Source organism: Teleopsis dalmanni, chromosome 2 (assembly GCF_002237135.1).
Source record: "Teleopsis dalmanni isolate 2A chromosome 2, ASM223713v2, whole genome shotgun sequence".
NCBI lineage: Eukaryota > Metazoa > Arthropoda > Insecta > Diptera > Diopsidae > Teleopsis > Teleopsis dalmanni.
The window spans coordinates 11,375,395-11,447,483 of record NC_051847.1 but is presented as its reverse complement, the minus strand read 5'-3'; the positions used below and the strand labels follow the sequence as shown (position 1 = coordinate 11,447,483).

The 72,089-nt window shown below is 29.1% G+C and overlaps 4 protein-coding genes across 8 annotated transcripts in view; 1 reads left to right on the top strand and 3 right to left on the bottom strand.

Annotated features, from left to right (window-relative positions):
- Positions 1 to 4,215: 4,215 nt before the first annotated feature.
- LOC119673935 lies at positions 4,216 to 7,786 on the top strand. The gene is made up of 4 exons (XM_038085052.1): positions 4,216 to 4,311; positions 4,480 to 4,612; positions 4,692 to 5,195; positions 5,265 to 7,786. The coding sequence occupies exons 1-4, from the start codon at positions 4,216 to 4,218 to the stop codon at positions 7,784 to 7,786; spliced, it is 3,255 nt and encodes a 1,084-aa protein (XP_037940980.1).
- Positions 7,787 to 31,049: 23,263 nt separating this feature from the next.
- Positions 31,050 to 32,074, bottom strand: LOC119684173 (ras-interacting protein RIP3-like). 2 transcript variants are annotated; one of them, XM_038098143.1, is made up of 3 exons: positions 31,979 to 32,074; positions 31,791 to 31,906; positions 31,050 to 31,715 (listed from the first exon to the last, which is right to left on the bottom strand). In XM_038098143.1, the coding sequence occupies exons 2-3, from the start codon at positions 31,900 to 31,902 to the stop codon at positions 31,141 to 31,143; spliced, it is 687 nt and encodes a 228-aa protein (XP_037954071.1). In that variant the 5' UTR covers positions 31,903 to 31,906; positions 31,979 to 32,074; the 3' UTR covers positions 31,050 to 31,140. The 2 variants fall into 2 exon arrangements, with proteins under 2 accessions (XP_037954071.1, XP_037954072.1); XM_038098144.1 differs by having other exon boundaries at positions 31,983 to 32,065.
- A 1,406-nt stretch (positions 32,075 to 33,480) lies between these two features.
- Positions 33,481 to 57,897, bottom strand: LOC119683021 (potassium channel subfamily K member 4-like). The gene is made up of 4 exons (XM_038096616.1): positions 57,440 to 57,897; positions 52,056 to 52,171; positions 51,776 to 51,947; positions 33,481 to 34,856 (listed from the first exon to the last, which is right to left on the bottom strand). The coding sequence occupies exons 1-4, from the start codon at positions 57,837 to 57,839 to the stop codon at positions 33,856 to 33,858; spliced, it is 1,689 nt and encodes a 562-aa protein (XP_037952544.1). The 5' UTR covers positions 57,840 to 57,897; the 3' UTR covers positions 33,481 to 33,855.
- An 8,889-nt stretch (positions 57,898 to 66,786) lies between these two features.
- LOC119682759 (putative uncharacterized protein DDB_G0277255) overlaps positions 66,787 to 72,089 on the bottom strand; it is a 53,170-nt gene continuing 47,867 nt past the window's right edge. For 3 of the 4 annotated variants that reach the window (XM_038096263.1, XM_038096262.1, XM_038096264.1), the window contains exons 4-6: positions 71,104 to 71,562; positions 70,971 to 71,037; positions 66,788 to 70,912 (exon numbers count right to left, since the gene is read on the bottom strand). In XM_038096263.1, coding sequence (XP_037952191.1) covers positions 67,158 to 70,912; positions 70,971 to 71,037; positions 71,104 to 71,562 — 4,281 coding nt within the window. In that variant the 3' untranslated portion in view covers positions 66,788 to 67,157. Of the gene's footprint in view, positions 70,913 to 70,970; positions 71,038 to 71,103; positions 71,563 to 72,089 lie in introns of all 4 variants that reach the window. The other variant, XM_038096261.1, reaches the window with a different exon arrangement.

Sequence of the window (72,089 nt, the reverse complement as noted above, 5' to 3'; positions counted from 1 at the left end):
TTAACTAAGCTGTAGATTTATTAAATTTGTTACCAAAAATGATAAATCATTTGTGTGGACTTGTTGATGACTTGACAATGCTGAGTAAAGCAAAATTTTAACATTAAAAACTCAGACATTTTGCTCCTTATTTTTTGCCTATCATTTAATTTTCACTTAATGGCCATTATGCAAATTGAATATGAGCCAATGAGAACCGACCCATAGCAACGCAACACAAACAGCTACGAAATGTATACTTGGCGAATTTACTTTTGCGCAAAAATTACAAAAGGAAGTATGATAGTCCCTTGGCGATAACAATAATTCACAGATTTAATTTATAAATCTTTCGTTGTCCAACAGAAATTAAAAAGCAATCGTTGATATCGTTGATAAAATGGTGGTTGGCATAAGGCAATAAAAGTGAAATAACAAGCAAGTCGTTTTCGTACGGAATACGCGCCTAAAAGGCGACAACAAGAAATTTTTATTACATGCAGATTAACTTTATGTTGCCAAGGAGCCTTCTGTCGTCGTTATGTGTTACGGATAAGGACTACAAAAGTACATGAATATTAATTTTTACTATTTTGCACAAATGTATGATCACATAAATCAAGAAAAAAATCTTTATGTTCGCCAAACGTATATAAAAATACATAAACTGAGTATTATGTCTTTCTATGTACATATCATATATTTTATAATATAAAAGCTTAAAGTCATATACGTTAAAGAAATAAATAAAATACATAAATAAATAAAATACATGAATAAATATAACTTTTATCAAGAAAAAAGTTACAAAATTAGTTTTGTTTCTCATTTTTTAAAATATAAACTATAAATTATAATACGCCACGGCGGTGTTAAATCATTGAAATATTTAATATAACATCATCTGTTTTCCACTTTTAAATAAATAAAATTCATGTTAATAATCGAACATCCTTTATGTAATACGTTGTAAAAAAATTTATATATTTTATCCTAATAAACTTTTACGTTCAACTCTCATAAAATCATTAGACGTGGATATGTCATTAAACTGACCACACGAACAGAAAACTTTGAAATGTTGTTGTGAAGACAATACGAAAAGGATGTAAGTTACTCTATACATATGATATGGGTTGCTTGCAATTAAAAAAAAAACATAGCAACTAGTTTGTTTGTTTCGTCAACTATTATCACTGTCTTATAGGCAGAACTTGTAACCGAATAGGGCTTACTTTCAAGGAGAGAAGAAGTTTTGTATCAGAGAAGAAGAAGAAAATGTACAGAAGGTATATTGTCCATTCCAGAATCTCTCTTTTCTATGGGTCTGTCCCATATCACTAGTGTAGGCATAAAACACATTGCCAATTTTATACAAAAAATACATTCGTTTCTTTGTGGAAATTAGGATATCATTGATTCAAGTTAAAACTGAGAGAGTCTTTTCATAGTCTAAGTAAATAGTCATTTTTACGAGACTGACATCTGCCACTTGTGCCTTCTGTTTACCACTAAGCTGAGTGTTATGAGAAATATTGTAGTTTGAAACAGGTTTTTTTAAATACTCTTATAAAGTTTATTAAAAAAACAATACTAATATTCAAACATTATTCTTAATTTGTCATATCTCGTCACAAACTGTTACAATGATAATTTAATTAATGCGCTCATCCTACAATAACCCTTATCTTTTATTCCGGAAATATTAGAATATTCTAGATTGGAGCCAAGAAAAGTGAAGTCCACAATTTGTGATATAGTCAAGTCCTGTATTTGTGATATATTGCATCATACTGATATTGCATAAAATATTTCTATCAAAAATATGAAAATGACATTTATGAGTACAAAAATTTACTTAAATTTATTGTGTGCAAATCAATAGTTTGTTTTATTATAGTTAGTATAAAGTAAAAGTCAAAGTTCAAAATATATACACAAGTACGTATATTTCATAAGTACATATTATATATGTGATATGCATGACGACTAATGATCTGATGACCTTTTTTAATCAATCCAAGTCAGTTCAAACAAGAATATGATTCTTAAGCAAATGACACATGCCATTATGAATCTGACATTGACATGTCATGGGTAAACAGTAAATAGTTATAATTATTCAATTAAAATGAAATTTGACATGGAAGTGTTAGGATTTGAAGTATTGGTAAAGACATATTAAATTAATTAAATTATATATATGTTATCATATACTTCATGAAAAAAATTGAATTTTTAATAATATACAATATAGTATTGTACTAATATAATAAACCATTATATCAAGATCAAATCAATAATCAAATGTTATTGCCTTAAATTAATAATTAAATTATTTTCTTAAAATTATTAAAAAAAACATCTTAAATTTGTTATTACTATTGTATGAGTAATTTGAATTAAAAAAAATTGCAAAGAATATTAAGTTTATTTGATTGTTATCAAACTTCTTAAGAAATATGCAGTACCTTAATAAGCTGGTTTAATTTAAATGTACTTATTAATTAAAATCAATAAAATTCAAATAAATATAAGTTACTTATATACTTTCTCCTTGCGTGTTGTAATCTGCAAATTACTTTTAAGGATCTGGGAGTTGTGAATGTTATTGCATTTTTAACTCCCCTCACCCACTTGCACTGCAGTCAATGCAACACAAGTATTAATGGTAAAGACCATTATATATATTTTTACTGAAACTTCTCTAATTTCTTGACGGTCTGAGTAATTGACATTTACGTACCTGTTAACATGCTTAATTATTTTTTACAGTGCATTACACAAACTTTCTCTATAAAAAGCATTCTAGGTTACATTGAAACAGTATTAAAACCTCAGAGAAAATTGCATAAATGTAGTTTAAAGGAATATATAGCTGCAATGCTATGTAACCAAGCTGTAATTATGGTGTAAATGAAATTGCATAAAACCTTATTTAAACATAGGTAAAAATTTTTATAAATAAATTACTATTAAAAGCTAAAATTTATATTTAATCTCTATGCGGACCTTTCTTACGGAATGTACATAGTATATTATTTCTGAATTACATATATACGACAATCATAAGCTGGGAAATCCGTGAGTACCATATAACTGAAAAAATTGTAGTTGAAATTAAAATTTTAATTAATATCTTATAATACAGAGTTTATGTTTATCTATTTAATAAATTTGGAAACTAACATGTATTATTTCATATCAAAAATTATTGTATTCTTAAACATTAGTTGCTAGTAATGATGTTATAATTATATTAAGACAAAAAGATGCATTTTATCTTTTTCTATACTCATTTTGTCGTTATTCTATTGTAAAAATCGACATAAATTTGAGCATATAATATATATAGCGATTTTCATACATAACATAAATTGATTAAGCTCGGCTTTTCGAAATAATAACAAACTTGCTACCATATCGACCATTTCATAAACGAGAATACGAGGCCCACTATTTATATTTTGAGCCTTGGTAACACTGATTGTTATCAGGTGTCATCTGACGTTTCCATATGAAAGCTTGACATTATTACACATAACCTACCGATAAAGCTCCATCCTTAGCCTCTGTGAAACGCTGGTACAATGATTTTAATCGTGGCCGCAGTTCGCTCACTGATGAAATTCACGAATTTCAGTGAAATCAGTTTTTGTTCTCTGTTCCCGATTCCCTGTGAGATTGAGGGAACCTTAGGCTTTAGTTTAACCAGCATATATAAAATATTGCGCTAGCATTTAACTGTGAGAAAGGTTTGCTCTTGTTGGAATCAACATAATTTGACAAAATCTTAAAAAGATGCTCGTATCGTTTGGTGCACAAATGCTCAAGAAGTACGAGAACAATGACGGTGTTTTAAAATACGTATATAAGATTGTGATAGGTACAGAGATATTTAGGTTACCATGATTTGAAAGTGCATTAATTTTGATATTATAATTAAGTGTGCATTGTAAAATATTATATTAATTTGAAAATTTATTTAATATAAAAGAAAAACATAGAATGCCTTGTTTTAAATAAATTGTCGAAATATTAAATTATTTTGCTCAATATATGTATATGTTTTTGAAAAAGTGAGTTTCAAAAAGGGAATAGATTAAAAAAAAAATAAATTAAAATCATTCGCATATTTTGACATCCATTTATCTGTGCGTTTTCAAAACGGCGTCATCGTCAAACTTAGAATTTCAAGAAAGTATAAAATTTTAGAAAATTCAATAAAGTACCAATATGGACGATATGTTTGAATTATCTGAAGATAACCAAATTCACTTGTCTAATTTGAGATCGAAAATCATTCGAGAAATTAATACTGCTTTGCTTAAAGTAAGTCGAAAAATTTATAATTGAATGGGTTCATAATTTTAATGTAATCCATTTTATAAATGTGTTACAATAATTAGATATGAAGAAGTTCCACTTTAATGAAACAAAAACAAAAATTTTATTAGTTTCAACAAAATATCGTCTTTGATAACGACTTTTGCTTTATAGGATACACAACAAGCGTTACGTGATACGAAAAAAGCAGAATTAGAATTGTTTTCTTCTAATACTCAGCAATTTGGGATTGAAGAGTTTGCTACAAGGAAAGATGCGCTATATCCTAAAACTCTTAAAGATGACAGTAAGCAAATATTTTAATTACTTTATTCATTCCTAAAGGCCCCATTTATGTAATAAATACATATTTCTATTGCATTAAGATTTACAGTATAATGACTCCCCACTGGCACATACTACAGCTCGAAAGCCACAATGTCTTGATAACGAAGGCGGACAATTTCAGTTTGATTATGCAACTTTGGACAACATACAGAGACAATTGTGGGAAATGAGAATGAAAAAGTCTGTCACTAATAGGGCACGTCACGGTGCATGTTCTCAAGAATGTGATTTGAAAGAGCCCATCCATCCCACTTATACGGAAAAGCAATACGTGGACATTATGAATCAAATATATTTGCATAATTTAAAAAACGCTTCCGAGAAAAAAACTCTTAATTTAGACAAGAAATATATGAAAACCTTTACAGGATACATAACAAACTTTAACACAAATGAAAAGAATGAAATATTGTCTATGTCTTTGCAGACAGAACATAATGAAATGGTATCCTTTGAAGCAAATGCTACTCAGAATACAACTCCAAATGACTACATTATTATACTGAGCAAAGTTGAAGAAATTCAGAATAATGACAGTGCAAGTAAACTAAATACATTATATGTAAATAAAAAATTTATAGAACCGCAAAATATATTTGATTCGGAAACAGACATTAGTCTTAGAAACGATAGTAGTTACGAGGATATGATTGATGGAAATAAAGTTATAAATAACGCACATTATCCAAATTACACACTCACGAACTTATCTCAAAACCAATGTGTGAATCAGAATCTGATGGAAGCTGAGAATATTGAGAAAAATACAATTCCTCATGAATATTGCTCTGATATGGATAGCGACTGGTTAATTGATTTCAGCGATACTATTCTTACCAACAGTGACGGCGTTGAAAATTCTTCTTCCGGCATTGAATGCTCAAATAAAAACGATAGAGAGCAAGACTTAACTATTTCCAATTATAAAAATGAAACTGAAGTAGAATATGAAGCAAAAAAGAAGAATGAAAAAAATGTTGTAGGAAAGGAAGACAAAAACAATGCGCAGGAATCAAATAACACAACAGTAGTACAGAATTGCGGCAGTACAGAGACCCCTAAATTCGAAAAAAGTACCGTTAAAAACAAACTACAAATAACACCGCGTTGTAAAAATTATTTAAGTCAAAATAACAAAAATGATACCCTGGCATCGAACAGAGTAAAAGCAAATAAGTTTACTAAAGATGGAAGTCAATCAAAGCAGGGCGAACTGAACAGTTTAAAGACTGTTATCCCACGTTATCCCAATTATCTTCGACATTATAATGACCCCAATTTTCTAGTCAATAAGAAAGTTGCAAAATCTCATGATCAAGTCCCTGATGAAATCATCAAGCATCCTCGATATCCAAATTACCTAAAGGGTCACAATGTAACCAAAGTTAATGTGAATAACCAAATCAAAAAAACAGTGAAGAGCAATGTTGCATCTAGTATGGTTTTGCCCACCAACTTTAAAAAGATAAAACAGAAAGCCAATTTAGCTATGAGAAAATCTTATACAGATAATCCAATTATTCCTCGTTCTAATAAAATTCCTCAAATAAAAGAAGACAATGCAAAAGGAATGGTTTCTAATGTTAAGAAAATTATTTTAAAGCATACGTCTAAATCAGAAAATACAAAGTCTTCAGTAAAATCTGTAATTTTCTGCAGACCTGATGCCAAAGATTTAAACACATCTAAGCAAGATGAGATCAGAAATTTTACTGCTAATAACATCTGTGTGCAGTTGGAGACGATCGATAAAGTTAATGCTACAGAAAATGATGAAGCGAGTGAAGAGATTGCAGCCAAACTGGTGTCAAATGGCTTAAAAAAGTGTGGGGAAATGCCGAAAGTGGAAAATGTGGCAGCATGTAAAGAGATTGAATCTGATGAAAGTTATGAACAGAGTGAAAAGATTAAAACTGAACTGGACTGCAATGAATTAAAGGGGTGTGAAGAAATATCGCAGGTGAAAAATACGGTAGGGTATAAAGAGCTTAAATCTGATGAAAAGTGTGAACAGAATGTAGTGCAACTAGTTTCAAATGGCTTAAAGAATAATACACAGATACCGATACTGATTAAGGATGATGCAGCAAGTGAGGAGATCAAGTATTTTGAAAATCATAAACATAGTACACAGGATGCAGTCAAACCTATCTCATGTAGCTTAATGTGTAATAAGGATACATCAAAGCTGAATAATGAGACAGCAAGCAAAAAAGCTAAATTTTATGAGAATGATGGGTATATAGAAGAGGTTGTAGCCAATCAGTTATCAAATGGTTTACAGGAGAATAAGATTTTAGCCAAGTTTAAGCAAGACTCAAAAGGATTTAACAAAATTGAGGAAATTCCAAATGAGATAAATGAACAGTTAAGTGAAAAAATAAAAACGGATGAAAATTATGAACTCAGTGAGCATGCTGAATCCAAACATAACTCAAATTGCATAAAGGAACACGTGACAATATCGAAAATGATGAATAAGGTTGCAATTGAAGAGGTTGCATCTCATGAAAATTATAACCAGAATGAACATATTGCAGCTAAGGTAGTTTCTGATGGATTTAATAAAAATGAAGTAAACTCGAAACAGATTGATATGACAGAAAATGAAAAGACTAAAATTGTTGAAAAATCTGATAAAAATGAACAGGTTACAGTCAAATTAATCTCAAACGGTTTAAAGAAGAATGAAGAAATACCGAAACAGATTAATAAGGCAACACGTAGAGAGTTTAATTCTGGGGAAGATTATGAACAGAGTAAACAGGGTTCAGCCAAATTGCAATCAAATGGTTTTAAAATGCATGAAGAAATACCGACGATAATGAATAAGGTACCAACTGAAAAGATAAAATCTGAAACTGTTAAAATAAATAATTTTCAACGAAATTTCAATAATTCAGAAAATCAGACAGCAAAATTCAACATCGAAAAATTTATAAATGCAACAGTTAATGCCATCCAAGACTTGCGACACAGCGGTAGTATTCCCGGTGATAAAATTGTTGAAAAAGAAGTTACAGTATTCAAAGATGGCATGGAAGTTAAGACTAAAACTCTAGTGAAAAACGAATACAAACTAGAATATGAAACGAATTTTGGGGAATCAGATGAGCGACCTAAAGAGTCTTAAATTATAGATCAGCATATTATTGAAAAGATTTTAAATGTACCAATATATGTATGCACTTCTGAGAATGCTAAAGATAATGTGCCTCTGAGACAAGACTAAAATCAAACAAAATTTTAAACTGTATAAGTGATATTTGTTTAACTATTATTTACGTATATTTTATTAAAATATTTTGGAAAAGTTTACATTGTATTTAGTTAGATATGCAATTTGAATATTGTAGATGAGAAACATTCTATCTTATATCGATTGATTATAAAAGATTCAACAAAATTCAGTTTGTTTTGCATGTAATATTATATTGTGGAAAAATATTGAGAAGAAACTTATTTGTTTGGAAAATGAAAGAACCATTGCTTAATATTGCAGTAATAACATTTGGTATATGATATAGATATGGAATCATATAGAGTACATTTGTCATATCTTGTCTTGAACACCTTGTCATAAAATTATTTAATGTAAAGAACGGCAAAGATTTCAAATTTTTAAAAGAACCTCTTCTATAGTAAGGTTACAAATAATTATTAGATGTGCGGTCGATTATAGTAGAAACTACTAGTCAAAAAAAGTCCAAAACAGCTAAACATATATTTACTCATAACTCTTTATACTCCGTGCTATTGTGCTATTAAAAATACTATTTTTAACATTTTTTGAATACAATTATAATTTTTTGTTACTGTAAGGAATACCAGTATTGCTACAGTGAGCCTAAGTTTCGATCCACATGCGGCCCGCGACATGTTTTTATTCTACTACAATAACTCAAATTTTCTTTTGGTGTACTGGTAAAACCACATTATTTTATTTTTTTAGTATACCAAATAAATGAATTTAAATTGATAAATTAATAAAACTAAATTTAATATTATCACCGTATTTTAATATTTATCGAAAACAATTATGAACGTACCTATGTATTTGTTTCTGCGGTCCCCAATCCATACAGTGATTTGTATTAGATCATTTTAATTGCATTTTAAATAAATAAGGATATGCATTTTATATGTGTTTTGAAAGTGTTTTTTAATTTAATAAGTTATTATTTTTGTATTATTTTTATCTTTTATTTGTTACATAAAAATAGTACTGCGGAAGTCATAAAATTGTTGGGGTTCACTTACAATATGACAATAAGAAGAATGCACTGAGAAACTCGCGACCACCTACTACAAAGGACGTATCAAAATATTTGTAGAAATATCTCAGCTCTTCTGATATAATCCAGTTTACGAATATTCGTTATTTTATAAAAGGATATATTTTTTTTATAATACAATATTATCCCAAAAAGAAGATTAACGCATATTTTCCAAATTAAACTAAAAATTACATTGTTTTGCTTATATTTAACAATAAACATTAAAATCTGTTCAAATAACAAGTTTTATTTAATAAAGAGTTTCCTTAAATTAATTGGAATTCATATATATGTGTAAATATTGCTTAAAAAGTGAGCAACAAAAAATATTTCTACATTGTATGCAAAATTTTTCCTAGAATGACTTACCCAGTTTTTAAAATAATAAAATTTTCATAAGTCATGCAAGATAAAGATACTTCATAAAAAATTTCATCTTTCCCAAGCTTGAATAATTTGCTGTTTTAGTTCTTAAATTAAATTTATATGCCAAAAGTTCAAAATGATTTGCTTGGAAATCCTCTTTTATGAACAATACCCCTTTATGTAGGTACATAATGGATTTGAACACAAAAAGGGTACCCTATGGAGTACTTTGGAACATGTAGAGTTTTTAGTCTCTTTTTGCTAATAAATAAATTTGTAAAAGTAATCCAAAATTTTGATTTTAATCTCCTCATAAAGAGAAACTTCCTCTGGTGCTAATTAACTTCAAATGTTTACACAAAATTTTATGTGGGTGCGCCACTGGTTCCTCGAGATTTTCACAATCTGCGTCTGTGGAAATTGTCGCCATGCTGAAAGCAGCACCAGAAATTATTAAAAGTGTTGATAAATTGTTGTCACGAATTTTGTGGTAAAATGTCAGATTTTTTAGTTAAAAAATATAAAGTGGAAGCGTTAAACGGAAAACCACAATAATTTTCACTTAAAAGTACTTCATCAAGGAAAAGCGTATCCGTTTTTGACCACAAAACTCATAACAAAATAAAATTTAAAATTATTTCTACAATTTTCCGAAAAAATTCATGTAATTCAGTTGAAATCAAAAAAAAATTATTAAAATAAATTTTGGTTTTTCATTTTTTATATGTAATTTAATTTAATTTTAAATTATTTCATTTTAATTAATTAATTTTAATTTAATTTGATTTTGTTTATATTTGTATCGTCATTTTATTCAAAATTAATTACCAATAATTCATACTTCCTGCGACCTTTAAATAAATTTTCATCACATATTACCGCATCAATAATGTACCAGGATTCATCAAAATCCTTTCATCAAAATTTATTGTAGCGCCTTCAAAGTAGGCCAGTTCCGAAATAATATACTCACGTAAATGAAAAACCCATTCTCTAAGCCATAGACATATTTCAAATAAATTTTTTGGAATCGACTTCAGTACTCGCAGTGAGTTCTCTTTTATGTTATCTACCGATTGAAAATGGGTTTCCTGAAATGGTGATTTAAGTTTTGGCAAAACAAAAATGTCTGAAAGCCGGAACCTAATCAGGAGAGTACGGTAAATTCGTAATAGTACTCGCAGTCAGTTCTCTTTTATGTTATCTACCGACTGAAAATGGGTTCCTTGAAATGGGGATTTAAGTGTTGGCAAACAAAAAATGTCTGAAAGCCGGAACCTAATCAGGAGAGTACGATAAATTCGTAATAGTTGTTTAGTTTTTGATTATGTAGGCTATGTGCTTCATATGTAAACGATTATGTTGTATATGGGGGGCTCGTCTACTTATCCTGTGACCATACCATATACTATTTATAATATGCTATAGAATTGCAGAGTATCTCTTTACGGACACGGAAGGCAAGTGCCCTGAAATATATTCTATTTAATTTTTCACACTGCTTTATTACGGTTGCTATTGTATTCTTTAGATCTTTTTGTGGTGCGTCTTATGATGAAAAGAAACTAGAAGAGCTCGAACAGTAATGAAGAAACAACAACAAAATTTTGATTAAAAGTTAAGTTTCTATATTGTGGAGCCATTGGTACGATTAAGTATATAATACTCATTACTCCCATTTAAGGAATTTCGAAAATTTTTTTTTTAAAAATTCAAATTAAAATATAACAACATTTTATGAATACACATAATGATAGTTTTAAAGTTATATTAAATTTCGAACATTCAAACACGTTAGTAACATAAATCTGCAGTTTTATAGAGTCAGCAGCTTAACTTCACAATCAAAAAATTCAGAAAAGTTTCTGTACCAATACGTGATGAAAATACCAAAAATGATGAAGGAAAATACAAAATTTTCCTTTATTGCTTGTGAAATATTGACATTTCAGTGAAGTTTATTGACATAGAAATATCAAGACGTTGTATTTAATATCTTATTTATTGGAAAAGATTAAGATGTGTGTCGAACTTAGGAGGAGGATTGCGCAAAGAGTTACGAAAATTATATCGTAAAATTTTTATAACCTCAATGATATTGAAGAATATTTGATTTTGTATTTCAAAGTCATAAAATATAATGCGACATCAAAAGAAAAGTATAATTTCAATATATATATATATAGCCATTTATATTATATTATTACTAAAAAATGAGTTAAAAAATTTCAAAATCAAATTATATAATTTAATTTTTAAATCAAATATGCCAAAATATGATAACCACAGGATAAATTGAATGCTAAGCAATCAAAGCCCAATTATGTTTCAGATTTATGTATGGATTTCTGTATCCTGGCAACGGCAAATACTCAGTTATCCTTATTTACGATGTATGCAAATTATTTTATATAAAAACTATTTTGATGCTAAAACAATCAGTAGATTAAATAAATAAAAATTATTAATATTTACTGAATTAAAATTTAATATTTGCAAAAACAATTAACATTTTTTTTGTAGTAAATATTTATGAATTTGAAAAATTTTTGTTGATATTTTATTAAAACTTTAATTGCATAAACTTTTTTATTTTTTATTTAATTTTTTTTCGACGAAGTTAGTAGTCCGCTGTAGTTTGCAAAGCAAATATATAAAATTTATTCAACTATTTCTATTTTCACCGTTCATTATTAATTAAAATCATTCAATTTTCATAGAATTGATTTTAAAAATAAATATTCAATATTCAATATATATGGATGAATATAAAATATATAAAAAATTTATAAAAATTTTACGGAAAATATGCACTGCGATCAAGAGATATATTATGCCCATTCGTGGACTTAGAGTATTTCTCCAAGTCCACATATCCACCTAGCAAGATGACCTACTAGGAACCCGCATGTTCTGTTTCTGATTGTTTTAGCCAAGATAGTTAAACTTTTCAGGACAATCCATCATCAGTTTTGATGTCACCTGATGCTGCCTGGCAATCAGTGAGTGGGGCTATCTATAGTTGTTAGAGTTACGTTAAAAGGTAAAGTATGTACATCAATCTTTTATGCATCAATTATTATTGTTATTATTAAAAATCATTGAACTAATTCATAAATTACGCGCAATAAGGCAGCAAATATGAATTTGTCATTATTTATTTGATTACGATCTAGCTATCGGCACAAAACATCTATAGTTAGATTATTATGTTCCATTTCAAGAAGTATTGATTTGTTATTGGTTTCCAATACAATGTAATGGTATTGTCAAAGAAGTAGCTTCATTATATATTAAAATCTTTACCTTTTGAGAAGTAGATCGACTATAAAAATAGGGCAGTATCAAGCTGCACGTATGTATCCAGGTTGACAAATACTATTTGATCAGGAAATTATGTCTTGGCTTATCATTATCTGATTTGATTCTACTGTCATTTAAGCTACAGTTTAAGTCATTAAAAAAGTAAAAAAATAACTAATTTATTAAACATCAACTGCATGTATATGTATATGTCTATGTTGATGAATGGTGTATAGTGTATGAGATGAAAATTATTTCATGGGTTAAATGAGGTTCTTTCAATCTCTCTGGGTGGATAGTTACATATAAAAAAAATTCCGAAAAACTTTTCAATTCAAATAGTTAACTAATAAGGTATTTTATATGCACGAAGCCATCATAAGTTATCATCAGTTAGATCAGGTGCTCAATTCAATTCTCTGTTATAATAATTCATTTTCCAGCAAAGATTTTTTATAGACGAGAGACGAAGACGAAGTTTGAGATAATATTAGAGAATATTAAATCTATAGATAGTTTTATATCTATGAATAAGTAAAATATTTAAATTTCTATTACATATTTGCATAGCTTATTATGTTAAGTGGCTTATTTTATGAATAATATTTAACATTTAATATTTAAATATAAAATATATTAATAATTGTTTATGATTAACAAAATGCCGTTTTTTTAGTTTCTAAAATAATTCTTGCTTTCACTTTTTTAATTATAAGTGTATTTAAAATATTGCAGCATACTCTCAGGCGCTTTATACTTGATTGATTGTGTTAAAGTTAAACATTTTCGGTAAATAATTGTTAAATTATACAAATAAATATTTGAAACACATTTTAACCAAAAATTATCTTAAATTGTAGGTAATTTTTATAAAGATTTTCCTGTTGGTTGAGTTCATACAGATGTTTTTACATTACTCAAATCACTTTTGTATGAAATAAATTTTTATTAAATTTTTGCCCTCAAAGGAATTTCATTAACTTGTTACGAGTACAAGGATACTCTCATGGTGGTAAGTAAATATTTTGGTAAAGACGTTCTACATTACAGTTTATATATTTGTGTTTTTATCCTGTGCACATCTGCACAGTACAGATGTACTCGTGCTCGTATATGTGCTTTCATATCTGTATCTTTGCAAAATAAACAATTTATTTTGTCCCTGTGTTGACACAAAAGAGCAAAGTATTTATTTATTTATTTTTTGTTATAATTTCATTACAACAGAGATTTTTATGAAAAGTACTCGTATTTAATATAGATTTATATAGGAGCTACTGCAATAGTATTGTTCCTTCAACTTTGGGGACCTTATACACTGTGACTTCCATAAACCAAATTAGTAAAGTGAAATACATAAACTTAATAATATGAACGAGTGCTTATCAGTGTTCTACTCTTAATGCATATTTTGTGTTTTAATATTTATTTTCCTACAGGTAAAGTGTTTATTGCATTAATTTACTTATTCTGTGGGAATAAAGTATCTTGAGGTAAGTGGTTTGGTTTATGCAGTAATTTCATTTAAATATTATAAATAACTCATACCAATGAACTCATACCAATGAAAGAAAACTGTTTAAATATTATAAAGACAAAGTTTTTATTATAGGTTCTCTTATAAAAAGTGATACATTAAATGAAAAAAAATAGTTTGTAAAAAACTATTAAAATTTTAAAAGATAGTAATTATAAGGGGGGAAATTTATTTAACAAAATTTTAATGATATTAAACTTTTCGTGCTTCATGCAAAATTTAAAACAAAATTAAAAGTTTTTGTTTCACTATTAAACAATGCACCTATCTTATTATCCTGGTTAGCTACTTTGTAATAGCTACTTTTATAGTTTTTTTTTTATTAAAGAAAAGTTTAATATTTTTAACACTATCAGTGTGAATTTGAAAAGTTTATATAAAGTTTTATTAAAGATATGAAAACAATTTTAAACGAAAAAAAAAATTTATTGCAAGATACAATTTTTATGACTGTAGGTATATGTTGTTGAGGATACTCCTCTAAGGCATACGTAAATCCATTTAATACCAGCAGCATTGTCAGTTTGAATTATTTACACATGAAATTCATTTATGTTGACATATCAAAATTAACACAGTTCCACGACCACATCAGCGAAACAATTAACTTAACCTTAATGTCATAGCAATTATCAGGCTAATATGGGACTGTGATCCCAGTTGGATGGGTTTGCATTCATTATTTGAAATGTGCCAATTAAAATGCAGTGCAGAGTTATTTTTTTGTGATTGTGCATATTTAATTAAAAAATGTTAAAAAATATATTTGTGAAGAATTTAATTTTAAAATACAATTTATATGTATGTGTTATTTGTTGTTGCTGTCTTTTTGAACTCATTTAATTTAATTTAAATGCATACATGCACATGTGCACTTTTCACGCTCCTTATCAAAGCAGAGAAGTTGCTGCAGAAGAAGACTTACATTAAAATAAATGATAATAATGATGAGCAGAACAGAACAGAAAAATAAATCAACAAATAATATACATATAATAATATTTCCAATAATATATGAAAAGAAACGTATTTAATACGTATAGGTTGGATTATGTTTAACTATATAACCATAACTATTTTAACTATTTTAACTATTTTACTATATTAATAGTTTGATTAAAAATCAACGGAAGATAATTGGAAAGGAATAGCTAATTCAAATTTAAAAAAATTGACTAACAATAGCCTAGTTACAATATTAAAAGTTAACATTATAAAATAAGTTTTTAACTAACTATAATTTGTTTCAAATCCTAGCGAATATTAAAATAATTGAGTTCAAATTATGGTAAGCGAAATGTAATTTTCTATTTTCCATAGTACTAACCTGAGCCTCACTTAGTTAAAAGCTCTTCTGTTATGTTATGTTGAGTCTTTTTCGAGTTAGTGCATCTAGGCACTTTTACTCTTTGATAGCTGGTGAGTTTCTGCAGAGTCCCACCTATCTCACTGACTAATTTGTGTATTCCTCATAAGCTTCGTGATTATTCAATGACTGATCTAAGATCTGCGTACCGTCCTGTGCGGATACTTATTACTTTGAGATTAGATAGTGCTAAGTAGGGCAGCCTGTCGGTTTTAGCATATAGCTTCAGGGCTCTGTTCTTTATGTATTTTTTGACTGGATCTATTCTAAGGTCTCTTAGTTTGTCATTCGTGCGTATGTACCATGACACTTTGAAGAGTCTTCGGAGAGCTTGACTTTGAGCAATTTGTAGCTTTTGAATAGTAGAGTCGGCAGCTTTGGTATACGCGACACACGCATAAAGTAGTGCTGGTCTAATTATCTGGCTATAGATCAGCTTTCTGCTCTTCGCGCTAAGTTTGTTATATTTGAAAAGTGGGCATTGCAGTGTACATATCGTTTCGTGTTTCATATTATAAAATAACAAACTCGAGACTAAACACATGATGCTTTAATATGTCATCTATGTTACAATAGTGCTGTCAAATCAACACCACGCAATGGATAATCTTAGACATCAATAAAAAAGCCTGGAAAAATTGAAGTCACTAATCTTTCTAACTAAAGTAATACTAGTTGTAAGCAATTACAAACCTATAACATATTATAGGAATATATACAATTTGTAGACAAAAATTGCAGTGTCTAACAAGAGGAACTATTAAAGGCAACAAAAAGTATTAAACGGCCGAATTTTAAGTGGTATTTGAAAAAGCGATGTACAAACAGCATTAAAAATTTTTAAAGTTAAAATGAAAATTTACTTCCGACGAGCTACAGACATGTATTAAAATGGTTTATGTTCAGACTTAGGAACTTAATGGACTACAGCAACAATTTATTCGACATTAAACTTCTTCTGCATTTGACAGCTTCCGTTGGCTGAGGATAGCAAAAATGTGGAAAAGTATGTACAGGAAGAGTAGTTGAAAATTTTAACCAAATGTTGATGACAGTCACTTTGGTTCCTTATTGCAATAAGTACTAATTTCAACTGAATATCCTTTTTATTTGGTTTTACTTTCCGAAATATTGGGAATTTTCAACTTACAGAGAAAATTACAATTTTAAGCTGAATTAATCTCATGCCAACAATAAGTAGTGCACTGCGATGGCAAAGTTCAACTTTATCAATTTCTGATAGTGTTTTCGTTTTTCCTCTTTTTTTCGTAGAGCTTACGCATTTAAAAATCCAGTCACGATGTAACATGGACTAAAAAGTAATTTACGTTTTAAATCCTTGAGGAGTTTTCATTTTGTTGACGATTTTTGTAATGCATTGAGTACATTCTTTTATGTTGTCATCCATCAAAAAGTGTTACTTTAATACTAACGCAGGATATAAGCTTAATCCGTGATGAGATAATACTGATTAGCTTTATTGTGGTTGCTAGTTTTAAAGTGCATAGGCATAGGTTTGAAAATTTCACTAAAATGTTAGAAGCTTCTATAAAATGAGATAAGGATGACAGCCATAAAAAAGTGCTTATTGTAGTGATATTATTTTTTGTCTAGGAGAATGTTTCGGAAATATAGTTTTAATTGAATATAGAATTAATTGAATTATTTGAAGTTTTTTTATGAGTTTATATAATTTTATTATTTCTTATATTTTTTTATTTATTTTTTTAAAACATACTTTCTGAAAAAGAAAAAGATTAATAAAGACAGAAATCACAAAAAAATGTTTGTCTCCTTAAAAATATATTTTTGCCTCCTTCACTGGATCTTAACTCAAAGTTAAAGATGAAAAGTGAAGTGGCGGACAACTGACAACGCATGAAGACTGAAGTGTGCGTGCACAACGTAACCCTCAGCCTCGTCAGCTTCATCCTTTGTGAACAATTTAAAAGAAACACTTCAGTATAAATTGACTGAAGTTAGTAAAAAATGAAAAATAAAGTAAAAAATTAAGAAATAACTTAACGTTTTATGTGCCTTATTATATTCTTACCAGGTAGTCAGAAAAGATATATATTATATCTTATAAAATGAAATTGTTTAACGCTTGGGTGAAAGGACGCATATCCATGTAATGAATACACTTCTGTTTTTTTTTTGATTTTCTTCTCAATTTTCCTTTTCAGCATAAAACTAAAATTTAACGCAAAATAAGTAAAAATCTGCTAACAAAAATAAGCCTGAAGCGAAGGACTAAGCTGTCAACTTAACACGTCCCGGCGGTCTTTTTGTTTTAATAATTGTCATTAATTTATGAAATATTGTTTTACATTAAAATTTAATTTTGAAATTATGAAGTGCAAATGACGCATTTAATAACACAAAAGCAGTTAATCATGTTACTTTTGTTTTATTTAATGAAATTAAGTATTGGCTGAGGGGTGCATTAGTTACGCGATTTAAACGTAGTGCGCTTTTGGGCGCTGATAATTAATTTTTTATAATAAACTATTGTATAGTAAATAACATAAAATCAATGTTATCAATTTATTTATGTGTTAACTTGTCAATTTATTAAAATTCTTTAAATATTTAACGATAATTAAAAAGAATAAAAATAATTATAAGCAAAAAGCTTGAACTAAGTTCGTCCAACAAACAAACGAACTTAGTTTTCAAATAGTCACCCCAAATATACGTATTTACTATACCAGTAAAGTTTCGAATTTTATAGGTGAACAAATATCTGAACTATACAGCTGGTTAACCAAAAACTAATATATAATTTGGCAACAACTTGACATAAAAATATTCATTGGGGTCACGTATGTTTGTTATTGTAGCAAAAAGTTGTGAAAAAATAAACTCCAATGAAATTTTTGGTAATGCTTAAGGTTGTGGTTGTGTCGAAGTTCAAAAAGAATTTGCTGTGAATGTAGTTCTGAGCCAAAAGGGTACTAAAACAAATAGTTTACTCATGGCGTCGATGTACTCTTCTAAGCGGTAATAATATACAACGAATATGTGTTGAGGGAAGAATCATAAAAAATACATTGAATGAAAGTCAACTTATGTGACCCACAAAATTGCCAACACGAATCACCAAGTGTGAATAAACACTTCAATAAGTTTGTCATAAAAATCATGAGTATATATATATAAACGCAACCTCTTTAATATACGGATTATTTTAAAATATTTCTGTGCACTTTCGATGTGAAGAGAAGAAGTTTTATTTTCTATTACATTGTGTAAAATATTATTATAGATTCGTGTAAGTCATTTGTAGTAATTCAGCAAAACTTTATTACATTTATTTTATCTTGACACCCGGTTCCATGACCTTCTCCCAGAATTCGCCATTCCCAATACCCTCCCTGAAGACCTTGTTCAAGCCTTGCGCTTTCAATCTCCCAATACCTAGCCTATTACTTTAATGAGTGGTACCGAAATCTCTACGTTATCTTCCTTTATAATCGTGGTTTTCGTGACCCTGATCACAAAGTTTACCGCTTATTTAACATACTATACTAGAAATATTTTTATTTCATTTTCTTTGTTTTGGCTTACTATGGATATTTTCTAAAAACATTATTTCAAGCAAGCGAATTTATTCTTAATCAAAAATTATTAATATAAATTTGACGTCAAAAAAACTTTAAAGCGTTTTCATGCTTCAGTGAAGTAGCTTAATTTTCCAGTTAGTATTTGTTGAAATTTTCTACTATTATAACTAATGTCCATCTTTATATGCTAAAGTAGACTTTGAGGTGGTAATTCTATTTCTTTTATAAGCTGAAGCTGTGATGATCATCTGTTTGGTGGAATGCTCATGTCAAAACATCTGGTTTTACGAGTATAATTTTTGTCGAAGTATAAGACCTACCACCTAAATTAAGCACTCTAGTCTAGTCAATGCAGTCGGAAATTTATGTGATTCAAGTATCGACAAGAAGATATGCTGCAAATGAACCACTTTGTTCAATAGCTTTATTTTTTTAATAACTAAAAGAGTATTTTTGTTTACATAAATTTCATATAAATTTTGTGTCAACCTGAAAGAAATAAAGATACATTTAATTGAACTGAACTAGTCAATGAGATGGGTGGGACCCTGTAGTATCCCCAGCTAACAAAGAGTAAAAGTGCCCAGTTGCGTTGACTCGGAAAAAGGATCAACATACATATATACATACATTAAATGTCTTGAAGTGAAAGAAATAGAAATACATTTAATTGAACTGAACTACATTTAATGTCTTGAACTGAAAGTAATAAAGATACATTTGATTGGATGATTTCACTTCTTACTTTCATACATTTAAGGATCGATTTTGAAAAACTGAAATTAACTCAAACAACAAACTCTACTTATGTACACATGACATTTTTATTTCCTATTTCGATTTGGAGTTTCATTGTTGGGGATTTTAAGTTGCCATTGACACGACATTAAAAGGAAAGCCATTTTGGATTTGTGGTTGGTTTTTGTGGGCCACAATTATTTATATTGTATAAAAATCGAACAATCATTAGAAAGGAAATGAAAACAAAATTACTAAGGAGTTAGAACACTGATGTGAAAGTATATATATGCAGTTATTATACTTACGTAGATATGTATGCGACCCACATTAGGTTGTTCCTAATGAAAAATGAACAATAGTCGATACTATCAAGTAACTTTTCTGTTTTGGTCTTTTCTGTACGAGTATTTGTTAATGCATTTCGATTCGAATTTCGTTTCATTAATAAAACATTTATGCGTTAGTTTAATGGACATTGTCAATTTTAATATAACTATACCTTTTGTTTTCACTCTGCCATTGAACTGTAATTCATTGACGATTAATTTTCAGTTATCAGATTGAAATCACATTGCGATAATGACATTTGTTTTAACTGCCGAAGGATATATGCTGATCTATTGGAAAATGATTTACGTTTCAATAGCATTGGATTGTGTTTGTCAGTTGGCTTATAAAAACAGAATTTCATTGCAATTAAATTTACTTATAGTATATAGATTAACTTCAATGCACAGATACATTCATTTCTACATTTAAATTCTCATGTCCTACGATAGAACGACAATTAAATTTAAATGAGAATAGAATTTTGTTTTTCAGCTATAATAACATTTGATATGTGATTATTAATTAAATGAGTGTATTTGGAATCATATTAATGATAGATAATAATATGCATGAAATAAAATTGATTATAATATTATGCATATCACATATAAGAGGTGTAAGGCCCAAATTTTATTCTAAAATTTAACCCCACAAATCAAATGAATAGTCAAATATGAGTTTTAAATTCACTTAGTAAAAACATGTTTCTAAATTCAATAAAATTTTCCTACAGTAACATCCATTTTTATTATAAACAAATGACCCTGTAAATTACATATCAAAGACAAACATTTTTTATAAACGAATGACCCTGTGAAGTAAAATATGTTTTGATTAGTTTTTTGCCGCTAATAAAAATTAGTTAAATTTGTTGTAACTATTTCTCTTGTTTGTCTGCATAAACAAATTTAAGAAAAATATTGTGCACGCATTTTTTATGTGATGCAGTTATTTTTGTTGAATTTGATTGCAATGCGTACAACAATAAGAAATTTGTTTTGACAAATTTACGGTACTTTGTTTATTTGAAAATAATTATTGTTTTTGTATGTAATGGAAGGAATTTCAAATAAAAGGGCAGCGAAATTGCCAAATCTTTCTATTTGGAATTTCTTTCACTTCAAGGTAAGTCACTTTTATTAGGGATGATAGTGGGAGCTCGGACTAGTTGGTCCAGGCATATGTTGATTCGTTTGGCCATTGCTGACGATCACCATGTGAATGGATGAACTAGTTTGGGTGAAGTGATAATGGTTGAATTACCTTCTGCTTGGCTTATGCTGGCGTAGGGTAATTTAACCAGTTGAGTTACCTTCTGCTTGGCTTTTGCTGGCGTAGGGTAATTTAACTAGTCATCCAGACTTCCATTTGGCCATAGCTGATGGAGGAATGGGCGACGAGTCACCAACACTGTAAGAAGGCGTGTGGACAACGAGCGTTTGGCAATTGCTGACGGACGTGGCCAGGCGTAACAGTAGGAAGGAACCCTTGTCTGGCTTTTGCTGACAAAGGTATTGCTTTATATTGATATTAGAGTTTCTAGAGATTAGCGATTTGGAATTTCTTTCACTTCAAGGTTAGCAACTTGCGCACCACTGCAAGCAATCGTCATACGACATTTCACAACATTCTACACCGTTTACAACATCGTGACAGCGTTTATGACATCATACAACATTTCACAACATCCTACACCGTTTACAACATCGTTACAACATTTATAACACCATACAACATTTTACAACGTGCTACACCGTCTACAACATCATTACAACATTCTACATCATTAGCAACATTTTCAACATCGCTTTCCACAAATTGATTATATTTTCTTATTTTTTTGTTAAATAATAAACGCTACTTTAAACAGAAGTGTCTCTATTATTTTACTTAGATAAATTTTCTTATAACGAACCCTGGTATACTCGCTGAGTATACCCCAGCTATAGATAGGGCCGGGAAAAGGTCGTTACAGAGGGTACACTAAACCTTAATTTAAAATATAAATTATCTTTTAAAATACTCTTACATTAAATGTACTTATCACCAATTGGAACATGACACTTTAATATATATATTTACACGAATTTTATAGAACTACTAAAACCATAACTATAAAATGATTTATAGAGTTTTTTAATAAGAAATAAACGTTTCTTTCAATTAAAGAAATTATTTATTCAAGCTAAGATTAACTTAAATTTAAACGAAAAGAAAAAAAAATTAAAATAAAAATAATTAACTGATCTTTATAATATTTTGTGCTTAAATATTAGGCTTGGACACCCAATAAGTTTTCTGTCTTCAACATTTGCTTTTAGGATATTTTTAAGGATTCTTAACTACAGATACTTTAGCTGGCGGCACTGAGCTTTATAGTGAAGATTAACTTACCTTTGTGCAATTCATATACGCTCGTTTTTAATCCTGCCACGCCTAATTCTTTATATAACTGTTTCTAATACTTTATTTCTACGGCTATTGTAGTTTTTTGTCGTTTGCTGACCAACTTCTGCTTCGAAGACTAAATATGTTGATTATCTGTCCGAAACGTGCTTTGGTTTTGCAATTTGGTATCTTCTTATATCTCATCCATATTGATGTGTAGCAGTGCTCAGATAATTTTATGTTTCTATAAAATTAGTGGATAAACTGTCGGTACATGTTTACTAGTCTGTGAATTGCTTGCATGTTTCATGATTGTGATACTCAGATAATTGTATGTTAGGACTTGATCTAGTTGGAACCCCTCGTGAGATTTGTTGATACGTTTAATATATTGTTCAGTTTTCGCCATAAGTAACACATTTTTTTTAAAATTAATTGTCATTTTTTTATTCTTAAGGGCGAATACTTCAATCCTATGTATTAAAGATATAAATGCCACTACACAAATTGCAATGTACACTTTGAATCTCCATCTTTCGATATCATGTGTCTTTTACAAATTTCTTAACACGTTATAATGTAGGTATCTACAAATTTTGTTTTCATTTATTTCATTAGCACAGTCCTCATTTCATCGATGTACGTTAGGATTGGTAGAATTAGTGTTTGGTAATGCGAGATACTCCTAACTCTCATAAGATATAGGGTGTAGGGAGTGAATATACAGAGTAAAGTATCTGATTGGTAAATGCCAGCGCGATACTTGTCACTGTTCTCTCCAAGTTGACACACAGTTTTCACTTGGCCCTCTTTGGATAGCTACAATCATCCGTGCAAAGTGAACTAATATGTGCAGCGAAATCTTTCTTATGGATATATGAGGTTCTGCATGGGGTTGGCAAGCTAACATGGAAAAGCACAACTCCAAAGCGAAGAGTCAGTAATACGCTACCAAAGACGACTCACGTCTGTAATGGCCAACTAAGTAAGTAAGTAATGAGAGATATTATAACTTAAGAGGACTTCTATAGAGTATGTTTTATTTAGTATTAAATTCTGAAAAAAAACAAATAATTTCAAAAAAATAGTAATGTGAGTGAAATAAAAATACTACATATTACAAAGTTACTTCGTGTGGAAAATATACTTTCGTGTAAAAGTATTTTTTATAAATTTAAAGAAAATTTAAAGTAATGCAATGTGCGAAAATAAAGCAGTAAATATAATTTCTTTTAGTTGATAGTTCATTTCGTTTATTTGCAACACGTTCACGATAAATTTTTATATTAATTTTCCATCAGCAAAAGCAAAACGACACGGAGCCAATCTTCCTTGTGTTTAATTAAAACTTTTTAAATAAATTTCTTCCCAAACAGCGGGAAACGAGAGTTTAATCCCTCGTCATGTACACCTAATAGAAGAAATACCAATAGCATAAAATTGAATTTCCTAACGAAAAAGTTTGAATTACTAAAAAATAGTGTCAAACTTTTGAACACTTTTTGTTTATTAGAATTTCGTACTCCTTAAAGGATTAAAAAAGTTTACAGAATAAAAAAAAAAAAATAAATTCAGTAAAATTTTTTTAAACTGCAACTGACAGTGTGTATTCCTATAATTTCGTAGAATTGCTCGTATGTGTAACTGAAAAAGGAAAGTTAATTTTATAGAGAAAAACAAAAATAAGTGAAAATGACTCATTTAAGTTAAAGAAAAACTCTTTATCCAAATGTCAAATGCAAACGATATTTTGTAAGATACACAGAATAATGATAGGGTCAATTACTCTACTTTGAGGAATAACGTTTTGAACCTTTAAGTTTAAAACTAAAACAAATTATTTTAAATTTAAACAGCTTTCGGTTGCATACACAACGCCTACATTCATTGACTGAAACTACCGCCCCCAATAAATTACAATGGGTTTATTCTATACTATTCTTGCTACCTTTGGTATGATTGACATATTTTCAGTAACACAGGTGGGCATAGCATTTCTAAAGCTCATTAGGACGTCACTGAGTTGTGCTTCAGTAATCACTTGAAAGAGCAGTTTGATTATTTAACGCATTAATGGGCTATTGAATATACTTCGTATACTGTACGGATGTAATTATGCCATAAGGATGTGTGGGTCGATTGTTTGAACAGGTTACAAACTAATTTACTGTATCAAATGGTTTAAGGTTTTTTAATAATTTAGTTATATTAGTTGTATGCACATGGTGTAGGTATTAAAGGAACCAGATATACTAAAGTAACATTAAAGCAGAATTAACTTTTTCTACTTTTTATAATAAAAATAGTCTCAATCTAACAACCCCGCGCTGTTTGCTTTGTCAATATTAAAAAAATAATGAATTAACTTGACTATTGCCAAGGTAACAATGCGCTAACATCAAACATTGTATAAACAAAAGAATTAATATAGCTAACATATACAAATAACAAACTATACTTGCACGATATAATAAAATGTCTGTGTATTTACAATAAATTATGCTATTAATTAAACGATATAATAATATTCATGGCCGCATTCAGGATGTGGATGGGTCAACGGTCTCCACAAACGTAACATCAAGATTTTGTTTTTTATATTATAGAAACAGGGCCCATAAGACAAAGGCTTCGCTAAATATCAAAAAAAAAAAACATTTTAGTAGCTGTGATTAACAGCTTCAGTCGGGAGATCCTTCAGAGTGAAGATGGCAAATCTATAGGCGTGTGCAAATCGTGAGAATCACTGAAGTATTTTTAACAATTTTAACATATTGTGTTAAAAATTGGACTCTTAACTATTAAATATTATTTTTTAAATTTAATAATTTTCTTAATAATTTTTTCTTAATTTTTTCATTCTAATTTTTATTTCCAACTAAAAACGTCTAGAAATCCCAGCTTTAAAGCAAAAAATGTTGGGGCTACCTTGTGCAGGTAGCTAGTTGCACCCATCACGGTGATTTTAAAGATACTTTAAGGCCTGACGGTTTAACGTCTTATTATATAAGTTGTGAATGATTCAAATGCATTTCGAGTCTTTAATAAAACCTGAGATAGTCTTGAAGAGAACTTCTTGTATTTGACTAAAATTCACTAGAATATATACCCGTCACAAGAGCACGCATTAGAGAATGACAAATCAAATATGAAACACTTTATTTATCTTCTCTCAGCTGTGGCAAGAACTAATGAAGAGAATATTCATTCATTTAACAACCCCACCATAAGACGTGACTACTTGTGTAAAGATATTTCCATATAATTTTTTCTTCCCTTCTGATACTTGATTTATCATAGAAGTAAATTTTAATAGTTATTTTTGATTTGCTCAGTTTATGTTTGCGATATTTTTATGTGTATTAGGTTAAGTTAGTTTAATCTAGTTGGATGTAACTAAATTAACCTATTGGTCTTTATCCGATACCAGATAGAATTATACCTCTATGTACATTACGTAGTAGAGATTTTTGTCAATTTTTGACAGTGTTTGTAACTTTATTTATACCATGATGTGTCTAATGTGCATTAAGTTTGCAAATTTTGATTATGATTCCTTAAACTATTTAGGAATTATGAAATCTTTTAAGATAGTTTTTGTAGTAACTTTTGGTAACATCGAACTGTCTTTAAACATTTTTTAAAAATTCATCAGTTTTATTATTTAAAAAAATATAGTAACTCTCCCATTATGTAGTTTCTACGATTGTTATTTACGATTGTAGATTTAGCTTGAAGCGAGAATGTATGTTATCATTTCACCCCAAATTCTTCATTCAATGTTCGTTCCTTAGTCATATGTGTCGCTAGAACACAATATGTAGAGTTTTGGTATTCGTATATATATCAATATACGATTGATATATAGTAGATTAATATTCATTTTAGCTTGAAGCGCGAATGTTATCATTTTATCTCAAATTCTTCCTTCAATATTGATCTCTTACTCATATGTGTCGCTGAATCAGATAGCAATAGAATAATCATTAGCTTGCAAATTATTACTGATAAGATTCAATGTTAGAAAAAGTATTTTTGGACGCAGCTGCGATTACAGCTGCTACTTACTTTCCTAGACAGGCTAGTTTATTTTATTTATTTATGTGTCAACACTTGTATGTCGATGTCAATGTGTCTGCCTACATTGTTTTTGTTATTGTTTGTCGGTTGCTTTACATTGTTTGTATACAATTTTTACTCTTTGTCGCTTTTATTACGTTTTTAGAATTTCTCGTGTTATGTCCTTAAGTACATTTATTCGTACACTTAAGGATTTTCCACAACTCAGGACAGTAGAATCTCGGCACATGCACGGAATTGCCGTTGCCAAGCCATCGCCTAAATTGGTTTGTTCGATTTACTGTTGATTTTAAATTGCCAACAATTTAAGCCCCAAATTGGATGGGTTTTATTTACAATTTACAATAATTGCACAAAAGGACTTGATTGCCGGCAGCATTCTTCTATGTCGAGTAATATTTTTAAAAAAAAAATCAATGCTTTAAGTATTTTCGTTGAGTCAAGATTCAAAAAATTCTGAAGCAATCTCGGAAACGCTGTGGTACGCTTTTAGTTCATTAAAGCTATCGATTATTTTTCGATACAACAACGTGTCATATTTATTGTGCATTGTAAGTTGTTGAATAAAGTTTTGAACCGGCTTTCAAAGTGTTGGTAATGTTAACGAGGACATAGTGACAAGTAACTGTTGGAGATGTCATGGAAACGCCTGTAAACAAAAGTTAATGGGGACTAAGTAAAACGTTAGTAAAGTGAAATGGAAGCAACAATAGGAGCGCATGTATCGCTTCTATACTACCTCAGGTTGTTTGGACAAGTCGTCATATTAACAATAACGTTCTGATATTTAAGTAATTCTAATAACATTGATATGTATATAATTTTCTCGAATAATTAAATAAATAAATAAATTCAGGCAGTAAGGAATATGTTTTGCTTTTGTGAAATTTGGTCTCCATAATTGTATTGAAGTCAAATTATAGTTAAAAATAATATTCAATTTGAATGGTCTTTGATCATTTTCAATTAGATATTAAATTTTGGGTACGCAAAAACTTTTAATATTCAAATTTTAACATAAAACTTATATAACAACGGGCCATTATTTGAGCTTAAGTGGGCTTTAGGCACACGGCCGCCACTTCTTTCTAGGTTTTTACACAAATTGTTGATATCTATTATTTTTTTAGTGCTATTATCTAGCACCTTGACATTGAACATTTTTATGCAGTGGTTTGCTATAGAAATCTTATTCTTATTTTGTTATATATATTATTTTTACAAATGTTTCTGATAGATACTCATTGCAAAATTATTTCCGTTTTTGTTTGTTTTGTGCTACTAATTAGCACTTCGCTAAAGTTTTCATTCAAATGTTTAGGTAAACGGCTCGTTGGTGATAGGAAATTTTTTCTTTGTACTTGTATAAATTTTTTCAATAAAAAAAAATTGTTTATGATTTTATTGTTGTTATTTAGCACTTTTTTTATTTCATTGTTTAACCTCAATGGCAGTGCTATTAAGTAGCACTTTGACTTTTATTTTACTATTTTAGTATGCAGAGATGAGTTTAATTAAATGAAGCGAAGTTCTTCGCTTCATAATTGGTATGAATTAAGTTTAATATAAGAGGTTTTTTTTATTTGCATATAGTAGAAAATGAGGACATCTTTGCAACAAGTGAGACTATTTTGTAAGGCTTTAAATGAATTAAATGCTTAATTAAATGAATTAAGGTATACCAAAGTTATGTATTCGTTGCACAAAAATTAATCATGAGTAGGGATTGTCACCGTATGTAGTTTATAGAATGTACACGACGATTATCAGGCCCATCATAACCTATGGCTCTGTCGGCTGGTGGCAGGCGTTGGACAAAAAAAATGCAATTTGGCCTGCATTGAAAAAGTACACAGATAGATTAGTTTGATTGGGTATCTCCGGAGCAATCAATAGTACACCTCAAATAGGTTTAAATGTAATACTACATCTTCTATCATTGTATGAACACCGTACAATTTTCGTGGAGATCAATCAATTCAATAAATGTTGAGGGCTGGTCTAAAAAGTCTCCATTATTTGTATCTCAAGAACTAAGAAACAAAAACTAAAAGACATTCTCGGAGTATAGGCATATTGACTCGGAGTATATGCAAATACTTAATAGCGTCTCCGATGTGTTTCTCAGTCCATCGTAAATATTAAGGATACATTTATTATAACATTCTGACATTTTTTAATAGTACCTTTCTAAAGAACTTTTACTTTTACTGGACCGTAAGTTAACACTAAATTAACATTTTAATTTTTGCACTAACCTGTTGTTCCATTTTCTGATTTCGACTGCTAATTGCTGACATTTTGTTAAGATATTATTATTATTATTATAGATAATTGAATATATTTTTTTAGTTTAGTTTGAATTAACTAATGTTTTCTTAATGCTTTTGTTTATTTTGAACACCAACAATTACAATTTTAATAAAATTTTTTTTGATATTATTTACGATATTATTAGTATTCACTTATTCTTATTTGCCATTTTCAAAAACAACAACTGACATATGTAGTCTAATAGGCAACACAATAATTGTAAAGAGTGAGGTATGTACAACACAACAAACAACAACAAAACACGAATTCAAAACAAACGTTCAAATGTTGGCAGCTGTTATATTTACAATGAAATAAAAAGGAAAGAATATGATTTGAGGAGCGCAACGTGTGCAACTGCCTTGCCTGCTTATTGAATTTAGCGATGGTAGATCGTACACAACGGCAGCGGCAACTGTTTCGTATAAGCACAGCCGATAAGAACGCATACAGTGGCACTTAGCGCGATTTAAATGTACGGCAAGCCCAATTGGCTTGCATACAAATAATAACAACAAAATGAAAAATTATTGCAATTTTTAACAATTTCGCGTTAATTGAAAAAATTGCAGCATAACACGGGTATAAAGATTTCTGTAGTAAAAATAGTTGATGACTCGTTTATATACAAATTTTATTTTTTTTCTTTCAAATATATTTTTATTAATTTCGTATTTTTATATTAATTGTTTATTATAATTTTTGAAATACATAATATAGACTAACTTTCCGAAACAACCGAACATGAACGATTCACAACGTCAACTAAACTGTCGAACATGTTTCAAACAATTTTAATGCACAAAATTTGTTCATACAGGAGCACAACAGTAGTAAAAATGAAACCACAACGCTTTTACTGTTAATACTGTGCAGACAGGATATTTTCTTACATATTAACATGTTTGATTGCAGAAACAGTAACACTTAACAGCGCTGCTAAGTGTGCATTTCACTATTCAGCATATCAAATTGTGAGCAACTGGAGTTCAATTATTTTTTTTTTGCGTGCATAACTTCCTTATACTCTGTCGTTCTTTGCATGTAAACCAAACGAAAATAATTATTATTCTCCTTTTAATATTTTGTTGTTGTTGACAATTGGTTGTTTGTTCGATTCGAAAATGAAAATGTGTGTGGACAGATGCGCATACCGTGCGCTAAATATTGCAGTGGTTTGACATGGTATCTGTTATTGGAGTTGTTGTTGTTGTTATTAGTTTTCATTTATAAATTATTGAGATTGTGCTAAGCATGAGCAGATGAATTTAAATAGGAGAGTTTATCCTTTAGTAATAATATTTTTTATAAATGAAAAGATATAAATATATTACTTATTATTTATTTTTGTAACAGCATTATTGGTACAAATTTAATTTATAATTATAATTATTGTTAATATTATTAATTAATTATTATTAATTATATTATTATTAATTATTATTAATAGTTATTAACAATTATAATTAAAATAAATAAAAATTATTCCTCTATCTTCTAGGAGGAGCTTATGGCCGCAAAATAATTATAATTACACAATAGATAATTATGATAACAATAGATTATGATAATTATAATTTTTTTTTAAATAAATTTTGAACAACATGAATATGGTATTATAAATTTTAATATCAATTATTAACGTAACTAGAAATCTTAAGACTTTAACGTGCCCAAAACTTGAATAGTTAAAAAATACTTGTACTTGATTTCAGTTGAGTACTGACTGCTTGCTTGAATAAAGCTACAGGATTAATTTTTTTTTCGATGTAGTTTTGAGGAGCAAGTGCATTTATGTAGCAATGAAACATGCTGTATATAATTTATATATGACAAATTGTTAAACAAACCTTATTTTTATATAAATAATATTTAAAAATCACATTTCTTAATTCTAAGTCTAGTTCTATATAGTTTTTTCATATCAAAACCAACTAAATTATTATGTAGTAACTATTCTTCAAGCATTTAATATACCGTTTATATTAATATTTTTCGGTAAATTATTCCTATATATACACAATATATAATTTTTTAATATTTTATTGTAAATTCATAATAAAAAAATATAAAGAATTTCGATAAATAATTTAAATAACCAAGCGAAAAATATTTTTATTTTGTATTTTTTTGTGATTTTTTTATCTAATAAAATTTAACTTTTAAATAAATTTATAGACATTTCTTTATGTTCTCTTCACTTCACGGTAGTTTTCCAAATTACTCAAACACATCTTCGCCACCTTGATTTTCTTGAGCCTGTTCTTGAGCTGCTTGTTGCAATTGCTCTCCAATTTGTTGAGCCTCTTGTTGCATTTGTTGTGCCTCATTTTTCGCCATCTGTAGTTCTTGTTGTGTCTCTTGTTCTTCTTGTTCTATTTCCTGTTGTTGCTCTTGCTCCTCTTCCTGTTCTTGTTGCAACATTTGTTCTGCTTCTTGTTCGGCTTGTTGAGCTTCTTGTTCAGCTTGTAGTTGTTGATTGCTTTGTTCTGCTGATTCCATTGCACTCCAGTTAACTGGTACTTGATTCCATAGAGCGACTTGTATCGTTGCATTTGTTGAGTTCTGTGTCATCTGTATCAGATTTAATGAGGTTTGTAGATTGAGTGTGAGGGAATTTGTATTATAGCTGGCCAAATTCGTGGTATAGGTCTGTTGTGCAACTACAGTGGAGTTTTCGTTAATACAGAAGTCAGTTGTCTGGAAGTTGTAGTTCGATAAGTTGCCCTCATTGACAAGAATTTCACAACCACAGCTGCTAGGTGGGCAAATCAATTGATCACATGTTAAGGTACCTATTAGTATTTGAAAAATAATTTAAATTAAGTTTTATATAAAATGTTATAGAGAAATAGAGATTTAGTTATTACCATTAACATAGGTTACTGACAATACATCGATGTAGGTCGGCATGCCATAGCTTTGCTGGCCTAATAATGCCAATGCAAATACAGCTAGAAACTTCACTCCCAATATTGCCATTTTTCTATTTATAAGAATTGAATATTTTTTATTTGTTAAATAGTTTCAATGTCGTTTATGTGATTAAGAAACTTACTTACTTCGTTGACTTTCACTTTTTAACTAACAACATTTACAAATTCCATTTCATATTTATATTCTAAAATTTGTAGAAGTTATCGCTCATTATAATCCTTTTCGAAAATACTTTTCTGTTAGACCTAAAAAAGTACTGATAACAAGAGTAAGCCTTAATTATACTTAATATAGTGGGAATTGAAATGTGTACAATACCAAAACGTAAATAAAATTTAAAAATGTGATTAATTAATAATAATTCAATTAATCATATTAATCTTTTTGAGAACAAAAATAAATAGGTAGACAATGTGTGAATTTTTAAATAGATAGTTACATCTATATGCGTGTATATGCTGTACTTTAGGTAAATGAGTTGGTATAGATATGTATCTACTATTCTAAATGCATTTACTATATGGGGAATACCTTGACAAGAAGATGATCAATCAACACTACACGATCGTTTATTTCTTGAAGAGATAAAATAAAAATGAAATAATTTTCTATATTTATCCGCGAAATATATATTTAATCGTATCACCTAAACATTGGTGACTGATAAGGTAAAAAAGATTTTTGAAGTTCAATGCTAATTATTAAAAATTTGTAAAAAGATCGAGAATATCATAACTGGCTAGAGCTAGATATAATAATATTTTTGAGGTATGTATGTTAGGTTAGGTAAATTAAACTTTTCCATTCGGGGACATCTATTGCCAGTGTGATGCCATGTGTTACCATTGGTAAATAAAAGTATATGATAATATTATATGTATTAAACGTTTCATAGAATAATGTAATTAAATCATGACTGATGGTCTTAGAATACTTTTTCATATACATATATATATATATATATATATATATATAGGGACACTATCTTACATGGATTCATCTATATCTGTGAAGGAAAAGTTTGAATACTTTTTGACCAGTTTTTGATTGGTAAATCTGGGGTAACTTTTTTAATCGCGCTTCACTTTTAGTGCAATTTTCATTTTCGATTGGTAAATATTGAGCAAAATGTATAACACTCGAGATTAATTTGTAACACTCTAGATACTTTACCACAGTAGCAAGATTACCCTGAAATTAATAGCTCTTCCATATAATTTGACAGATAAAGTGTGATTTGGTTCTATATATGTATTTATGGAAAATATAAATGTCTACTAATACCTTTACAAAAATGTTAGATAATTCTAAAAATTTTGGATTGGGCAATAAAATTTGACTTATATATTACGAAAACGCTATTAGTCTTAAATTTCAAAAATTATTTTTTGATAATAAATTTTATAATTGTAAAAATGATAAAGAATTAAAAAAAAAATTAAAAATGTTCACTTCGTAGAATATCTAGTCAAATTAGTATAAGAAACCAAATTCTTTAATGAACTCTATATAAATCATGTATGCATTATTAAAAATCAATATATGAGTATTGAAGGAATTTAGTAAGTCATATCAGTTTCTTATTTAAAACAAAATAGTGTTGTCTTATTTAAAAAAAATTTAATATTGTAAATGCTTAAAACATAAAAAAAATTAACAAAATCAACAAATATCGTAAATTCTTAGAATAAACAATTTGTCGTAACAAATTTCTTAACATAGAAATAAAAATTTTCGTATTTAAATTTAATTCTCAGGTCTTTAAAACTCTTAAAACTACGAATCTAGCCTAAATCAAAGCTGAGCTTTTGTTTAGTTAAAATTTTTTCTATGAAAAAATCGTTTGAAACTTCATAGCTTAGGATTAGATTAAGTCAGAAAAATAAGTAAATAAGTTAGATCTGCGTTTAGTTGTTACTTAAAACTAGAGTAAAAATGGCTGCGGCGCAAATAACTACAAAATGTTCAAAATTTAACAGAAGTTAGCAGATTTTTGTATTATTTAAAAAACCGTCTCTTCTTCTTCGTTTCAGGTTCGGCAGGTGGTTCCACAGCAACTTGTCGTTTTGGCAACAATGGCGGCGGTTCAACATTGCTCCCATTTTCATCTCGACTCGACTGTGTATTTTGTGTTGGTGAATTTGGACGTCTTAGTATTGAAGGTAAAGTTGGTGGTGATGCCCTTGTTTCGTTTTCATCTTCAGCAATTTTGCCCAATCGTGAACCGTGCACAGAAGGTAAATCTGAAGGAGTTTTTATCTGTGAACCATTTTCATCACCCTCAGTCATTTCGTCGAGTTCGCTACCCACACCAAAACCAATAGTAGCGCCAAGTTTGGCACTGGCGTGTTTAAATGTGTCACTTAATTTGATTTGTACCACGTTGATGAACATGGAAGTCAAAGCCAAGCCAAAGATCAAATAAATTATACTGCACATCATAAAAATGGGATGATCGGGCACAAAATCACCAAACCCAATAGTTGACATAGATATGAATACAAAATAGATTGATTCAAAATAATGCCATTCCTCCCAGATTGTATATACAGCAGCACCAATCAGTATGTAGGATATTAATAAAACAGCGGCAAGAGATATAGGTAAATTAAACTCATCGTCTATTTCGAATGTCTCAGGATATGGTGAAGTTGGTGTTTCTGGATGTGAAGCACTAACTGATTTGCCCGGCTCAGATGCTTGTGACTCAATGTCGGTATCGGGACCCATGCTAAAGAAATGACTGGGACGACGTATGGCTAAATTGTAGGCAGTATTAAAGCCGCTTATTGCATCACGAACTTGTTGCTGTTTACGTATCTTTCGACAGGTGCCCGTATAGTATAGACGCCTAACATACGCCCATAGGAACTTCATGCCTCGGGTGAATAGTTTACCAAAATCAGCAAGGATGATCAAGAACATCGGAATGCCAATTATTGCATAGACAATTGTTAACGATCGACCAAGAACAGTTTTTGGAGTTATGTGGCCATAACCTAAAAAAGAAATAACAAATAATAATGGTTGTTAGAATAAATACATTATTTATAATAAACTTGTAAATTAATTTGCTTGGTTTTTAAGAAGGTGAAACCAGAACATAAAAAGCTAGACTTCAATATTATTGCTACAACACTTGAAAGGAGCTACCTACAGTGGTTAATGGCCATAGATTGTCAACAAATCAATCTATTGAGTTTTTAAAATAAATTATTCTCAACTCTTGAATTTAAATTCTGAAATACTTTTCATTGTGATTAATATAAAATAATAATTTGTTAATATATATAACTAAACAATAGAAAATTGTTAATAATGCCTCATAAATATTCGACAATAAAGTCCATAATTGCTGAAAAGAGTTATATCCATATTATACACATTACATTCATATAAAAAATATAGATACATTTGTATACTCTTCACAATCCTACCTATCGTTGTTACTACGGTCCAACAGTATAGTATACAGTTGACGAAATTCCATGACTTCTGACCTGGGTAACGGCGAATACCCAATTCCTGAAGTGCATGTAATTCTTCCTCAAATTTACGCAGTTTCTGCCTTGCCAACGATTTCCAGTCATCTTCTCTATAAATATTTTACCGGTTATGGATATGTACCACCTAAATGTTATCTCAGTTACCTCATATTATGACTGACAGTCCACAGATTGTCAACGAAATCGCGTTTGACTTTGCGTACTTCGCATTTGTAAATATTTTCAGAAGAACCTTCGGTATAGCGAAACATCAAGCCGCCGAATCCACACAACATGATCAGAGCGATGCCATGGGAAAAGCATTTATTGCGTAGTTGCCTCATTTCAATCAAACTGTGTGGATAGTCGCGCTTGAGTTGGGTCCATTGTGTTCTTGCGTCGGTACAAAATTGGCGCACAAAAGTTTTGCTGAACAATTTGTCGGAAGCTGGTATTAGCATATCGTGTTTGTCAACAATTTCGGTGGTATCAGAAGGCAGCGTTTCATTTGTCACTACTGTGGCAGAAGGTTGCTTTCTGAAGTACATAGATAACCTCTTGAAGATACCTGGTTCGGTAGGTGTAGTAGCTGTTGATTGATTTGTTTTCTCATCGCTTAAATTTTCCATTGTTTTCTTGACTATAGCTTTGGTGGGTTCAACTGCAGTTTTATTGTTGTCGCTCTCTAAGCTGGATTTTCTTCTGCGCACAATACGCGTATTTGTGTCCATGGTAAGACTCGCACGACGTTGCAAGATTTCTGCATTGTTTTCAGTAGTTGTTGGTTTTGGCGTTGATGTAGCGGTTGTGCGAACTTTTGTGGTGACTGGCTTTGAAGTCGCAACTTCCCCGTTTTCAGTTTCTGCTGTAAGTTTTCGTATTATTTCTGCGCGCTGCTCAGGTGTTTTAGAACGCCTTTGTGGTCGAATTGGTGACAGCGAGTTGTTCCTGCTTACCGCCTGTCGTGCATTTGGTTTAGGCGGCTCTGGTGGTGGTCCGCGTAAGCTCTCTGTATGTAAAATTGCACGACTTGTGGGAGATAATTGTTTTGTTAGCCGTTTATGTGTTACTTCCTCCACATCAGCTTCAGATGATGAGAACTGTGTGGAAGATTCTTCATATCCACTGTGACGCGCACGTCGACGTACTGTTGTGGGTGCATCATTGCGCTGCAAACGCAAGCTGTGTACTAAACGCCGCCTTTCCTCTGCATCGGCTGGTAATTGTATTCGATCGCTGAGCTTACGATAGCTTTGCAGCAAACGCTTGCGTTCCTCGTTGTCCAACATTTGCTTATGCCGCTGTTTATGCTCACGCTTTTCACGCTCAAATTGCTGCTTCTCAGTATCGAAACGTTTGCGTTCTTCTTCAAAGCGGCGCAAATTGCGATCTAAACGGCTAAGATTCTCATCGGCTGCCGGAATTGGAGCATTCTCAGTACGCATATCAGGCGAAAGTGTGCGTTGCTTAGCGGTGGCAACTTCACATTCGCTGGATTCTTCTTTGTTCCGTGGTGATGATAAGCTGCGTTTAGCTGTACGTATAAGATCACTCGCTTCTGGATTTGAAAGACGTTCAGCTTCTCTTGGCTGCGAGAGACTACGCGCTGCTGCGCTGGCAAAAGTTTTATCTCTTCTGCGTAAAATTTTACTTTCATGAGCTGACATACTGCCCGGCGGACGTATTTGCATGCGTACAGTTTGTGCTGCAGTCTCTTCAGATGCAGTCGTGATATCCAATTGGCTGCTATCGTCTTCGGAATATTTCCGTCTGCCGTTCTGCACGAGGTGTGCATCTGGTGTTTGCTCACGTGTCGCACGAACGGGAACCCTACGTCTTCTTCGTACTGTTGTCGTTTCGTGGTCCATTTTAATATTTTCCACAGATACTTATTTTTGCAGACCCCAATTTGAAGGCACCAGGGTTATATTTTTTATATAATTACTTTTAAAAATTAGATTTTAATAATTTTTTGTATTTAGCTTAATTTCCATATGATTTAGTTTCACTTTAATATTTTTGTGAAAGCGTCTCCCGCACTTCCGAATCTATTTTTAAAACGGCCGCAAGCGATCTTTCCACACACATGCAATGGCACATAATTTGATTGTCTTTATTTATGGCTTGCCAAATTTTTCTTCTCCGAAAATTTTCAAAATTATATCATTTTGACCCACATAAAGAAAAAATTTGCTGGAGTTTTTCACTTTTCATCCAAATATCTGTTATTTAATTTTTAATTTTAATAGCGCTTATAATAAGAATTATATATTTCCACATCAACAAATATTTTGCTTCTTATATATTTTTCATAAAATATATGTGGTCTCTTGGTCGACCCGTCTGAAATCACATCGCTCGTTTTCCGTTTTAGCCACGTACGCTTCGTGGTACAAAAATAAACTGAAAAGGCAAATTTTCAGATTTGAGATGAAATATTTTTCTTTCATTGTCGGAGCAGAAAGACTGTCGCAGTCTGAAGAAAGCAGCTGAGCATTGCAAATATTTTGGTATGAAAAATTGGTTATATATGTTTTCGGTCCTTTGTTTACATCTAGATAAATATTTTAGAAACTCGTAAATAAATTATGTTTGAGAATTTCGGTGCACTTGTTAGGTGATGTCAAGCAGCCAAATTACAAGTCCAATTAAATCATCAGCGATGATGAGTCGAGAAGAGAATTAAATATTTTAGATTCTTTTTTTGAAAGCAAAACTAAAAATTTATGACGTCAATTTATTATTGGCAATTGCAGGTAGTTTTGTTTATTTCTTATTCGATAATTTGATACTAAAGTATTCTGAAAATCAAACCAAAATTATAATTGTTTACCAAGCTCTATTGTTTAGAGCTTCTTTAAATAATAAATCTGCTTTACATTTTACTTTATATTCAATTTATTTTATATATATATTATATGTGATCTGAGACTTCGTATAATATTTAAATTACTAATATTTAAAAGTTCAGATGTTATGGTCTGATATCGGTTTTACATTTCATTGCTCATTATCATCAGCTTTAACATAGGCTGAAACCGACCAGCAGATCTTATAAGTAATGCCTAATACCTATAAATTGTACACACCTTTTTATTAACAAACAAGATTCCGTTTTCTGTCAATGCCTATCTATGCCCAACTTCAAAAGTCTTCTGCATCTATTACTTGGAAAAGGTGTTCACGGAAACATTCATATCTAGTTAGACATTGTGTTCTAAGACTGCAAACGTGATGCTACCAATGCTGTCATTTATTGTCAGCAGTGATGTATATTTCTAGATAAATGGTCTCTCTAAGAATTTCTCAAATTGTTTATATGATCGCTAAGGACTGTTCTTCAATTAATATTTGATCATCTAACAAAACTGCCTTTTTAGAAAGGCAGAACTCAGAATTCAAGCATATTTATCAGACATGAAATATTATATGATGTTTATGAAATATCTTATGTTACTCGCTCTTATGTGAAGTCAAATTTTTTAGTTGCTGGACTATGTGAGTTTTATTGTAAAATTTTTATTTAAAAATTGTTTTTTATTCAGAATTGAATTCTTGAAATTGGCTTGACTGTTGTTGCTAAAGAGCTTCCCACCTCCCTACTGAAGCTTTGGTTTTTGTAACTAAACAATATAAAAATATTTAAAAGGTATGATAACTCAATAAATAAAAAATAATTAATTTTAAATGAAGCGACTAATTAACATAATATTTTTTAATTATAAATTAATTTTCTCCATTATTACAAAACTATTTCTACATCTATTTTAAAGTAGCTTCCATTTAAATGAAGCTTTCGTATTATTTCTAAGACCGTACTTTTACGGTATTTGTTAGAACGGTATTTAAGACAAAAGTTTTGGTTGTTGTCTTTACTATTTAAATTGTGAAATTTATTAATTTGTAATGACATATGGTATTTAAATTGTTGAAATTACATATTACAATTTATATTAGATAATATTAGAAAAAAAATAAGTTCGAAAAGTGGTTCTCTAAGTTAGGGAAATTATGATTTTGATATAAGACGTAATGTACTGTTTTAGTCATATAACAACCAACTTTATTTCCAATTATTTATAAAAGTTGTTACAAATGCAAATTAATGTTTGGTGCGGTCGAAAATGAGAGATCAGAACAACCCAGGGGCACTGGGCGGTTGTATAGTTTGAAATCTGACAGATGTGGACTCCGTAGTGAATGTGAGTTCCTAATGGTTAGATGACTGATTAATATAATATAATGAATATTATTGTACTATAATATATATTATTATATTATAATAAAGATTATTATATAATAATATATATTATTACAACATTTATACATCTGATATTCCAATGTTAGGTCCCTCGACTCTGACGTTATATGCTGACGATACGTTTAAGTTATACTCAAATAAATGTACTCTCAACATAACCAACACACTTCAAGAGCATATAAACCTCATTCTGGAGTATTTCCAGAAATGGAAAATAAAAATAAATTATGAAAAAACTAAGCCTCTGTTTATAACACGGAGGTGGAGACAGAATCCGTCGAGAGTGAGAGTGGGTGATATGGTAATAAACTGGGAGGACGCTGGACAAACGATTCACATGGGTTAAACATGTTCAACCGAAAAAAATTAACTGGGCCAAAATTCTTCATCACCTCTAACCGCTATTCAGAAATGAAAATCTCAATGCTAAGAATAGGAAGCGAGACTTTGAGAAGACTTTTCAAAATACCATGGTACATTAGGACGAATGACATTCCCAGGGACCTCAAGATTGATCCCATCAAACAGTACATAAAGGATAGAGCCCTGAAATTATTTACGAAACCTGACAGACTTACCAACACTGTGTTATCGAATCTCAGAATGGTTACAGGCTCCTCGGGGAGGTATGCAGATCTGAGGTTAATTATTGCTTAGTCTGATGAAATGATAAACAAAGTGAAGTGATAATCCAGTCAAGGCGTAAAGACGGGTTTTGAGGATACCTCGGAGTTAATAGAAAGTAAAAGTGCTCAAGTGCACTGGCTCAAATAGCTACAACATAATAATAATTATATTACAATATATATTTTAATATATTACTATGTAATAATATTATAATATATTATCAGATAATCTTTTCTTATTTTCTTGAAATTTTGTTAAAAACAGATTTTTTATCAAATTTTATTTTTGATTAAAAATATAAATAAATATTTATAATTAATAATAAAAACAATATTATTATTTATACATTTGTGGGTGCTTGAGACTTAGTTCTTTTTTTCAGCCAAATGAAGTTCTAGTTTCTTTATAAATTTGAACGCTGCTGAGGGAATCATTTTTTTATGATAACAAGTTCCAAAGTCTCGTCTCCTAAAAAAGTTGTCTCTACGCCTCTGTGAAAAACACATGCCTGACTCTTATTGATTTTTTTGCAGAGTATGCGGGAATCGTTGTTTAATAGTTTTATATTCTATATGTAGTAATTAGGCCTATTATATGTTCTCATCAGTTGAGCGTAATTTTTAAAGTCCTTTCTATTGGGGTTTAAGGTTTTTAAAGTGTTTACAGTTTTGAATTTTCATACCTGCCGATTCTATAGGCTTCTCAAGAATATATTAGGTTGTTGTTCTCGCAGTCATCAGAACAGTAGTACCGTGCTATTTTTAAGGCTGTTTTTTATCCCATTAAATGATTCTAAAATGATAAAAGGAATTTCCTGTGCTTCTTTTGGATGCATTGTCTGCCCTTTTGTTGTCTTCATGTCGCTCATATCAGTATATTCAAACTAGAAACGCGGAGTTCCTTTTAGATAAGGTTCAAATGAATTCAAAGCATCACCAATTCAATTTTGTGTTCATCGAGAGTGCCATGAGGGAATTTAGAACTGCTTGACTCTCTGACAATATAAGTTACATATGCCAGTGTCAGTAGTGCTCCTGAGGTTACATTCGGCTTATTATTTTTTTCATTTAATTTGATAAATAATAAAAATAAATATAAGTAGTCTCTACTGACTTTCACCTTTCCAAATGAATTTATTTGAATAAAATTTGTTAAAAAAACATTGTTTTTAATAAAATAAAAATTTATAAATTATTGCACATAAATTCAAATGTTTGATTTTAATAATTTTCCATTCATTAAATTGCAAACGAATAAATTTTATTTTTAATTTTCTAACGAAAAGTATGATATTGAGAATATGTGTATTTTTAAAATTTAATTAATAAACGCATATCCAACAAAGGCCATAAATATTTCCAAATGAAAAGCCAATAATACGCAAGCGAATCTGGAGCAGAGACCCGAGTATTTCGCTTATAAAACATATAAAATCAAGCAATAAAAATAATAATAAAAACTATAATAACATTTATTACCCATTGCCGCAATTAGATTTAGTAGATTTAATAGATTTAGTAGCAGTAAATTAAAGAAAAGAATCTCGACAGCGAGTTAATGAAATAAAAAATTAATTAATCCTTGCAATTAATGAGAGCCAAACATTCAGCGGCGAATATCGGAAGGTGGAATACCAGGAAGGTGGCAAGTGGTCGGTCGGTCTGAGGTGGATGGTGATGAAGAAGTAAAAGTTATTCAATTCATAAATTTTTCTCAACTGTCCGTGCACACTAATTTTTTGTTTGATTTGATTTGATTTAAAAATAATAATTAAATTAAGGGTACCTATATAGCAATTATGACGTCACATTGAAAAATATTTTATTTGTTTATTAAAAGATTGAAACGAATAAAAATTTAATTTACAATTTAAAAATTTTAACAAATAAATATTATTTTGTATTTGGTTACTTTAGCTTGTTATTGTTGCTATTGTTGTATTTCATTTTTCCAAATTTATTTGGACTATGCTTTGCCAAAAAGTACACCAGTTGAAAATAAACAATATTAATAATAATAAACAAATAAATTTGAGAAAAATTTCATGCTTTGTTGATTAAAATTATTTCAAATAAGTAGCAAATCACTTCTTAGTGAATCGAATTAGTCTGTTCATCAGTGTTGGAAAATGTAAGAATAACCGGAATAATAATAATTTAAAAGATTAACGAAGTAGAATACAAAGTAAAATAATAACTTAAAATAAAAAACTCAATAGGAAATACAAATTCACAAACGGGAGCTTAAAATTTTTAATATTAATTTTTTCTTGCCGAAAGTGACGCCTCTTAGGACGAAAAGAAACTATTTAAAATTTCGTTAATTTATTAAATTTGACTGACCTTACAACGCTGTTTCGAGTATTGTCAAGTACTCGTAATCAGTAAATCTTTGAGGCAAAATTATGGATACTTCCAACCCCCGATCAGTGATTGAAATGAAAAGTGTATTCTTAAAATTTGACTACAGTTTCCGAGAGAGCATTCGCCGTATCAATGGATACAGAATTTAGGCTAAAACTGGGTTACATATTTGAAGTAATCTATAATTTCAAATACTACAGATACAATGTAAATCAGTGCAACGACTATCAATTAAGTATCCAATATGAATCATCGTTAAAAACAAAGGTATGTAAAACAACGAGGTACACATGTAAAGTCTGGATCTTGAAATATTGTTAAATAACCGTCTACAAATAACTGAATGGAAGTTCATTAGGATTATTGCATATCATTTAATAGTAAAAACAGGGTTGTGTGGAATAAAAATAAATGCGGACGTTTTAGTTTTGCTACAAAATATAGATTTTGAATCCAAAATTAAGTTAGAGAATGAGCAGGTCATGTAACATTACAATAATTAGAAAATTTTGGTAAAAGAGATTTTACCTGATTTCACTGATTTTCACTGATTTTATTGGGTTGGAACTGCATGAAGACAACTTGGCATTAATAATTGAGAACCGATTATAAAAAACTCTGCGTATACGAGGTATACATATATGTTGCATGGTATGCTAAGACCATACTTAAGCGATAGCGGCAAAGAAGAAGAAAACAGTTTGATCTTATTTACTGTTTTTATTGTTTTTTATTAAATGTTTTATTATTTGTCTTAAAAATCTTAAACATCAATATTATACATATATTCAGAAACATTACTTTATTATCATTGGTATGTAATAGTTTTTAATTAATGTTGAACTTAAAATTCATCATAAAATTTTATTAATTTAAAATTAACAATTATAAATTTATTTTTAAACAAAAATAATTGTTATTAATTTTAAGTTTATACTTAAAGTATTTTAGTAAATTTTAATTTTTAAATAATATTTTTGAAGATATTTTAAAATAATCTGATTACTTTCACTGGACATTTTCCTAAGTCAATTAATTAGTATTAAGTAGCTGTCCACCTAAATCACAAAATAAAATTCAAACTAAAGGAAATTAGATGACAAAACAAATTGGGTGCATGGCGTCTTTATGGTTTTAAGGCTGATAATTTATGACAAAAAAAAATAAAATTTTCTGTTTTGCAAAATTTCCTATAAGCAGGAGTTGTTTGTTAAAATTTGTTTAAAAAAAAAATAATACTATACACTCAACTTAAATTTGGCTTGACATAAATGTGAAAAATTTATGTCTGAAATTAAATTTCAAAAATTCGTGATTAAAAGGTAAGATGGAAAATGGAAAAAAAATTTAATAATAATAAAATTATGCTTTTTTTATAAGCAATATAAATATTTTATTCATATGTTTTGGAAATAACGTCATAATTAATTTTATTAAGTTTTAGTCACTTAAAATAAAATCTAAAACAAACTCATAAATAAGTCCTAATATTTAATTCGTGATTCATAGAACAAATATGTTACAAAAATATAAAAACAAAAACAATTTTCAAAATAAAACATTTGATATAAGCAAACAACAATAATAATTATTAAATAGTACGCTTTACCTTTTAATTTCTTTTTGGTAAAATAAAAAAGTTACACATTAAAGTCAAATGAAATGAAATTTACTAAAGCTGATTTTATTTAAAATTTAGTATAAATTTTATAGAAAATACACACACTGTTGATACCTCTATTTCAATCCCTGCCCCTGTCAGCTACAGTCGTAGGTTGATCTATGGCCATTTTTTGCGACAGGCAAATAGTCAGTGGACCCTTGTCTCCTCAGCAGTTAGGGCAATCTATTCCAAATGTAGAATCTCTGACTTAATACACAGAAGCAAATCAGAGGTGTCTAGATTAATATCTGTCTTTACAGGGCACTGGATTATAGAACGGCATGAAGCTAGGCTTGGCCTACCCTGTGGTATTTTTTGCAGTGCGTGTCTACCAATTCTCGTAGAAAGGACAACAGAATACCTTAGGTGTTTATGTCCGGGTTTGGCCAGAACTAGGCTTAAGTTTCTGAGGGCCCCCTTCTTGAACACACACGGCGATATCTCAAGCATTAGCATTGGCCAGATTCTTGCCTTTATAAATGCCTTTGGCTGGTTCTAGTTTGACCTTCTCTCTTCTACCCAGTATTACGAGGTTAAGTGGATTCAAAACGACTTTTTTAGCTAATTGTGGGAGACTCGTTCCTTTCTTCACCACTAACACACACTGTTATAAATATGTATTATTATGTTTATTAAAGTAAGATGTCGGTTGATCTTTACTTTATATTTCTAAAAGCTTCTGTAAAATACTTTTCCTTTGTATTAAAGTGTAAAGTTTTCTTTCCTTTCTTTATATGTAAATCATTTAAGCTATGAAACGAAAAAATATTTAAAGTAGTTTGATGCTCTGTATCATTATCACCATGTTAATACTGATCCTGATAATACTGATAGAGAATACCGATAATGATTGTAATGACTACAATCATAACGATAACGATACTTATTCCGAAACTGTTACAGACAAGGATACGGACACTTATACTGATACTCACAACAATACTTATAATGATGATGACACAGAATTTGATATTGATATTGATACTCATACTGATATTCATATTGATACTCGTACTGATCATTATACTGACACTCGTATTGATATTGATACTGATGCTGATGCTGATGCTGATGCTGATGCTGATGCTGATACTGATACTCATACTGATAGTGATGCTCATACTGATGCTGATACTAATTTTAAATGATTTTGTTTGCTTTTTTATCTGAAATATTTCGATATTTTTTGACTTTTTCTTGTGTTTTTAAACTATTATTATATTTTGATTAAAAAGATTATATTATACGTATGTATATAATTTATTTATAACAATAAATATGAGAAAAGATTAAAAATGACGCAGACTCCAGCATTAGCCCTAAGTCATTTCATAATTCATTTGTTTTACAAGACATTGGTATTGAAATTAAGGCATCTAATTAGTATTGAAGCTGAAGTTTGGTATTCTTATTGTTTACGTATATACAATCTTCTACCTGTGGTCAATTTAAAAATAAAAATGACTATGAAACTCGTAAAAATAAAAAAAAATGTATCAGACTAAAAAAACTATACATAACTGTCAAGACAATGTGTGGATCATTAATCATTGTAGTTCATAATAAATAATTTTTACTAAAACATTTTCTAAGTCTGACTGTTTATGTTAAATTGACAATGGTATTCTATCATTGTTGAAAGTTTACAGATGTTATTACCATAAAAAATAAAATTGGTTTCTAAGTACTCGTAAATTTGCCTTCGCTTATTATTGTAAGACTTATGGCGTTTTCGATTGGTGAATCTGAGGTAACTTTTGTAATCGAGATTCACGCTAAGAGCAATTTTCATTCTCGATCGATAAATCTGTATAACACTTAAGATTACTGTATAACACTTAATTTATAACACTCTAGATATTTTGCCAGAGTAGCAAGATTACCTCGAAATTAACAGATATGTTATATGACTTGACAAATAATGTGTGATTTGATTTGATATACCTATGCCTTTATGAAAAATATGAATATCTTTTAACACTATTACAAAAATGTTATGACGTTTTCGATTTTTTAATCTGGATTCAATCTAGATTTGATTTCGATCTGTCAAATTTTGTTGTCCAATCGAAAATTTTTAGAGTAATCTAATGGCGTTTTCCATAGGTGAAACTGGGGTAGAGTAAGTGAGTCAGTAAACTATATCAGGATATAGAATTTTATATATTAGATTAGTTATATATTTAGAAAAATATCGTGCTGGGTATAATCCATATAATTCATTATACTGTTTACGGTTTATAGAACCATAAACAATGAAACAAAGAGATATATCGCTGGAAATAGGCAAAATTGGAAAATTTGGAAAATTGTAAGACGTTTGCTCTACAAAGGATAAATATATAGAGAATAAAATCAAATGTTAAAAGATTTTGCCTTTACAGTTTTAAAGTAAAACCAATACCAGGCGTTGATTGGGAAGGTGTAATATGACGGAATTGGGTTTTTGAGCGGTTGTCATGTCGAATCTATTAATTATAAATAATATCTATTTGTGTTATAAGTGAATGTAGGTTTTAAATTAAATTAATTAAATCCTGAATGTTTCCACTGTGTACTGTCATATCAATGTGTGCAACTATTTTATGACAAATCCATCATCAATCCTCAAAATTATTTTTGCTAAGTAATTTGAAATGAGTGTTGTTTATTATAAAATAAACATTTTCATGTGTCGATCTTATGTATCTGCAAATTATCTTCAAGTCGTTAATAGTTTTTCAACACATTTGACAAATTTCCAACAAAATTGTTTTACGACCGCATTTTCAAAAGTGATTCCAAAAACTTAATTTTACAATTTTAAATGAATTGAAATAACTTCTAATTGAGGAAAATAAAATAAAATAAAAATTAAAATAATGATATAAACAAATTACTTTTAAAAATTTGTTTATAAAATGTTTTAATATTACTATTAATAATCAGGAAATGTGGAATCTATATAAAAGGGAATATGGATTCTTTGGACCGATGTGAGGTTCTCAAAATCATTATTTCAAGTATAAAGAATTAAAGCATATTGTTCTGTTCAGTCAATACCATATATACTTCAATACATCTTAAAGGACGAAGTGATTGTGGGTAAATATCATTTTTATTATTAATTAATTTGTTTTATAAAAACAGGTTGACTTAAGGGCATTGTATCTATATAAATTATTTCTACTATTATATATTCATATAAATATATGTATATAATGTATAAAAGTTTAAGTGCAAAATACTAATTACAACAACTGTGAGTGAAAGCCATTAATAAGAATTATTGTATATTTAGAAAAATATAATAAATGTTCCAATATTATAAATAAATTTATTTTGTTGAAAAACTTTCAGTTTCTGCGACCAAAAAATTAAATTTATTTTTGTTTCTGAATACAAAATGTGAAAATATTTATATAAATGTTATGGATTATAAAAATCTTTACTTTCAAAAATTGCTTTGGCACTCGACTTATATTAAATATTTTTATTCGCTGTTGTGTATTTTTTATTTTTAAAAATAAAACTAAATTGCATATTTGCACATAAAAATAGTATAAAAATTTTCATACTAAAGCAGTATTTAACTGAGTCTATTTCAGTATGAATTTTTGACTGTTTCGAGTATTACCAAATACTCATCATTAGTGGTCTTGGAATTGTTTCTTATATATAATTGTTCGTAAATAAATTTTTGAGACTACAAGTACGAAGGGTTAAACTCGTACCCTGCCAAATTCGACGCTCAGAGTCAGCATCAAGTCAGAATCAACTGACCCAAAGCCGGCAGGTCAGTCAAAAAGAAAATATTAAACATATTAAACAGTCAAAAAGAAAATATTAAACATTTTGTTGTTGCTATTTTCTCTATTATTATATACTTCTCTATTAAATCCAATAGTTTCTATTTAGTAAAATAGTCACTGTCGTCACAATGGGTGTTAAATTATAATTTATTAAATTTTTTTTTAATAAAATTTATTTTAAACTGAAAGTCGTCGATAAATATCCCCAAATATGCTGATGAAATAGTTAATAAAATAAATGTGATTAATAAAATCTATGACATCATTTGTGAAAAGATTAATTGAATCTGTTCACATTTATAATCACATCTAGAGCAGGAAACTCATTAATTTGGGTATAACCAAAATCGGTAGTTTGTGTCCTTTGTAAACAGATATTATTTTATAAGCAGGCATGCATTGGAACAAGAAGTTCTCTCTTTGCTACCTATATTAAGACACGCACAAAGAATAATCAAGGTATTAGTTTTTGCGGCGATTTTCAGCTGTATTGTCTGTTTTTCGAGAATCTGGAATGACTATTAGAAATTCATGTCGACAATCTCAGAAAAGAAAAAAAATGGGTTTAGCTATCATAAACACAAACATTATTAAGTATCATATCAGCACTTACTATATAGTTGTAATACTTATTTACAAGGAGTTGGAAATTTAAAAACAGGACTCCTAAGGAAACGCTATGGACCCATAGATGGATTGCAGTGTATTTTGTTTACTTAAAAATTTTATATGGAAGAAATTAAAATTATATAATTTTTTTTATGAATCTTCTAGGATTTTGGATACCGAGTGTGCAGAAAGGAATAATAATCTATACTCTTTCAGATCCGAAATAGTTAAATAGGTATTTCAAAAATCATAACCAAGAACTTTTAAATGCAATCTCCATTACTATAGGATTGTCTCTTCTTTATCCAGTAACAAAAAATACTATAATGAGTGGGAAATTTAAAAACAGGACTCCTAAGGAAACGCTATGGACCCATAGATAGATTGCAGTGCATTTTCTTTACTTAAAAATTTAATATGGACGAAAACAGAATAATATAATTTTTTTGTGACCCCTCTAGGATATTGGATACCGAGTGAGCAGAAAGGAATAACAATCTATACTCTATACTCAGATCCGAAATAGTTAAATAGTTATTTCAAAAATCATAACCAAGAACTTTTAAATGCAATATCCATTACTATAGGATTGTCTCTTCTTTATCCAGTAACAAAAAATACTATAATGTTTTTTTATGATTTGGGGCCTTTCTAACAGTTTAAGGACGTGTGCGAGTTAGGCTAAGTTGCGTTCTAAATGAGGGAAATTCTAAGATGAGCCGATAATGTAGTGATGTGTCGATACGTGTTGATAAATGGCCAAATGTGTGCAGTGCAAAAAATCCCAAAAAATCTCCCATTTGGTTTAGCATCAACTTAGCCTAACTCGCACACGACCTAAGTATCATAGCAGGTGGCAAGTTATACTCATCTATCTGCTTTACGTTCTAAAATAAATATCGAATAAAAAACGGAAAATAGACAGCGCACTTCAAATTGATATATTTTGGAAAATATTCTGAATATACTTAAGTAATTGTCACTGCCGACTACGGACTACTATACGAGAAAAATGCCATAATAATGAAATGTCTGATTTAATGGATTTTTTCCGCAATGTTGCACTTGTTCGACATATGTAAACAATCTGTTGCAGTTGCAATTTGCAGTTTATTATCTTGTGGAAGCATTAAATAGATGAACTCGCTTAATTTATGCAGATTTCTAAACAATTCAACATTTGGATGTCTTTCTTAAATTTACTGAAAAGATTCAAATAATTTTTATTTTGAAACATTTGAAATGGCTGCATTCAAGAGTTTGTGGAATTTTATTTTTAGATGAATAAAAAGTATCTGCAAATCTAAAAGGTAACGAGCCCAAATAAATATAAATATATTTGTATGAATAGTAATTATATTATATTTGACGATATTAAGCATTTCTTAATAATAAATAATGAATAATATAATAATATAATATATAATTTTTTATAAAATTCATCTTCGTTTTGAAGTTCTTATAAATTTTTATTCATTGTGATCGAAGTCGATATAATATATTTTTAGTTTCTAAATCACAATGTTAAGGTTTTATTTATATTATTGCAAAATTTATAAACTTTTATTGAAGTGAATCATCAGTTTGTGTTTCTATATAATTAATTTCATTTTTATGATCAGAAATGTATTATACAGGGTATTTTTCCAGCTGTATGAGAACTATCGATATCGATAACTAAGGTTTGACAGCTGAGAATGTCAAACAACTACATGGTTTACACGCTGGTGGCAACGAGAACTACAGTTACAGTGAATGACGAGCACTATCGAGCGATGCTGACTAAATATCGACGACATTGACTCCAACAAGTCGACGTAACTTGCCATACAGCGTGCTTAACAATCGATTTATTGCAAAATTAATTTGGTAAAAACTTTATATTCAGAAGTGGTCCTGTTGGTCTTTCGTTTGTGTGATGTAACGCCCCTCGATTATTTTTTATGGGGCTATGTTAAGACGTTGGTCTATGTCGACAAATCAGCGGCTCTGGACGTATTGGAAGCCAATGTTCATGCCACATTTATTGCAAACCATAATTGATAATTGGAACGTCTGTTACACACTTTTGGCAGTCTATCGATGGTTTTAAGAGTTCATTAATAATTTTAATAATCTATCAATAACTTCGATTGGCTATAGATAACTTAGATAATCTATCTATAAATTTGATCGTCAATTGAAAACAGTCTATCGGTATTTTCGATAATCTAGTATTAATTTTGATCGATATACGCTTGAAGAAAGTTTACAGAATATTCAATTATCAGCTTAATTATTATTTGATGTTACCATACATGTACTTCTAGGTATCTTAACCTTTTATTACTAGCTCCAATTATTTTATACAAGACTGATAAACAGAAATCTATTATAATCTATAATCTATTATAAAGACAAGAGCTATACAATTCTACACATAATTTAGTCTTTATGGAATTGCTATACGAGATCTTAGTTTGAAAAATATGTACAAGCAAGGACCGAAAGAAAACTACTATTATTATAAATTTTAACAAACAAAAAGTATAATTTAGATAAATACAGCTGACATTATTTTGTTTGATTATCAAAGTATTATGAATTTTACAAAATTCTTCGAATTCAAAATCGGAGAAATGCTAAAAATACTTTTAATAAGAACGAAAAATAAAAATGATAAAGAAAAATATTTATAAGATTTACTCAAAAAACGAAAAAAAAAATATATAATTATAAATATATATATTTTTTAAATTATTATATTATGTCCCCAGAGACGCAAATCTTGGCGCTAATGGCTTGAGTATTGCGTTGTACACTTAACATTTTTCTTAAAAATATGTTTTTTTTTGCTATAAAGTATATTTTTCAAAATCGTTCCTAACTATGTGGGAGTTTTCGCACTAGAAATGTTCTTGATGTAGTTTTTGACAGAATTCGTTGAACCTCGCATTTATTGACACAGATTCAATTCAGTGCCTAAAGAATCTAATTTTTCTTTCAGTGTTTTGCACTAATGAGCAAGTGTTCTAAATGATGAGGTGTAAAAGATTAAAGATTCACACGTCCGTCTACACGTGTGAATTCAATGACATAAAATTCAATTTAAAATTATATTAAATAAATTTTTAGCTCACCTATAGTTGTATAAATCGTGCCACAATAAAACATGGCATTCCAAAAGTTCCAAGGCTCCTCTGGATTTAGTAGTTCTTCAAGCGATTTGTTATTATTCAGCAGTGACTCAACTGCCGGTTGGTATGAACGTAATGTATTAATTAGCTTACCATTCCACTCTTTAATGTCGTACTGAAAAAAATCAAGAAAAAATAAATAATATTTCGAGGGTTATTAGAACCGATAAAAGTACACAACCTATAGATTTAATATGCTAAAATGCATAAGAAATGCACTTACTTTTCGCAGTTCATAGTCAACGGAGATATTTTTCATTGCTTTAAAAAATTCCTTCTGTGCTGTATGTATGTCCATTGTTTTATTGTACGATATGTCCACTTGTTCCACTCTTCCACCTAAAAAAGAAATAAAAAATAATACAAAAAATAATTTATATCACATTTATATATATATATTTTAATTATATATACATATATATATATATCTATATCTATATCTATATCTATATCTATATCTATATCTATATCTATATCTATATCTATATCTATATCTATATCTATATTTATATCTATATCTATATCTATATCTATATCTATATCTATATCTATATCTATATCTATATCTATATCTATATCTATATCTATATCTATATCTATATCTATATCTATATCTATATCTATATCTATATCTATATCTATATCTATATCTATATCTTTATCTATATCTATGGTTATGTATGTACCCATATATTTCTATGCATTGCTTTACGACAGATAATGGCAGTGGAAAGCTATTTCATATTTTTTTGGTTTAAAAATAACGCGTAACAGAGAAACAATTAATTGGCAAGGGATATCTTCCTTTACAAGCTTTACACATGTATATATAAACTTTTGTCAAAAGTGATAAAAGGTCACATAAGATCTCATAGGTTGATGACCGCAGCGTTGAATTTTCAAAGAATTAAATTTTGTTGCTCAGGTTTGCTCTTCTAATATATGTAATAATGCCATTCTATGTATTAGAATTGCATTGTGTTTTCTGAAATATCAAGAGTAAATGGACTAACATATGTTAAATCCTTATTGGTAACAAAACTTTATTTTGTTTACTTTATACTATACTACATATTTATTAAATTTGTATATATAAGTAGTACCATATTTTATAAATTAAACTTTATGGTATTAATTTTGTGAACTCTTAGGGGTTTTACAGCAATAAATACTCGTATTATGTACAGTACGGAATTTACTGTACATCGTTTTCTTCCTCGATGGAAGAATGTTTTCGATGTAGTTTTAATTTTATCAAAAAGAAATAGAGTAAATAAACTTTCATTTATTTCATTAAACTTTACTAAGTATAAAAAAATTTAAAATAAAAATGTTGTACTTTAAAACGGAAGGTCAATGCCAAATGGATTTTCCATAGGAGACAGACATCCAAGCACCAAACGACGACAAGCTTTAAATGCTTGAATTTCCGCTTCTGTTGGGTACAATAAATTTAAACTAATTTCATTATTCGTACAAGCGTGAATATCTGCTAAGTGCCCTTTGGGTTGTTGAGGTACCTAAAGTGCTTGTGAAAATTTTTTCATCTATGATCAGCAGAGGCAATATTTGACCCCAATCTGTGTGAAAAGATTTTTCACGCAGATGATGGCATAAAAAATTTGTTGCCAAACTAAAAATAAAAACAATTTTCATTAAAGTTTTTCATTTAAGAAAAATCAGCTTTTTCCCTTCTCAATTTGTTTGTTTTCTGTTTGTTGTATTTTTGTGGTGATGATGTTTGTGCTGATGGAAATTGATTTATTGATATTCAGAAAAACTGTCTATACATTAAGGCAGACATCAGTCATCTGGTGCTTTAGTCCATTTCAATAATTTCATTGTGTAGAGCACACGGCATTGCACTCATTAAAAAATTATAAAACTGAAAACTGATTCACCTGAAAAAAGTTCATCTGGGAAAGGCGTTGCTCTGGAGCGGGTAGCTACATATTCCTCATCTAGATGCTCGTACTCCTATGTGGTTATATCTATTTATGTGCGTCTTACACATAAGATTAGTTTGTTTATTTATATATGTTTATAGCTACTTTGAGGCATCAATTAAAAACCGGAATTATATGGAATTAACAACTAAATTATTTCATAGACATGCCTCCAGACACGCTCAACACGCTCCGATTTTGGGTTGAGTGCTTCGGTTTGACTACGGCCAATTCGTTCATTCAATTTATTTAAAAAGTTAACATAAAAGCATTATTTTTTGTGTAATTTTTTATTTTGGGGATGCGAGTTTTTATTTTGAGAGGAAGCAAATATTATATAAATATTTAGATTTATTTTTGCAAATGTTCAATGCCTCTAAATATTGTATACTGGAAAATTGACTTCAAATTGTTTACTTTTCAATTAAAAATTTACAATGCATTTTATTATACGTATCGGCTTCGTTTTGTTTTTTTTTTTTTGTAAATAAGAACATATAATTTAGCATATAATTTATTAAGTCGATACAAATTAGCACGAACTCATTGAACTTCAACTTTCATTCTATGCACATTATCATATCCATAGCATTAAAAATTAGTGAAGATTAAAAATGAAATTTTGAAATGTTTTATTATTTTTAGTGTTTGTATTTTAACAAATTATTATTATTAATTTTTTACTAAATTTATGCATATATATTCGAAATTATTGAAGAATGGCAATAAGAGTCAAAAATATTTTAATAATAATCCCCATAGCTTATGCTTAGTTTAATTTTGCTAGCAGCAGCTTTGCAATAATTGTTAAATAATTAACAATATGAATTTTTTTTATAATATATAATAAACTTCATCAACTAAAAACAGTATTGTCTTCACTTACTTTTAATGAAATCGCTACGTTATTGTCACAAATCCGGATAATGATCTGGCTTTATTTGGCCATAAGAGAAAAAAAAGAATAAATATAAATATAATAGATACTAAAATAACCGGTAGGGTAGAGTGTCTCGACTATAGCTGATCGTGAAAACCACAACTTTCGAATGAAATCAGAGTGTTCTTCGTTATGCTAATATAGTCTCGGCAAAAGTATTTAAAAAAAAAATACGGCATTTCTACATCGTGCTGATAGTACTACTAGTGAAATAAAACTTAATAAATACTGAGTTATTGTTTGCTAAAAAGTACAATTGAACTACAAGAGTTTACAGAAATCTTGCCGGTAACTTATTTCAAATATTGTAGTAGCTTTCAGTCAACATAAATAATTAAAAATGAGTATTTTAAATACTATAATATTAAATATTTAAATTGAAGAAAAAATATTTAAGTTTTAAAAAATAACACAAAAATGCTTTGACAGTAACAAATATTTTTATTATTTTTTATGTTCTAGCAGCAGAGTTTATCATTTCAATACATTAAAATTTTCATCTACAGTGTAAATATCGCCTGGTTAATGTTTTCAAATCTACCGGTTATGGATAAAGGTATACCTTATGCAGAGTCATGAGACTGATGTTGTACTAAATAATAATTGGAAAAATTTATTATTAATTCTCTATTATAAACTGAGAAAATATTAGAAAATATTGGAATATAAAATTAAATTGTTTTCAAAAAAAAGTATTTCACAAATTTTTTTTATTGATTAATTATTAATAAATTGTTATCACGACCAATATTCAATAGGTTTTTTTAAATTATTACTAGGCTTAGGTCAATCTATAATAATTAAAAATGTTAAAAATGATTTTTTAAATAAAAATTATAGTTATGTATTTGTGTTAAATATTTAATTGTATATTAATTTTTATAAAAAATTATTTGTTTTACAGATATTTCGGACCATCTTCAGTGTATAATAATCTTCAGATTTGTGATGTAATATAAATAATTTTTTTATAAAAATTAATATACAATTAAATATTTAACACAAATTTATAACTGTAATTCTTATTTAAAAAAAATTTTTAACTATTGTATGTTAGATTAACGACCTAAGCCCAGTAATAATTAAAAAAAAAAATTGATTATAAAAATTCATGTAATTAAAGTAAAATTAATACAACTTTAAAAATAATTTAATCTTAGATTTTATTTCATTTCTAATTTCATTTATAGAGTATTATATTAAAGTGCTAGAAATAATTAATCTTGTTAACTTTTAATTAGTAAATGTATTTTATAGTTAATCAGAAGTTATTAATAAAGCACTCATGTATCTATTACTACTCATCTATAAAATAAATCTTCATGACATTATGTGTAAAAAGTACATTAAATTGGTTTTTGATTAACTGCTGACTCTAAATATATTGTTCATGTCAGTTAAGTGTTTTGTACTAATGAAGTTGTTCTTCAAATTGTTTTCTAGATATAAGAGAATACAAATGCTTTAATTAATAGAAAAATGTAATTAATTTCACAATTTTTAACATATAAACAGATTTGTACGAAATTAAATTATTGATGTGTGAACTATATATAATTAACGATAATGGAACAGAAGAAAGATATCAATTACTAAAAATAAGATACTCTTTATGTAGAGACAAATAGATAAAGTACAATAGAAGTGTAAAAAGGATTAAGAAACAATGTGAAGCATTATTTATGTCGTTATTAATAGAAACCTTTTCATATGTATGCTACTTGGAAATTATAATTCTGCTGAGAATATAAAGACCCAAAAAAGGATCGTGAGCCATTATTTTTATATGCCCATTATAAATGTATGAATAAATAGTAAATGATAGACATGGTTTAAAAACAAGTAATAAAGAAAAGTAAATCAATAAAATATACACAAATTGCAGTTTTATAACTCTCCAAATTAACTTCTGGGTTTTTACATACATGGTATACTTTTAGATATATATCTAATATAATATCTATTACAATTCCTGACACTATGCATATGGTGCATAAAATGCAGACGTAAATATCAATATATAAAAATGATCGTAAATTAAATTCCCTAATAGTTTGCCTATTCTATATACAAATATTTAACGGATTTAATAATAAAAAATTGTTGCTGTCCAAGCACTTTTGTGCTATTTTTTAGAATTAATTAACTAATTATAATTAACTATGATGTGGACGGCTCTTATGTTTTCATCAAAGCTTTAAAAGGTTAAAAATGTTCATAAAACATATTTTTATTGCCAAATGTATGCAAATGTATGGAACAGTAATGATTACAACTGTCCTTAATATGGATAATAACAACATAATAAATCAAAACATACTGGAAAGAAGCAGCTCCAAATAATTTAAGTTATCTACTAGTTTTTAGTGTACTAAATATTCTGTAGTTTGATTTCTGATACCTACGTCTTTATAAACTAAACTTCTGAATTAATTTTATTGTGAAAATTTTTTATAAAAATTTGTTATTTATCGGATAAAGTTTTCCAGTAATTGAGCTACTTATTTTTTTTAACTTCTTCTTAATACTTTAGGAACCTTTAACGAAGGATAGACCTGTTCTTTAAACCCTTAATTCATCACGAACCTTTAACGAAGTATTAAATGCTCTTCAAAGAGAGGTTTACTCTATATAATATAAATGTCATTACAATAATTTGTACCGCTTCGTACTTAAGATTTCTAACATGTCTCTTAAATATATCTTTAAACTGAAACTCACTTTCAATGGCTTGAAACAGCACGGCACCTCCAACACTATACAGTGTAACAACAAAAAGTAGAAATATATGCGTAAACCATTTTTTTGACCATTTACTAAATTTGTCATATAAGCCGTAAGTGAACTTCTCACCAAAACTCATGCCCGATTTTGTAAAATCTACAAAACCCTCAAATCCTTTTGCCATAAAATTACCCGCCGCAAATGGATTCGCATAATTAGGCCAGTACGGTTGACCACCACCAGCAAAACCGGGAAAAGTGTGTGTTGTTTGTGCTGTAAATGGCGGTTGAGCAGTAGGTGGCATGGAACCCATAGCGGAACCATTGTTGGAGTTCTTTAGATTCATGCGTGGCGGACGTGGCGCACGACGTTTTGGTGGCGGTGATGATTGGGACATTTTTAAATTGTATATTAGTTTTATTTAAATAAAGACACTTATACTAATATAATTTTATTTGATTTTTATATATTTTATAAAAATTCATAAAGTTTTGTTTAACATTTCAAAAATATTTTCGCGCACTTTTTACTTTGAATTTTTAATTTTTTTTTCTTAATTATTTGCTATATTTTTTGTGTTATTTTTGATATTTTATAATTCTGAATATTTCTTATTTCAAAAATTTCACATAATTTCCACAATATTTTTTGGACGATATTTTTGACTTTTCCGTTATTTAGAAATTTTTTTATTGGCCGAATATGCAAGAAAATTCATTCAATAATTTTCGCACGCATCCACCAACCGCTTCGTTTCTTGTTTAAAATTCAACTGAAATATTTTTATTCTTTGTCGTTAAATCTTGCTTCTCGCAGCAGTGATGCCATCAGAAACAACAACAACAATACCAGTAGCAAAAGAATAAAAGCAACAACAAAAGCGGCAAAACAATATTAACTTTTACATAAACAATATCAAATAGTGACGCTGTTGATGCTGTTGCTTTTACGCTTTCAATATTATTGTTTTTGTTATTGCTGCTGCCACTATGATGCTGCTTCCTTTAATGCTCCTCGACTAAGTAAGCTTTTTCTATTGCTCAGCTGATTTTTATGAAATCACTCAAGCTTATTATTCTTCTTATTCTTAGTAGCAGTTGTTGCTGTTGTTATTTTTGTTTTTGTTCTACTCAAAATAAATATAATTTCGATTACTTTTGTTTTTGCTGCTAGACGTATTTTTATTTATTTATATATTGTTTTGTCAACATTAGTACATATGGTTTTGTGCTCTTGGTAAAGGAAGCTTTCCAGTGTAGTTGCAAAACTTAAAATTTGCGTTTTATAAAAAAAAGCGAAATTTATTATATTTTTTGACTTAAACAAAATATTTTATCGTTTGACACCACATTTAAAAATTATTGTAATGAATAACAATTTTTATTTAAATTATACTGATAAGTTTAGTTGGAAAAATTTTACTATAAGAAATGCCAATCAAGTATAAACATATATAGTAAGTTTTTACATATATAGTAAGTGGTTTGCTTAACTTTGATACTCACTAGTCTCACTTATTTTAAAACTCATTCTTATTTAATTACTTATAACGTTAAAGTTCTGTGTGAATCTTAGTGTCTATCACTACCTTCCATAAATTTCCCATTTATTTTGATATAAATTTACCATTTCCTCCCTCTCCTTCTTTCCCTTCACGTATAACTTCCGTATCATTTTCGAAATTTTCTCGTTTATTAATGATCTATGATCATCATTTATTACACAATCTAACCACCGGATATGCTAAGTAAACCAGATTTTTTATTTATTTGCTATATCGTATTCGGTAATATTTATCCATTTGTAATATTGGAACGAAAATATTTTTTATATGGAAAGGTATTTTCTACTTACAGTTATATGTTGTAACAGTTTTATTATAATTATTACGTTGGAGGATTTAGCACTGTGACCTAGAGACCTATTCTGCTTCCTTCATAAATTTAAGTGATTCTGCAAACCCGATTTTGTCGAGAAATTGTGATATTTGTTTTAGGTTGAAAGTTCCTATGCGCGAATTTGATTGTACCAGTAAAGCTTGCTCTGTTTCTTTACTTATTTCTAAATGGGTGAAAAAAATAACCTTTTCTTAAGCTATACATGGTTCCAACCCTACAAACAGTCAAGCCGTTTCATTTTAAAAATTTTATATGACAAAAATTCCAGTTTGCAATAGTAATTACCAGCAAAACTGTGGCTTCATATCTTCGTTTTAAGTAGATTTGTGTGACTTAAAAAGTATCACTACTTACCTTATAAGATTCTGAATCGCAGAGTCCGTTCAAACGTGAGCATTTGTAAATGATCCGTTCAATAGTCTTTTCATCTTGTCATAATTTTACTTGGCAATAATCTATATAAGGAATATGCCAAATCATTAAAGATGATTCCTTGAAAGAATACTTTTAGAATATTTCTTATAAAATTTATATTACGCATCTGTACTAATGTCTGCTAATGTCTTCAAATTTGGTTCAATAGGTCATACTTCATAATCGTAAAATTAAGTTTGGTTTTTATGGTTTCAGTAAAATTGGTTGGAATACAAAATAAAAATTCTTTCATATTAATGATGCTATTAAATTTTTGTCATTACTTTTCAGTTGTGAAAATTGGAATTTATTTTTAGTGTTTAAAATTTATATTCTATTTAAAATAAAATTTATTATTATTACCTTGCTTACCCCGCTTAGTTTCTTAAGTCATTCCCAAACCATCAGTAGCCTTTATTGTAATAAATGGCATTTAATATATAAATTAATAAAAAACAATTATTATTATAATAAAGAACAAAACTGTTATAAAGAAAAGATAAATTTTGTTTCATTATCATAAGATAATGTCAGCTTAAATATATAAATATATACAACATATATATATATAAAAAAAGCGAATAAAAAATTGTAGGAAAACACGAATTTGTATATACGAATATAATCATATTATAATATTAAATACATAAACACATAATATTAAAGAAATTTTTGTTTATTAATATTAGTGGCAATTTTAATTTAAAAATAATTTTTCTATAATATTTTTGTTAAGGTGAGGTTCAAGGAAACGAATAAATTAATTAACAAAAAAATAAATTAATATATTAAATACAAATTTCCAAAGAAAAATATTTAATAAAATTATATTATTTTATATTTTTTAACACTGTTATTTGAGTATATTTATGTTATTATTTTCTTCTGAATATTATAAGCAAACTTATTATTCCAATATTAAAATTAAATATGATACAATTCTATTCAAAAGAAATTGTAGTTTTCCCCGGCATTTCACAACATTTCGTACTAAATATTGTCATTTACAATAATTTCAAAAAAATTCTATCTTTTCTGAAAATACATATATTCCAAATATTCTACAATAGAAGAAAACAGAAAATTAAATACACTGTTGACAAGACAAATGCCGAAGATGTTATTTTCTATGATTTATATTGTTGGGTTAATAACTTTTGAAAGTTAAGGAAGAGATTTGAAAGAATTATTATTATTATATGAAATATTATTTTTAGTTTAGTATCATAATATTTTGACAAGTTTTTATTATAACAATTTATTAAATTTGTTATTTTTCACTTTAAAAATAGATTATTATATCCCATGCCGAACATTAATGGAGAACAGTTGTTAAATGTTACTTATACGCCAAAATTTTAAGATTATTGTAAAATAAATATTTTTAAATATTTTTTTAAATTAGAATTTTATTCAATTCAATATATTGTGTATTGTTTTTGATATATTTCATATGAATATTTATAGATATATTTATTTATTTATATCGAAGAATTTAAAAACTGTGACGTATTAATGCATAATTATAGATTGAGCATAATCATTTGTTTTTACAAAATTCAGTAAGTGTAGAATGGATAGTTTGTAATAATATTGGAATTAGATTACTATATGATGAGATTAAATATATATATGAACCCAAAATGCTTTTAGCATGCATAATCAACCCAATTGTATGGTTAAGATTATTTACTTTAAGTAACTCATCTAACCCTTTCTTACTTACATATGCTCTACATAGTTTGCAGTTATTTCTGGTCAGATGGAGTAATTCTGTCTGTTTAAGCCTAAGGTCCTTTACGACTGTGTTAAGTATAAACACAACTTAAACGGTAAGCAATATTTTAATTCTCTAGATTATGTTAAAGTATGATTATGCATTAACAATTACTTCATCTGGATATATGGAACTCCTTCTGACTTTCATCGCATTAGCACTCATTCAACTTTGACAGAGTAATAAAGAGTTGAGAATATTATGCATATATTTTATATTAGGCTCTGGCATACCTCTACATTAAGAAAAACAACGGGTACTTCTCAATTGTTCAATAGCAACTGAGTTATTAATCTCTTAGTAAGACTTTATTAAGTTTAAAATTATAAGAGTAGTAAATAAATAAATTCTATAGTTTACTAATTTTTTCTATGATAAAAGACTAGAACTACCTAGGTATGGATGATAGTGTTATATTCATTAAATAAATAAACACTCATAAGAAAGTATAATTAAAATTTTTAATTAAAATTATTAATCATAGATATTGTCGACAAAATTGATAGTGCATATATTTAGGTCTCTTTTATAGAAATATTTTTTCCGTTTATTTAAAGAGATTGATTTTAGGTATGAAATTAAGCTTCATTTGTACGTTCTCCACAAGAAATCTTACAGTACTGTACATCCTGGTATATAGTTATCACACCTCCAGACCAATGGTTTTTTCTGGATGCAATAGTCTTTCAACAGTTGTATGTGGATTTTTGTTGCCTCAGCTGCGTCAATTTTGTTTGCGGACATATCGATCAAGCGACAAATAAACGACGTCGGTAAGAAAATTCAATGTAAAATGGACTTGCTACAGAATCAAAATTTTTTAAAGGGTTTTAGAAATGTGAAAATATTAATCGGTTGTTAAACGATTTGCAAACGTCAGACGACGCATATGGTGTCTTGGACGAAAGTTCTATTTAATATATCTAATTAAAACAGAGTTTCAATTTGGAAAACATATTGCCTTTCGTAAATCTGAACAAATTTTATTAACTAATTAAGTAAAATTAAACTTTTAAGTGACGAATTCAGATTTTAAAAAATATTCCCTGATTGTATGTAATTCTAATTTATTTTTATAAAAATATATGAAATTGAAATTTCAAAGATATGTTAATATTAATCTCAGATATGAAAATTACATTCATATGTAATTTCAAAAATGTAAAATGATTTCAAATTATGAATTGCCCCAAATTTTAATCGAAATGTGCATAATACTTCACTTTCTTGGTGCCAAGGCCCTTTCATGCAGTGACATATTATTGAAAATCTCGTAATATATTTTTGGAAATTTTAAAAAATATACATACAAATATATATTGAAATAAAGTGCTTGAACAGATCGTAATTAGGCCATATAGTTGAAATTTTATTCACACAAAAAGTTCGGTGATGCAAATTCAGGCGTTTTTGAGAAAATTTATATTTATCCATGTCAATATCTAAAAATACCTTCTCTTAAATAATGAACTTATCTTGTCACGGCTTAAATGATTATAATGCAGTATTATTTTATTTTAATAATGCTACTGGGAATAGACAGTTTAAACAAAAACTAATGATTTAATAATTAAAGTCAATTATATTATAAATTTATACTATAACTTCAAGGCTATATAATATAGGAATACTGTTAGCAGATAGACTTTTAGACAAGATAGACTTTGTCAACCACAATACAAAATAGTGCAATAATTATAAAACAAACAAAATTGTTCTCAAAATAAAGAGAAAGAAAACTGCTTCAAAGTATCGACGATCAACAAGCGATTACATTTATGTATTTAATATTATCGATTTCTTTAGTTCTCTTTGTAAAGATCACCTATAAAATTGAAGACGAACAAGTAGAGAAACTTAACTCACGCATATACATATTCAACCATGAATATTTCATTACATATAAGCAAGTATATCACACGCATATCTCTAGTTCGAATACAGTGATATACGCGAAGACTTTTCGAACACATGTTAGTCATTTTTATAAGTTCCATGACTTATAAAAATGACACACTTCCTTTGCTGTCTGCTAAAATTACAAGGGTTGCTAATCTTCTACAGAATTTTCAATATATGCTCATTTATCACAATTGATTACATTTCCCTCTACTGAAAATTGTTCAGAAAAAATTATTTTCATCTTTGTTGATGTCATTCAGAAAAGTGTTCCGCAAACTTAACACTTTCGTATGAGTAATTTTTCCGAACAAACCCAGCACACAAATTTATAAGAAAACGATTTAGACCTCATTCGATTTCTAAGGTTTTAAAAATAAATTTCGATAGGAAAGTTAAATAGTTTTTAAATCTAAATTTATTTAAAATATAATAATTAAATAATGATAATATATTTTATCTTAATTTTGGAATACTAAGTATGTTATATAAAATAGGTTATATTTTTTTTAAACTGTCTATATATATTATTATTTGTAAGTTCTAAACGAACTCAATAATTGCTAATAATGGACTACTGTCAAACCATCAATTCTTTTATTCTATCTTTAGTAGCAAATATTCGAATGCAAATATACTTTAACATCAAAATGCTCGATCAGATTGAATAATATATGTTAGATACCGTTTGCTATTAGAGAATATTCCAATTTTTGCTTATTGGGAAGGCGCAGAAACAAAAATCTTCTTCATAAGTGTGTGCTTTTAAATGAAAAATTATGTTTTCGATATTCACAGAAGAAGAATTAGACTATAAATTTCCTCAGAAATGTCACTCATTCGAATTGGTAAAAAAATTAACATAAAAAAATACTTAAGAATAAATGATAAAATAAATTATTTTAGTGTTATACAATGGTGGATATATCATTGTAATTAGAAAATAATAATCATAGTTTATATACAACTAAAGGTACTATAAATTAAAATTCGTACCTATTTAAGAGTGATTTCTAGTCTGAAATGTGAAGAAATGATGTTAAAGGGATTGGTCTAATTTAAAATCAATTTGAGAACCTTAAAATTTTTTTAATCCATTTTTGGTGAAAATTATATTGTAAATAGTTTTTGCGAAAATGTTCATTCTACCGCAGTCTTTGCCGCTGCTTTCGATTAAAACACCCAATATAAATAAATATTTAAAAAAAAAATTAATAAATATTTAAAAAAAAAAATAAATAAATATTTAAAAAAAAATAAATAAATATTTAAAAAAAATAAATATTTAAAAAAAAATAAATAATTTTAAACTGCGGTTTTTACTTTATTACATAAACTAGTATTTTATTAAATGTGTTAAAGATTTTAATAATTAAAGCATTTTTGAAAATATTCCATACATATACATTTATATAAAAATCTAGTAAATTTAATATAAAAATTAAGTGATAAAATTTTAGAAAACAAGTATTTATTATACGTCAATAAATTATTTTGTATCATTTCATTTATTTTTAATATCATTATTGAGATAACAAAAATATAAATTATTTTGTTTAATCGGTGTAACAAGGGTTAAATTTTTTTCGTATACATAACTATTTATGTATATAATAATTATTTATTATATTTAAGTAAAATAATATACAAATATCAAACAATTAAAATATTTTCGAAAAATCATTTGAAATAATTATATATTTTTGGGTTTCTGTCTGCAAATAATATAAAGTCAAAAATCTATTTTAACATTAAAGTTTGAGTATAGGCAGGTAGGTGATAAATGAGAACTGCTTTTATTGTTCTTATACAATATCTGTAATATATAATATTATAATCAAAGACAGCTCATATATATACAAAGCATATTAAGTTTTAATTTTGTCTTTGATCTTCCAAGTAGATGTACATACAACAATTTGGAGAGGGATCACGCTTTTCGTTTTCGTAAAAACAGCTGATTTTGATACATATGACTCATAATATGATTATATTACCATATATGAACCCAAAAATAATGCTATTAACATGTGATGAATATCATATAATAGATCTGTCGTGATTTTATTTCGATATATTTGACATTGATTTTGAATTTTTTATATGCATATGGTATATAATATAATAGTTATGCCGTTATTTTTGTCAGATATCAATAATATTAGTTTTGTATCCAGCATATATTTTAATTTGCTAATTTATATCCAGCGTTTGTTATCATGTCGTCAATGGTTGCATAAACTATTTTTTCATTAGTACAAATTATAATGCGAAAAGTTCAATTTATACATACAGCTACAGATATAGAATTTATGATTTTAATAGGCGGCAAGCATGTCGTCCAAACACAAAATTATACTAAAATTTAATAATAAGCTATATTAAGACTATTTTGATTTAGAAAGAACAGATTTTATTTGATATAATCTATGTATGTATCCTTCAGGCTAGTTACCACCAAACAATTTACATAAATATTTACTGATGCTATTCTTATATAAAAATTGTAATTAATTTTCAACAAAATCATATGTATTTGCTATTTATACAATATGCTAGAGACTTACTTTCTAGAGACTCTTAATCAATAGCATGACTTCTACTAAAACACCATTTTAAGTTTTATTACTGGTTCCAAATTATTTTAAATTCTTCGCGTTAAACAAGGTAAAACCTAATAAGGATATAACCTAACCTTACCTATTAAATATATAATATTATCAATTGAAAGCGTTACCTCTTTATAGATAAAATAAAAATTCCGAATCAAATTCTTATTGTTCTAAATATTATTATTTAAAAATCAATGAAATAATTAGAAAATAAGGAATAATTAATTTCTAAACTCTTATTCTTTTAATATACATTCTAAACTACATAATAATAACAATAAGAAGCATGTCTGTTTGATTTGGTTCTTTTCAGAGATCAACTGCTTTCTACAACTTATGTTAATTAGTACAACATCGAAGAAAATTTATATCGCAGGTTTAAATCGTATAAGCATTTTGGGCACATATAAGTTTTTATATCTTGTCATTATCAGATAGAAAGATCAACTTTTATTATTGATTGTTACAACAGCGCAGTCAAAATTTGTTTAAAAGTTCAATTTCGTCTCCAGGTATAAATTTAAATAAATAAAAAATATCATTTCACTGCAATAATAAATAAATTATATTCTATAATTTTTGTTATACCAGTGAGCATCTATAAAAATATGGAGCAATAGTATATTGATTGATATAAAGCAGTTCTCTCTACAGTAGTTGTATATTATCATCAATTAGTACAGCAGTTGTATTAAATTTCCACTTTAAATAATTTTCATATTATTGTTTTATTTTATATTGTTTGTTAATAAATTTATGCTAAATTAGTGATATTAATAATTATTTTTTAAATTTTATACTAGTTAGAATGGTACACAAGTAATTTTCATAAAAGCAAAACTTAAATTAGAATTAAATTTTTTTTCTGTGGTCCGAGTTAAAATAGATTTTTTAGTTCAAAATTGTAATTACAATGTTTTTACTCTTCAATATCAGATATTCTCCAGCCACTTTCCTCTACTCTTCGATCCTATTAACCGCGCATTCCTATTGACTGCAAAGTTTAGTTGAAGGTGCGCACCTGCACAATACTTTATCACACACAAATTTTGTTTTAAGTTGTCTGTCTATCTCATTCTCTCTCCTGCCTTAAATCCTATTGAATTGTAGAAGATTCATTTAAAAGCCTCTTTAGCTCTTTGTTCCCATTCAGCGCGGCGCTGATGTATGCCTTTAAATTCGCTAACAGTTGCTGAACGCTCAATCGCCTTACTGCCACCGACACTGGTCGATGTACTGATATTATGGGTTTCTGCAGGTTTCAAGTAATTCATAGATTTTCGCTCAAGCGTTCCTTTACTGGTGGTATTGACACTATTATTATTGTTACCAATGCTAGTTACGCTCATATTACTAGAGATGGCACGAAAACTACGCGCTACAGGCAGGGCACTTTTGTTTGTTGGTCCAGCGCTGGTAGTGGTATTTCCATTGTTATTATTGTTGTTATTGTGAACGGTCAATCCATTTTTATTAAGAGGGCCGCCGTTGCGAAAATCGGCTACAGAATTGCGATTGCTGTTGTTGGCATGCGCATTTGAGGTTGTCACTGTTTTACTGGAGCTGGTAAGGGTTTCTCGTTCCACATTTACTTCAGGTTTTGATAATTTGTCCAGCTTTTCTTCGCTGGCAGAATGATTCTCTTTATCGCTGTCTACGTTCTGTTGTTGAGTAACAAGCTGTGAAGAGTGTTGTTGTAGTTTCTTCAAAGTATTACCGTTTGAATTTAAATTGTTCACCTGTGTACTATTGCCATTTGTGGTGTTGTTATTGATAATTTTGGTAGATGCAACAGCATTGCCATTATTTTGCATTATTTTTTCTGCTAAAGCGCTAATATCTTCATCCTTAACTTTAAGAGAACGTCGAGCAAATACTTTAATAAGCTCGGGAGTGCCATCTTCTTTGCTATTACCGCTGCTATTGTTATTAAATTGGCTTATTGGTATGCTACTATTACTAGTTGCACCAAATGATTTTTTGCGCAACATCACTGTTTGTTCCAGATTCGGTTCAGATTTGGTTGGACTGCTAACAATATTCTCAGGTCGCTCTTCCGATTTAGTTATTGATTTACGAAACACAACTTCATCGTTAATTGATTTCTTACGTTCATTACGGATTTCTTCGATTTTTCGTACTGTTTGTGCCTGTTCTTCTTGTAGAAAGAGACGTTTCCGGTGCTGCAGAGAAATTCTCATATCAGTTAAAGTTTGGTAACCTCTATTGGCACCATCTTCTGTTGTAAGACTTGGTATTAGATGTTCTTCAGAAGGCAAACCTGCACTGCTAATCTGTGGTGTATACGTTTTCTTAACTGGACTCTTTGGCGGTAGGTCACTATTGCCATTGGAGTATATTTTGAAATTATTTTGATTGATTGAGTTGTCAACACTTGTTGCTTTAGTAGAATTTGTTATTGCAGATCGTTTAGAATCTAAGCTGCCATTGTTACTCGCCCCATTTGACGTGGAATTGTTAATAACGTTATTACGTTGTTTGGTCATATTAGTGTGGTTAAATGCAGTGGGTGTTGTTACTGTAGTTGGACTAATAGCCGTACTTTGCTTAACGGCTTCATTGCAGCTTTTATTGGTATTGCTTTGCTTGTCTGTAACCGCTATCTTAGTAAAAGTGTCATTACTGTGAGGAGGACTATTTGAATTGACGATAAAGCCCTGATTACTATTAGAAATATTTGAGTGAGCTTGACGATTAACTGCCTCAGTAATACCTGTAAATCCGGTAGATGTATCACTTGTTGGCGTTTTAGACGTACGTTTATTTATTTCTACACTTTCATTGCTATCGCGTCTTGTGCTCAAATCATCCATACTTGACGATTTCGATGAAACTATGTCTTTACTGGGAGAAGTTTCTTTAATGTTTTTAGCTAAAACAATATTTGTTTTAGCCATACGCGCAGGATCCACTCGATTTAATTGAATTTTCATAAATTCCGGTATGTGTGTGCCAATATCATCAGCAGCAGTATCTGTTAAGCTCATATTGCGCTTAATCGACTTAATATTAACTGGAGTTTTGTTGCCCGTTGTTACTGGTGCGGACTTGCGCTCCAATATTTCTTTGGTAGTAGCTTTATCACTAGTGACAGTAGTAGCATTATTACTAATAATGATTTTTTCACGCAAAGGCACTGCTGCAGTGGTTGGTGTCATTTTTTCTTCCACGTCTGCGGTGCAACCTTTTAATTCCAAAACCTTTGGACGTGTCTTCTGCGGTGACGGAACCTTAGTGTAAGATTGTGCAGCAATAACTTGCTCTGAGTTTATTAGCGATTCTAAGGGGTTATCGTTGTACACAGCCGATTTCCGCAGCACGCTGACGAATGGTGATGTCACTATCATATCAATATTTTGTTCTATTTCGTTAATGTTCATGTTGCAACTATTTGTGGGTGATATTTGCGGCAATCCAGCGTTTGGTGCGAGAAGTCCGGCTGCTGAAGGCACAACAACACTTTTGGTATGTCCGAGCGACACATTATGGGCAGAATTTGTACGTATTGTGTTCGGTTTGATTAAATTATTATCATTTATTTCAAAGCCCAGAGATACGCTCTTATCTGGAGGAGATGGCGTGCCATGGTAAGCCTTTTCTTTCATTATAAACTCATTGTAGGTGGGTACAGATAAATTCAAGTTCAAAGATAAGTCCGGTAAGCTCGGCATATTTGACGATGTTGTTGTCTCCCGATTTTCATTATAGGTACGGAAACTTCGCGATTTTTCTACAAGTTTGCGTTGTTTCTGTTCAAAGTCCCGATAATTTATTTCACCACCAGATACACTTTCTAACGAATTCGTGGAAGCACGCGCAACAGCATCATTGGAGCGCGAGATTTTTTGTTGAAATGCACTAAGACCAACAATTTTAGGTTTCTTTTCATAATGCTCCAACTTTTTTGGGGATGACTCATTGCTGCCAATCAATTGTGAAGCTCTTATTTCGCGTATAATCGATGTAGATTGAAAAGTGTCAGAAGTGGTTGGAACAGATAAAGGATTACTTGTAGTTGCAGCAGCTGTTGCTGCCAGGTTGTCTGCTTTAGTCTCCGCTGTTTTTCTTTCTAGAGTTTTTTCACCTTCTATGTCTTGTGGCAAATATCTTTGACGAGCGGCAGGACCAGATTTTGGTTTATGTGCTTGATTAATAGGTGTTTCCCTTGCTGCTGTGCTATTGCCTAATGTTAATTGATTTGGTGGAAACGAATTCATCATAGCATTTAATCCATTAGCACCTTCATAAACAATTTCTCGTTTAATTTCTTTACGCGTTTCTTCCACATTCTGTACGTAATTAGTGGCACTACGAGATTTCTTCATAGCGCTACCATTCCCAGAACTTAGTCTTTCTGTTGTGTCTATATTAGATATAGAAATTTGCAATTTCTTCGGTATACTTTCATTTGAATCCAAAACTTCATCTGCTGATTGCATTTTTGAAATTGAACGTTTCGAGTTTCGTTGCATTAAACGACGAAGAAAACCACTTTCTGCAGTTTCAAGGGTTGCCATATGTTCGGTTTCTTGTTTCTTTACAATATTATCGTTGTGCGTTGGCGCAACGATTTCCTTGGTATCAAAAAGTGAGTTTGCTTTTGCAGTAAGTGCACGTAGGCCAAACATAGTTGAACTGGTTGCAGTATTTGTTGTAGATGTAGCACTAGTGTTGACCTCTTGTATCTTCTCGGATTTAGAGTTTCTTACTAAACTGCCACTCGATTGTGCAGTAATCGCTGTGCTTGCTGAAATGGTATTGGCAGTGTATTTAGTTTCTTCGGCGTGTTGGTCTAACAATTTTGTATTTACGCCAGGTGGGAGAGAACGTGTTTTAGCTTTGGCATCATCTGCATTATAAACCATCATTAAATTATTTGTTGTAATTTATTAATATAAAATACGTACCAACACAGTCCAAGTTACGCTTGTTGTATGTTTTGGGTGTCTCCTCAATGGCTTCAGGTATGGAAGTCTAGCATTGAAGAAGTAATGATCATAAAGAACATAATGACAAAAAATAATCAAGTTAGTAAGTTACCTCTAGAGTACGTCTGTGATGTCGACTGGGTCCCTTCTTTTTTGTTGGTCTAACAGCCATTTTATGCTTTGCAGCTGCATGTGATAATCTTTGCCAATTGGAGTCAAACAGATCGACTTCATCATTAGTAATGCCAAAGCTATCACTGGTTGAGCGTCGTAATAAATCTGTTCGTCCGTGGCGATATATGCTCTGAACTGATGAATTCGAAATATTGGTCGATGTTGCATTTGAAAAATCATCACAATCTGTGCTAGTCATGCTCAATAAACTTAACGAGCATAATTCACTATTGTTGCTAACATTAGCGGGCGTGGTTGTGTATTGTACAGTGGCGCTTGATTTCCGTTGTTGCTCTGCTCGTCTTTGTGGTGATGCAGGACTGCGTGGCAAACCCAAATCTTCATCAGAAGCATCTGGACGATTGCGACGTTTACGTAAAACATCTGCGAGTTCAGCCTGGAAACAGAAAAATTAAATTTAATAAAAATTAAATAAAGACAAACCATTGATAAAGAAATTATTGGATAATTCGTATTAAGTAAAGAATTGCAGAATACATATATTTACAATGTAACTAGTACGCGATTAGAATTAATTATTTGGATATACCCATGTTTTCCAACGAAAGACGAACCGTGCTCTAAAGCAACTGCGTCCATTCCGATTATCACTGCTCGATGAATTTATTTTTACTTTTTGTTTAAAATCAATCATTTTCATTTTGAATAAATAATGTCGCTGAAAAAACTCTAAACAAACATTTTTTATGAATTTAAATTTTATGAATGTTTAAGTTTATTTGTAATTTTTTGTTGATTAAAAATTGGATTTTTAATGAAATGAATACACTTTTGTAATGCGGAGAAATAATAAAGGATAATTCTAGAGTGAAAGAGCACAGATATGTTCTATCATAACGGATTTAAGGCTCATTTCAGATGTGATTGGATCTGGGTCTGGTATTGTATTTTTTTTCCACCTAA

Excerpts from the sequence above, each read along its gene's own strand:
- LOC119673935 (XM_038085052.1), top strand. The coding sequence starts at position 4,216 with ATGGACGATATGTTTGAATTATCTGAAGATAACCAAATTCACTTGTCT. Across the intron at positions 4,312-4,479 it reads TTAATACTGCTTTGCTTAAA|GATACACAACAAGCGTTACG; the intron begins GTAAGTCGAAAA and ends TTTGCTTTATAG. Across the intron at positions 5,196-5,264 it reads TCAGAATAATGACAGTGCAA|ACATTAGTCTTAGAAACGAT; the intron begins GTAAACTAAATA and ends ATTCGGAAACAG.
- LOC119683021 (XM_038096616.1), bottom strand. The coding sequence starts at position 57,839 with ATGTCCCAATCATCACCGCCACCAAAACGTCGTGCGCCACGTCCGCCA. Across the intron at positions 52,172-57,439 it reads GCTGTTTCAAGCCATTGAAA|GTGGAAGAGTGGAACAAGTG; the intron begins GTGAGTTTCAGT and ends TTTCTTTTTTAG. Across the intron at positions 34,857-51,775 it reads CACGATTTATACAACTATAG|GTTATGGCCACATAACTCCA; the intron begins GTGAGCTAAAAA and ends TTTCTTTTTTAG.
- LOC119684173 (XM_038098143.1), bottom strand. The coding sequence starts at position 31,902 with ATGGCAATATTGGGAGTGAAGTTTCTAGCTGTATTTGCATTGGCATTA. Across the intron at positions 31,716-31,790 it reads GTCAGTAACCTATGTTAATG|GTACCTTAACATGTGATCAA; the intron begins GTAATAACTAAA and ends AAATACTAATAG.